General features: G+C 40.1%; 2 protein-coding genes across 6 annotated transcripts; one reads left to right on the top strand and one right to left on the bottom strand.

Moving 5' to 3' along the window:
• Positions 1-33402: 33402 nt before the first annotated feature.
• On the top strand, positions 33403-37997 carry LOC131257920 (E3 ubiquitin-protein ligase At1g63170-like). The gene is made up of 3 exons (XM_058258868.1): positions 33403-34568; positions 35071-35443; positions 37263-37997. The coding sequence occupies exons 1-3, from the start codon at positions 34210-34212 to the stop codon at positions 37407-37409; spliced, it is 879 nt and encodes a 292-aa protein (XP_058114851.1). The 5' UTR covers positions 33403-34209; the 3' UTR covers positions 37410-37997.
• An 805-nt stretch (positions 37998-38802) lies between these two features.
• LOC131257919 (ribonuclease E/G-like protein, chloroplastic) lies at positions 38803-68036 on the bottom strand. Of its 5 annotated transcripts, none has more exons than XM_058258862.1 (14): positions 67744-68034; positions 64662-64768; positions 63390-63574; positions 62222-62486; positions 60975-62134; positions 56932-57249; positions 55545-55586; positions 54739-54863; positions 52184-52331; positions 44587-44659; positions 44275-44387; positions 42568-42687; positions 42063-42218; positions 38803-39815 (listed from the first exon to the last, which is right to left on the bottom strand). In XM_058258862.1, the coding sequence occupies exons 1-14, from the start codon at positions 67842-67844 to the stop codon at positions 39636-39638; spliced, it is 3093 nt and encodes a 1030-aa protein (XP_058114845.1). In that variant the 5' UTR covers positions 67845-68034; the 3' UTR covers positions 38803-39635. The 5 variants fall into 5 exon arrangements, with proteins under 5 accessions (XP_058114845.1, XP_058114846.1, XP_058114848.1 ...); XM_058258863.1 differs by having other exon boundaries at positions 64662-64765; XM_058258865.1 differs by lacking the exon at positions 42568-42687 and having other exon boundaries at positions 67744-68035.
• Between the last annotated feature and the right edge of the window lie 4053 nt (positions 68037-72089).

Raw genomic sequence — 72089 nt, 5'->3', positions numbered from 1 at the left:
GCAAAAGGTTCCAATAGAACTTTTTGAAATACCCAATGTATCTCAGGAGAGTGGGAGTTCTGCTCCTCAAGATGAAGATGCTCCTATAGTTCACCAGGACAGTGGGAGGACATCTCAGCAGGCTCCTGAGTTACGTCGAAGCGAAAGAGGATTGATTTCCCGAAGATACTTCGATATTGAGGGGCAAACATTCTCTTGCGTTGCAGTTGATGATGATGAACCTGATTCATATCAAGATGCATTATTATCTTCTAACTCGGCCGATTGGGTAAATGCTATGGACGAAGAGATCGCCTCCATGGAGAAGAATAAAGTCTGGGAACTTGTTGATCTGCCTTCCAATCGCAAAGCGATAGGTAATAAATGGGTACTTAAGATCAAAAGAAAGGCAGATGGTACAGTGGACAAGTATAAAGCACGATTAGTTGCTAAAGGTTTTACACAACAAGAAGGCATTGATTACGAGGAGACCTTTTCACCTGTTGCAAAGTTCTCCTCAATCCGCATGATCTTGTCCATTGTCACAAGTTTAAACTTAGAGTTATATCAGATGGATGTAAAGACCGCATTCTTAAATGGTGACTTGGATGAAGAGATATACATGCAACAGCCCATGGGTTATGTGGACAAAAAGCATCCAAAGAAAGTCTGCAAGTTGTTGAAATCTATTTATGGGCTGAAGCAATCTTCAAAAAAGTGGTACATGAGGTTCCACTTGGCCATCACCACTTTTGGATTCACGATGAGTGAAGAAGATCATTGTGTATACATAAAACGGTCTGGAAGATCTTTTCTGATACTATCTCTATATGTAGACGATATCCTGTTAGCTGGTAATGACATGCAATTGTTAATATTGACTAAAGATTGGCTATTCTCGAACTTTGAGATGAAAGACCTCGGTGAAGCCAACTTTATTCTTGGGGTAAAAATCATCAGGGATCGCCCTAAGAAATTTTTAGGCTTGTCTCAAGCAACCTATATACAAAAGATCTTAGAGCGGTTCAGGATGGAAAATTCAAAAGCTGTTGAAACCCCTATGGATAAAGCTACCAAGCTAGACAGGAAATCGTGTCCCCAGACTGAAGCCGAGAAATTGGCTATGTCCTCAGTACCTTATGCAAGTGCAGTAGGGAGCTTAATGTATGTTATGCTTTGCACCAGACCGGATATTAGCTATGCAGTTGGCATAGTCAGCCGTTATCAGAGTAACTCGGGACAGTCTTATTGGTAAGCCGTCAAACGTATATTCCGCTATCTCAGAGGAACAAAAGACCTAATGTTGTGTTATGAAGGAACAAGCCTCGAGCTCAAAGGATATTCTGATGCTGCTTGGGGTAATGACGCTGACGAGGGAAAGTCTACTTCAGGGTATGTATTCTTACTCGGAGGAGGAGCTATCTCATAGTCGAGTAAGAAACAGACATCCACAGCTCTTTCATCTATGGAGGCCGAGTACATTGCATGTTGTGCTGCAGTTCAGGAGTGTGTATGGGTTCGCAGATTTCTATTGAGTCTGGGTGTTGTACCGAGTGTTCGTCAGCCTATATCGCTGAAGATAGACAATACTTCTGCCATTGACTTGGCAAAGGATCCTAAACACCACCAGAAATCTAAGCACATTGAGATCAAGTATTATTACTTCCGTGATCAAGTGAGAGATAAGAAGGTCACCCTCACCTACATTCCTACTAAGGAGATGATGGCTGGCTGATCCCATGACGAAACCTATAGCTAGAGATCTATTTCAGGTTCACGTCAGGCAGATGGGATTGAGGAAAGCTTGACTGATGTACTTGTTTTGTAGTACCTTTGATCTTTCATTAATGAATATTATATTCCTTTTTATTCAGTATTGAACACTAATATAACTAGGTATGAAGATCATCAGCATTTACCTTGAAATCATGTAGGATTTCTATTTTTGTCGGCAGATCGGTCACCCACTCGCACGGGTTGACCAACCTTGAATGTACAAGAGAGGTACATTTGGGGCTATGTTTATACATTGAGGTATGAACTTCCCTTTATTGTGAATAATAAAGGATGAGGATATGAGTGAGTCGTATCCGCGTACAATCTTATAAAGATTGAAGATGAGACTGATAAAGTCGAATAACATAATCGCACCATTCCGTTACATGCGATCAATGTTATGGCCTGAAATTAAAGCCAGGTTATGAGGTTATGAGATGAGTTGTACCCTATGTAGAATAACCTGCGTATTGTAGACCCGACATTCACCTAGTATTGTCTACTTTACGACGTGGATTGTAGCCACGTGCTGGGACCTATTACCTACAGATTGCTTTAATTCGATCTAATCATTGCAACGTGCGAGTAGCCAGTTCCGTAGGTGACTCTTTGTGTCCTTAGCTATCCTCCTCTTGTGTATATGAGGATGAGATTGAATGTTGCTACTTTAGTGTACTATGACGAAATGTCTTTGATTGGCCAGACTCAGTTACGCTAGGACAGTGGCTTGATTAATTCCAAATTACACATCTGCATGGGGAAGATCCCGTGACAGCTACACCAAGTTTCTAGAACTATAAATACGCACTTGAAGACTTATCCGCCGGCAGTATCAAGTTATTTTTATTAGACTTTTGCAAACAATATTTTTCTTAAAAAGCATATATATATACATATATAAGTATTGCCTTAAATTGGTTTTAGTCGAAATTTGTGAAAAATCAAGTTTTCAGAAAAACTCGATAAGTTGGATAAGTACGTATGTCAGCCGAGTACTCCAGATCGGGAGTTAACTTTATCTGGTATGGTCATGCGAACTAGTACAGACATTGCAAAGCTTGGGTTATTGAGTACTAGTTAGGTGGACACTTAGTACTTAAGTACTTGTGAGAATATTACGGTGATCCAGCTGGTCCTACGCCTTTGAATCTTTTGATCGCGATGTTTGTTTTTTTATTGTTATTAGGCAAGTTAGATGGACAAATCTTTTGTACCTATCCCACAATGTGATTGAGTAGGAGATGTTGGACGTAGGCCAGTGGGGCTCACTGGTGAGCAATCACTAGTAGGTGGGTCCCACATGTTTAGGCTTTTTCCGGCCTTCTTCTTTTTCGGTTATATTTCAAATTCAAAATTGAATTTGATTTATGATAGGAGATAGGGATAAGACCAGATGATATGGTCTCATCCAAACTCCCCTCCTTTCCTATAAAATGGCATGCGCTCTCTCTCGCAAAATATAGATATACAAAATACTGAGAGTATACGAAGAGAGAAACATTGTGCACGAGAGTCTGTCCATCTTAGCTTGTCCTTGGGACGATCTGATCCATATATCGCAATCCGGGACCACTATATACCGTAGGATCAGAGGTGTGAATAGTTCCATCTGCTCCAGTAGTAGATAGGCGGGCCGTTGGAGCACCGTTCTTCTGCTTTGTAAAGGTTCCAAACATCGTGTAGACCGTCAGATCTTGAGGGCTCACCTTCCGCGCTTCCTAGTGGATTTAACCTATAAGGGTCTTCTAAAAGATTTAGATAAAAAATATGCTAATCAGATTAGGTCTAATATCTAGAAAATGGTGGAGTTCAAGTTTATCTTCTCATTGGAAGTTAGAATGCTTATTAGATTGTTAAAGCTTATGAAGATTACTTGAAACTCATGAGATTATAAATCTAAGATGTAGGATATTAATATGGAATCACCTATTATTCTAATACACTAAAAACCTCTCAAAATACCCAAGAACCGAATGCATATTTTATAAAGTTCGTGTTACAACATTTATAAAACAGCTAGTTAACGGCTTCGTCGATTCAATCGAAAGGGCCTTTGATGGGATCGAAGGTCCTTCGAAAGGATGGAACATATTATAAATCTCATCGAGAAAATCCAGAAGTATATCAGTTGAATTGCTGGAGTATATCTTTGATTAGATCGAGCGGTCTTTCGATTTTATCGATGGGATTGAAGACCACTCGAAAACTAATATTTCAAACATATGATTTCAGAGCAGTTTTGTGCCTCTTCTTGCCTTACCTATCATATTCTAATTAGGCTTCTAAGGCTAAGAGATGATAACCAAAGGTTTACCTATTATATTTAGGATCATTTAAATGTATATGTTGTTTTGAGTCAAGGGTTAGGGTCACCAAGACACCTCATATACATGTTCTTTATTCCTCAATACTCGACTACATAATACATGGACTTATGTGATTGACAAACAAAGTGCACAAATCAATGCACTAACAGATTTTACATGTACTACATGGTAGACCCCATTGAGTGTTGCATGATCTCCTCGGACTATGAACGGTGAAGAGGAAAAGTCACGTTACCTGCATTTAAAAAATAAATAAATAAATAAGAAGTGAAGGACTTGGGTTGAATATTAACCATTAAGAGTGAAATCTTAAGCCACGGGTCATTAAGCACGCACATTTTCAAATTTCCAAAATGTTATTTCATATTCCTTAAATGCACAAAAGTTATCCACTCTTGGAAATTAATTTTGCAAGGGCAAAATGTACCCTGCTATTGGCATTATAATATAGATAGATATAGATATATATTAAGATAATAAAATTATTTATCAATTGATAATAAATCATTATTCCAACAATACTTTTCTAATAATCTTGAGAAAAAGGTCAAAATTAAATCTCCATCAGGAACAAGATTTGTCGTTGTCTCGTTGTGGGATAAACTAGAAGAACCTTTTTTTAATTGAATGTGGACCATTGTTGTATTTTTTATTTTTTTAATGCTTCTTTAACTGTTTATCTATGGACCACAAATCAAAAGGTAAGAAGATGTCATTTTGAGGAGATTTTTGAGGCACAACTCGTCCAAGGAGAGTGAAGATACAGGAAAATGGTCCAGATGCTACCTCATGTTTGCGGATTTGAAAATAGCGTATACTATGAAGAGATGTAAGAGAAAAATCTAAATTGGAAAGGTAAACCAAGCAGAAATCTAGTGCTGGTACATGTTCTCTTAATCATATGTATTCACTCCATCTAAAGTGGGGGCTTTGAGGCCTGCATATAAGATTAGTTGACTGGATATCTAAATTTCAATATTGATGTGATCCACACAACCTCATCAGATGTATTATTTAGCTATAGTTTCTGAGCCGGCTAGATCTGCATAGGAAATGCTATTGCTGACACATTTCACTTGCTTTGAATGAAATTCTAGAGTGTGCCGAATGTATGCCGAATGAGAAATAAAGAGAGAAATCTAAGAAAAGGCCCATCCATTTAGAACAACTTCAGACATGCTTTGCGTGTGATTGGATCACAACTTAATGCGACCGGAATCGATGGCGACTATGATTCTGGGTGCTAGAAAAGCTTTGTGGGCCCTACTTGGATTTGTGGAAAGCTTGGGAAAGGAATTTGAGTTTCCTAAGAAATCCTCTTTCCTGTGTTTGTGATACTCAAAACAGTAGGAAATTAAAAAATTCCTTAAAAAAAAAATAATTAGAAAATAAGGTTTCATTAGGTAAATCATAAAGGTTAACTGTCAATCATACGTAAGGGGGAAATGAACTATGGCTATTTTTCTTTTAAATTTTAAGAAAAACATGTGAGGTGTTTTGAGCATTTGGAGGGCATATAACTTAGATCATGCAAATTGAAGGTCCTCTCATTTTAACATGTCTTTAATGTTTAATTGGTATGTTTAAATTATGATCCATGTTCTGAAACTTTATTGGGATTGTTGGATTCTAATTTGTTCTACTATAAATGCTTTCACTTTGAACGATGTGCTACATGTATCGGATATAAAAAAAAAATCTTATCACTACTAATCTATTGACTATGTTTGGTTTCAAATTTCTATTTAAATCCAATACGAGTTAAAAATTAAGTGTACAGGGGAATAGTTATGTACCTAATAAAATGTTAAAGTTAAATCTTATAAATGATTTTATTTTTTTTTTTGCATTTATATGCTTGATCATATAATGTTTGGCATACGTAGGACATTAGTTACAAAAGTATGGCTAGTATGTCTAATCCTAACCTAAGTTCTAAGTATGCAAAATTTAATGACAAATGTAACATATGTGTATAATTTAAAAAAATTAGAAAATCCTTTTTGAGGCAAAGAGAGAATCGCAAATTTTAGGCTTAGTTACCAATGACATGTGTGAGAAAGGTTAAGGCTGGATAACTTGAAATTCAATAGTTTATGTAATAAGGATGTACAGTTACTTGAAAAATCATTTTCTGAAGAAGTTAAAGTAGTTGTGAATTCACTAGGTAGGGACAAGGCGCCAGGTCCATATATAGCTTTCTTTCAAATGTTTTGGAATATAATGAAATGTGATGTTATCAGTTTCATAGCAGAGTTTTTTGAAAGGATCTTCTATCAACTAATCTAGTAAGCATCTTTCATTGCCATTAATCCGAAGGTGACAGGTGCATAAAGCCTTATGGATTATAGATCAATAAGTAGGATTGGAGGGCCTTATAAGATTCTCGCAAATGCCTTAGCTACCAAGTTCAAGATAATACCAGGAAGCTATATCCAAGAGTCAATGTGTGTTTGTGTAAGGAGATAAATTCTCAATTGCTTGCTTATTGCTCACAAATGAATGGACTCTTGTTACAAGAAAGGGATAAAAGGGTTAGTGTGCAGGTGCATATAGAAAATGCATACGGCCATGTCGACTATGGCTTTTTGTGTTACATGATAGGATGTAGAGAAAAGTAGAGAGGGTGGATGAGGGAGTCTACCAATTTGGCTAGATTCTAATTTGTTCTAGTCATTGGGTCCCCATAAGCTTCTTGAGAAGCATGAGAGGTATTTGGTAGGGGATCTCATCTCCCACTTTCTCTAGTACTGACAAATTGTTTGGTAGAATGTTGAAGTGCAAGAGGTGGTGCTTAGGTTTTTTTTTTGCAAAATAAAATATATAAATAATATATAAAAAACTTCGTTTTGGCTTTTGGTGATTCTTGGTGATTGTTGGTTGTTGGTTGTATATAATAATAACTCTTGGTGGAGGAAGCATCTTTTGAATTCAAAATATTAGTAGAAAGTTGTCATTAATGAAAAGACGTCATGAAAAAGCATGTATTTTTTCATGATAGTGATTCAAATTGCCCCTTATATGTATGTATGTCTATAAATTTCATCTTTGAGTCATTCAATGAAATCTCAATCAACAACAATCTCATCTCTATCTTCTTCTCCACCATTTTTTACTTAAGACATTTTGAAAATCCACATAATTTGCAAAAATTTCAAGGGTGTAAATTGCAAAAGGAAAAAAGAAGAAGAAGCTAAGGTACAAACTTCGAAAAATAAAGAAATTAGGAATGTAGACAATAGAAGTGTTCAAGGTGTAATTTTTCAGTTTTATAAGTTAAGGTCCATATTTTTCAATTTCAAGAGAGGAGTATTATTGTATCATGTTGCAGAGTTCTTTTTGTTGTATTTTGTTTCAAAATATATTAAAATTTTAGTTTTTAAATTTTTGGTATTCTTGAGTTGTGGGTTTTGTCCCACATCGGATTTGACAAAGTAATATATCTTGTATATAACATAGACTTTTTGCCATGGGCTTGAGCCCCATTCAGGGAGCATGTGAATTTGGTCCTGTGGGGGCTATACCAATAAGTCTAATATATGCTATTGACCACGTGCGCCCGCGCCGAGCCGAACCGAGCCCGTGTGTGCGTGCGCAATGCGACGCGACGGGACGGGCTGGGCATGGGCGCGGATACAGGTGCGGTGCGAGTGTACTCGAGTGAGTATGTGTGTGTATGAGTACTCGCAAGACTTTATTTGCTATAGTGAACTCGCACTTGCGCCTTTTGTTTTAAACTAAAGAGATGCATCCGTTCCGGTTGGTCGCACCTGTTGGGTTTTAACCCAACAGACCTAACCCTTTATAAAGGGTGCTTATGCACCACTTCAGAGTCTATATAAAGACTTCCGATTCCAGTTTCCCAGTTTCAAATACAAAAAATCATTCTCTTTTATAAAACTCTCTCTGATATTCTGGTTTAAGAAATTTTTTTTACTAAGTTCATCGCTGAGTCAACTTAACACTTTTGGGTTAAACTGTAAGTGGTTCGAGCCCGCGTACAGTAAGTGCACCGCTGGGATCGAGTCATTGTCGTTATATCCTGGAGGTCGATTGCTCTAGACACCTATTGCACTTGGGACGCTGTCCAAGGGTAGCAAATTCGATTTCAATCCGAGTGACTTAGTTACGTCTCGACTCAATTCAATAAGTCTTCTTTCTCAAAAATTTTATTTTCTTTTTTTATTCTCGATTTTAATAGTCTATTTAATTCAACTAAATATTCCAACAATTTTGAAATCGAATTTGTTGAATTACATAGACTATGGCTACAGTAACAATAAATACTTTTGCTGAGTTAGCCAAAATCGAATCGTTTGTTGGACAATGCTTTAAACGGTGGAAACAGAAACTGATGTTCGCATTGACCACCCTTAAAGTTTCATACATACTATCTGAATCATTTACCATAGATCCAGCAAATTAAACCAAAGTAGCAGATGAAAATAATTGTCAAAACTATATTCTAAACTCTTTGTCCAACGAACTGTATGACGTATATGCTTTTTATAAATCTGTTAAAGACATATAAACTGCTTTAGAAAAGAAGTACATATTGGAAGATGTAGGTTCTAAGAAACATGCAATTGTTAACTTCCTTCATTATGAAATGACAGACGATAAACCTGTCACTATCAGATTCATGATTTTCAAAATCTAGTTCATGGACTGTCGATAGAAGGAATTAAGTTGGATGAAGTGTTTCAGTCAGGAACACTAATAGAAAAGCTACTACCATCCTGAAAAGAATATAAGAATAGAATGAAACATAAAAAGAATGGTGTTTCTTTGAAAATCACTATCATACTCATAAGAATAGAGGAGGCCAATAGAATCAAGGACCAAAAAGAAAATGAAAATGAGATAGATTCAAAGGCAAATCTTGTAGAATATAGTTGAGAAAACAATAAGAAAGAGGGCAAATGTCATAACTGTGGCAAACTTAGACATTACGTAAATGAATGCAGACTCAAAAAGAAGAATGCAAATAATCAATTCAAAAAAAATAAAAATTGCTACAACTGTGGAAAGCCTGGGCATCACATTAAAATATGCAAGCTTAAGAAAAATAAAGATAAGTCGCAGACTAATCTTACAGAAATAGGCAATGAGTCTGAGATGGTAGTAGCTGTGGTGTCAGAAGTCTTTCTTGTAAATAACTTGGAGTGGGTACTAGACACTGGTGCAACTAGGCACATGTGCAATGATCGTAGCATGTTTACCTCTTACCAAGTATTAGGAGATGATGAACAGGTGTTCATGGGTAATACCAGAACATCTCCAGTTATAGGGAAAGGGAAAGTACTTCTGAAACTCACTTCTCGAAAGACTCTGAGGTTGAATGATGTCATACATGTGCTCGACATTAGAAGAAACTTAGTCTCTGGTTTGCTCCTTAATAAGGCTAGTGTCAAGTTAATATTTGATTCAGATAAGCTTGTAATGACTAAGAATGGAACTTTTGTTGGTAAGAGATACTGTAGCGATGGTTTATTCATTGTAAATGTATCTAATGATAATAATAAGAAGACATCCAGTTCTATTTATATTGTTGAACCTTTTTATCTATGGCATAGTAGATCGGGTCATGTGAATGTAATATCTTTAAAGAAAATAAAAAGATTAGGTTTATTACCTAATATATCTAATGAGGAATTTGATAAATGTGAAACATGTATAGAATTAAAATTCATTAGAAAACCCTTTAAACGAATAAAACGATCCTCTATTTATTAGAATTCATACACAGTGACTTAGGTAATTTTAGAAATCATATGTCTAGAGGTGGAAAAAGATATTACATAACTTTTGTAAATGACTACTCTAGATTCACTAGAGTTTATCTGTTAAGGAACAAAGATGAAGCTTTAGATTCTTTTTTTAAAGTAAAAAATTGAAGTTGAAAATCAGTTAAATATAAAAATTAAAAGACTTAGAACAGATAAAAGAGGTGAATATGAATCTTCTCTATTTAGAGAATTATGTGAAAAGAGTAGAATAGTTCATGAAACTACAGCTCCTTATACACCAGAACAAAAGGGAATAGCAGAACGTAAGAATAGAACTCTAAAGGAGATAATGAATATTATGTTAAATAGTTCAAGCTTGCCCTCAAATATGTGGGAAGAAGCAATTCTGTCTGCTTGTTATATCCTAAATAAAATTCCTTCTAAATCTTCTGAACAAACACCTTATGAACTTTGGAATAATCATGTTCTTAGTTACAAATATATTAAAATGTGGGGGTGTCTTTCTAAAGTAAGATTACCTGAAACTAAGAAAAGAAAATTAGGTCATAAAACGACCGACTGTGTATTTATATGTTACGCACAAAACAGTACAGCCTACAGGTTTTTAGTTTTAAAAACTAAGGATAATATTCTAAATCCTAATGCAATTATAAAAGCTAGGGATGCAGAGTTCTTTGAAAACGTATTCCCTATGAAATCTAAATCTTTTAGAAAAGAGGAAGTTAATGAATTAGATATCACATCTACAAGTAAAAGTGCTTGCGAGCAAGTAGTAGAAGACATACAACCAAGAAAAAGTACTAGAGTTAGAAAAGAAACTAACTTAGAAAATAATTTTTTCACCTTCTTAGTAGAAGACGATCCTACAACCTATACAGAAGCAATTAACTAGTACTAAGGTTAGAAGAGAAACTAACCTAAGAGATGATTTTTTCACATTCTTAGTAGAAGATGATCCTACAACCTATACAGAAGTTATTAACTCTCAAAATGTAACTTTTTGGAAGGAAGCAATAAACGATAAGTTGAAATCTATAATATCTAATAACACTTGGGAACTTGTAAATCTGTCACCTGAAAACAAACCAATAGGCTATAAATACACCTGGAAACAAACCAATAGGCTGTAAATGGGTGTTTAGAAAAAAACTAAAACCAGATGAAACTATTGATAAGTTTAAGGATAGATTGGTAGCGAAATGCTTTAAACAAAAGAAAGGAATAGATTACTTTGATAAATATTCCCGTATAACTAGAATTACAACTATCAGGGTTTTAATAGGGATAACCTCCATATATAAACTGGTGGTACGCCAGATGGACGTTAAGACAACTTTCCTAAATGGAGACTTAGAAGAAGAAATATATATGGAGCAACCTGAGGGTTATAAGATATCAGGTGAAGAAAATAAAGTATGTATACTAATTAAATCACTATATGGTTTAAAATAGGCTCCTAAATAATGACATGAAAAATTTGATGGTGTTTTAAAATCAAATGGTTGTCATATAAATGATGCAAATAGATGTGCATATAATAAAATTTTTGGAAATGATTATGTTATTATATGTCTTTATGTTGATGATATGCTTATTTTTGGAACTAATATTAAATTAGTTAATGCAACTAAGAAATTTTTGTCATCTAAGTTTGACATGGAAGACTTAAGAGAGGCTAGTGTAATCTTGGGTATTAAAGTAACCAGAAAAAATGGTGTTATTATATTATCGCAATCTCATTACATTGAGAAGATATTGAGAAAGTTTAACCATTTTGACTATTTACCTGTACACCTTATGATTATAGTGTAACTCTCATGAAGAATACATGTAGTAGTATGTCTCAATTGAAATATTTCAGAATAATTGGTAGCCTCGTGTATCTAATAAACTGCACTAGACTAGACATAACTTTTATAGTAGGAAGGCTAAGTAGATATACACATAACCTTAGAAAAGAGCATTGGAATGTCTTGTTTAGGATTTTGAGATATCTAAAAGTCAGTATGGCCTATGGTTTACATTATAATGGTTATCCTCATGTATTAGAAGGATACAATGATGCTAATTGAATCACTAATTTAGATGAGACAAAATTCACTAGCGGATATGTCTTCACCTTAGGTGAAGGAGCAGTCTCTTGGAAGTTTGCTAAGCAGACATGTATTGCTCGGTCAACTATGGAATCCGAGTTCATTGTCTTAGAAAAGACTGGATCAGAATTTGAGTGGCTTAAAAATCTCTTGACTGATATACCATTGTGGTCAAAGCTTGTATCGACCGTGTCTATTGTGATTATCAAGCAGTTATAGTAAAAGCAAAGAGTAAAATATATAATAAAAATAACAAACATATTAGACTTAAACACAACATAGTGAAACACATGTTGCGTGATGGAGTCATATCTATTGACTTTATGAGGTCAGAAAAGAATCTGGTAGTTCCTCTGACCAAAGGACTATCTAAAAGGTTACTCAATGATACATCGAAGGGAATGGGGCTGAGCCTAATATATGAGCTGCTAGTGTCGGCAACCCAACCTATACAAGTGGAGATCCCATGAGATAGGTTCAATGGGTAAACAACAAGACATGAGGTAGATGATTGCACTGATTTATATGAGCCCCTTCTATGGTGTACGGTGCAACAACGCAGAAAGATGAGTTTTTAGAACTCTTAATGGATCTATAGCCATATATTTGGTGGTGTATACATGTAACATCCTGTCAACAAGAATAGTGTCCTAATTCGTCCACGTAAGATTTGTCAAGGATCGTTCGTTTAAAGCACTCGTGGTGGGGTACTACAAGTAAAGTAACTTAGGATTGGCCCATTAGAGTAGACCAGTCTGGTTATGATTGGACCAAGTGTGGGCCGTCGAGCCGGATGACCCCCTTACACTTAACAATAGCCCGTGCGGGTCATACAACGGCTAAGGAAGGTCAGAAAAATCTAAAAATTTAGGAAACCGCGGATCTCACTGGGCTAGTGGTCCATCGCGGGCTATGGACTCAACGGACACCTAGAAATTAATTATCCACGCCGTCCCAGCGACACTTGTCAACCACAACTCACCTAGGGCCAGAATTGAAATCTGACACTTGTAAATAAAACTGAGATACCAGACTTTCTAGCTGTCGGATCTCTTCTACATTTACGGTGGAAGTCTAACGTATTTTTCTATGCCTGTCCACAAAATCTGGGACCCGATCGTGGAACGGTGACTGTTGATCGTAAATCGGACCGGTACGATCAAACCCCACATCCGATCATTCTCAAATTTTGCATGGCCCTTTATCGGGCCATAGAGCATATATCTTACAAGTTTCATGCCCAGAGGGCCACCAAAACTGCCTCAACAACCAGAATAAGCCTCGTAGGGCCATTTAAATATCGGAGCCGTGTGATAAAACCTTGTATCCAATTACCTTCAAATTTTGCATGGCCCCTCATCGTGCCATGAGGCACCTACACACCAAATTTGGTGGCCAAGGGGGGGTGATAGGGCCGCCCCAAAGCCAATAGGGAGTCCTAGAGGGCCATTATGGGAATTTGTGGAAACTTAAGGCCAAAGGGCCCAAGTCTAAGAAATAAAGCCCTAAGGCCCTTTTTCTCATAACTTCCCCATCACTCCAACAACCTAAGGGAAGGAGAGAGTAAAGAGAGAGAGAGAGAGAGAGAGAGAGAGAGAGAGAGTGAGTGAAGAAGAGTTAAGGTGGACCATAGTTCTAGTGGGGACCAAAGGAGTCCATTCTTACAACTCCTCACCTCTTCCTTAATAAATCCTTCACCCATGACTGGAAGAACCTCTCTCCACCGATTGAGTAGGTAAAGCCCTCATCTCTTAGAAACCCCTTTCGTTGAGTGATGGTTTGGATGAAATCCTAACATGCAAATGCATTTCCTCAGGATTCCGGCCGATCGACACCAAACTCGACACTCCTAGGTCATTTTTCAAGTCTTTAACGATCTATAGGTGTGAACTATTATCCTTAGGTGGCCTAGCACCAATTTTAGTATGAGTCTAATGATTTTGATTACTTGGATGATGTATTTAGAGAACCTAAAATGACCCTAGGAAAGACCTTACCTTTGATCATTTCAATCAACATGGAATGGTTATGGAATGTTGTTGTCTCTCACATGATTGGGCATAAATGTGATGTTTGCATGTTCATGACTTGTTGATTCGTGTATGATGTTACATTATAGCTTGTATGATTCATTAACCTTGTGCATTTGTTCCTATGACATATATATGAAATGCTTAGCTTTCGAACTAACCCACACAACACACATGCATCGTTATTTCATAATATTGCTAGCTTTGCTTGGTAGAAAAATCTGAGTTTTATGTTGAGAAGTATGAATGCATGATATTGCATAGCTAGTTGATAACCCTGATTGTTAGCATGTTACGGATTACCACCTTGACCCTTGGGTTGGTCAGGAATATGAGGAGGGTAAAGATAGTCCAGTCGGTAGGACTATCCTGAGGCTAAACCCGTGGATTTGGGCGAGTGTGTGTGGGCGACAGTAATTAGACTACATGGGTCGCTCATACCCAATGTCGTCCGTCACGTGCTCGCCTGAACTCGTGCCGTCTAGTCTACTTACTGACCAACCATGTTTGTTAACCATGTCTGCTCACGCCTGAACAGAACCTGGGACACCCTTCGCCGACTGAAACCCATTGATAACTATTGGAAACTGATTCATTCTCTCAAGAACCGGACATGGTGGAATGAGACACTGTGTCCGAGTTATCGGCCTACGCTGAGGTGACGAGCCTCCCCGTAGTGACCGCAAGCAATCCCTTTCCTAGCACTCCCCATGTACTTGAAATCGGGGATGAAGAACTCGATGGGATCAAGGATCGCGGGGTCTTAGCCTCGCCTATTGAGGGGCCTTGGCCTCGTAACTAGTAAGGGCATTTATATCATGGGGTGTACCAGATTCCCTAATCTGCTGGATGAACGAAATTAATTAAAAACTCGGCTAACACGATCACGATCGCATCGCACTAGTTAGGTTGGTGACTCGGCAGTTGAGGTCGCAATGAGGGAGTGTTGGTCATGCGCGATCATTAGATGGAGTCACTCGAGGGAGTGTTGTTGCGAGGGCATGCATCATATCATAATACATGCACATGCATTAACAAGACTAGTTAGGATTTTATGAATGTACTGCCTTTCATTAAATTTATAATATAATTGATATTTGTTACAACTTAAGACTAATAGCACCCACTGAGTTGATCACTTACTCCCACTTTGGGACGGTGTTTTAAAACACCAACCAGACTCTCCCGTAGATGCAGGTGACGTAGAGTACGAGAAGTCTGGCAGCGCGAGTCTTGATGAGGAGGACGAGCTGTCCTACTTCTAGCTGATGGACGGTTCTCCATTGTCATAGTAGATGGATTTTGGATCGCTAAGTGTTGGACTCAGCTTATCATTCTTTTGGACATAATTTTTGTAGTTTTGTTGGGTAACGCCTTGAGCGACCCATTTACATTCTTTTAGACTTGTATATGTATATTGACCTCTTTTATTTCAGTTGACCAGTTGTGATTACGTTTCATGTTCCAAGAAATTCCATGCTACGCATTTTAACCTGATTAAATGTAAATTAGTAAAAATTAGCATAAGTGATACCTGGGAACTTGGGAGTCAAGTGTATGCACGACCCCCAAATTTCCAGGGCGTTACATACAATTGTTGCATACACTTGATGGAATTCACCTATATGGATGTGGAGGTGGAGGCCACTTCCTATGAGAATCTAGGCGAACTCTCTAGAGCACTCATGAAATTCGGTAATGGTGTATGGCCGAAATGTACCGAACCGCAGAATCACTTACAGAGGAAGAGTTGTGTGAGTGGCATGTAAACATATCTTGCTTACTCTAATGTCGATTCAAGTCTATGGTGACACCAACACCATTGCACAGCTATTACGCTTTTACCTGAAAGAGTTTTATTCTGAAACATGTGGGGGGATTGTTGTATTTTGTTTCAAAATATATTAAAATTTTGGTTTTTAAATTTTTGGCTTCCCTTCATATTTAAAATTTTTGGTGTTTTTGAGTTGTGGGTTTTGTCCCAAATCGGATTTGACAAAGAAATATATCTTTTATATAAGATAGAATTTTTGCCTTGGGCTTGAGCCCTATTCAGGAGGCATGTGAATTTGGTCCTGTGAAGGGCTATGCCAATAGCTTTGATTTATGTCATTGACCACACGCGCGCACGCGCCGAGCCAAGCCAAGCCGTGCCAAGCTGAGCCGAATCTGAGTCTGTGTTTGTGTTCACGTGCGCGTGCGCGACGTAACGGGACGGGTTGGGCAGGAGTGCGAGTGCGGGTGTGGGTGCGGGTGCGGTGTGAGTGTACTCGCGTGGGGTGTGTGTGTATGGGTACTCGAGGGACGTTATTTGCCAGAGTGTACTCGCACTTACGCATTTTCGTTTTAAACTAGAGAGATGTATCTGTTTCGGTTGGTCGCACCTGTTGGGTTTAAACCCAACGGACCTAACCCTTTGTAAAGGGTGCTTATGCACCACTTCGGAGTCTATATAAAGACTTTCGATTCCAGTTTCAAATATGAAAAATCATTCTCTTTTATAAAACTCACTCTAATATTCTGGTTTAAGAATTTTTTTTTTTACTAAGTTCATCGTTAAGTCAACTCAGTACTTTCGGGTTAAACTGCAAGTTGTTCGACCCCGCGTACAGTGAGTGCACCGCTAAGATCAGGTCATAGTCATTATATCCTGGAGGTCGATTGCTCTAGAAACCTATTGCACTTGGGACGCTGTCCAAGGGGAACAAATTCGATTTCAAGTCAAGTGACTCAGTTACGCCTCGACTCAATTCAATAAGTCTTCTTTCTCAAAAATTTTATTTTCTTTTTTAGTTCTCGATTTTAATAGTTTATTTAATTCAACCAAATATTCCAACACTTATAACCCTCTTGCAAACTGGTTTAAACTTTGATAAGGTACAAGTATCATTTTAAAAATAATGGTACTTTAACACACCTTAAGCCTACACTTAAGTGACACCTAGATCCATAGCTCAACTGGCAGAATGAGTGGAGATATATACCTCGTTTCAACACTTGAGGTCTTGGTATTGATCCCTAGGGGGGTGGCTAACATGGAGTGTGTGTACTGACATGGGTGTGTACTAACAAGCTAACCCCAAAAAAAAAAAAAATTGTAAAAAATAATAATAATAATAATAAATAAATAAAACTGAGTTTCCAAATTGTTATCGCTCAAATCTGGTCGATCCCGTAACACCTCCTATGAGCCATTATGTACCTGCATTTTTGTAATGCCCTGAAATTCGGGGGTCGAGCATAACTCACCTCCCGAGTTCCAAAACATCACTTATGCAACATATTTAATGATGAATGTATGTTGATTGTATTAGTGCATAAAACATGGAATAGATTAGGCCAAAACACAGATATGATTCAGGGATAAGTGAATAAAGCAAGCGGAAGACTTATAGTAAAATGTGTACAAGTGTAAAACCCTGAATTTCATATACAAGCCGGATCGTGTGAAAGTGTTATTTAACAAAATTTAAGTATCAAATACATCATTTCAGAGTTCCCAAAATATAATCCCATAGATCCCGCGCAGCACGAAGCTCGCTAGAACCCGTCCGAAAACTGCATAGGAGAAGGCAGCCTCGTCGTCATCCGGCTCCCGCTCTGCCTCGGGCGTCGCATCCACATCTGCAACATCGGGGCCTAAGACAGTCCGGTGGGTGTGAAACACCGCCCGAAGCGTGGGAGTGAGTGATCAACTCGGTGGAACAATAAGGCACTTAGGTTAACATGTTATCGTTCAATCAAACAGTAATGATAAAGCAGGATAAGTAATTAAATCCTAAGTACTCTTGTTAATGCAAGTATGAATGCAATATGATGCGTGCCCTCACGCGTACACCCTCAGCGTCTTCATCTTACGTTACGCATGACATCGCCTCAAAGTGCGCCACATCTACAAAGCACATGCAAATGCGGTGCATGGATATGATTACCAAGTTGTTATTAGTCCGTTTCACACAACAGGATTGGGAAGCTAAGATACCTTCCTCATATCACCATCCAAACAGTGATCCATACTAGGGTCGTCAATCCTAGATATCTCATACGATCATATAGTTGAGGTCGTAGCAAAGGGCTCGTCACCAATCAATGCACGCCTTTCATACCTTATACTACCACAGATCGGCTCGTCACCTCCTTGCGGCATCCGGTATACTCGAGGTCACTACAAAGGGCTCGTCACCAATCAATGTAGGCCGACAAAGACGAATATAGTGTCTCATACCACCATAATCGGCTCACGAGATTAAGTTGCTCACTTTGGTCACTACGGGAGGCTCGTCACCCAGCGTAGGCCGACGGCTCGACCACGGTGTCCCATACCACCATGTCCGGCTCATGAGTCTTAGCGGATCGGTACCATGGTTATTAGGATTTCACCGGTAAGTTCGGTATCCTAGATTCAAGCGATGGCGTCCATACATGGTTAACATACATCGGACAATCGGGTTAGTTGGCGAATTCGACTAGCACGAGCGCATGTTGAGTTGAGCGACATAGAATGCGCAAACACTCGCGTGGCCAAACCACTGCGCCCTAATACGACGCGGGTTCGTCTAATACGTCCTATGTGGCGTAAGCAATCTCAACTACGATTCATAGGGTCAATTACCGATTTCCTGGACTAAGGCATAGTCCCAAACACATTACACTACTACAGGTATTCATATGGAATGTAAAACAGTAATGGAACAACCACTCAAATCATGGTGCATACACATCTGAAGAATATCAACTTAACATAAATGTAAGCATAGGAATGCTTGAATTTAAATAACTTGGAATGTAAATGCATAAAGGAAATCATGCGCATCCATAGAAGTATTGAGAACCACTTCTCAACGCCTGCATTTAGTGTAATCAGTTACACGTAGATCATTCATGCATTTCTACAAACACTTAGCATTCATGGAACAACATACATGACGTATGTTGAAACACATGCACTTAGACATTTCCTTTTCCCAAGGAGTTGTCATACATGCATCTAGCACACATACATGACAAATAATCATAGCAAACACTAGTGCATATTTTATACGTATACGGTACTTTATAAATACACTTAGAATACACAAATCTCAATATAGCACATGCATATCAGGAAAGCAATGTAAACATAACATTTGACATGTGAAATCTCATCCATAACAAGAATAAATCACTAACTGGGATTGAAAGCCTTGAAAACCATAACCTATACACTTAAAGTCCGCACCTTAAGTGAAGAAAGAACCGCCGAACTGATTTAGACGAGTTGTCTTCGTCAACGGCGCAAGAATACCCTAGAATAAGGATAGAAATGAGATACAACAACACCAAGTCTAATCTAAGCTCTAACACAGATTAGGGTTAGTTTAACTTACCCCAAAAGAACTCAGAATCGCCAAAGGAACGATTCAAAGTGAAGGTTCAAAGATGAAGAAGAACAAGGAAGAATCAAGATGATTCACCAACCAATCTCTCTCACTAACTCTCTCTTTTCCACTCTCTTTCCAAGGTAGGGTTAGAGAAAATTCGTATGGAAATGAGAGCTAGGGCTTAAGGACTATATATAGACCTTAAAATGATGGAAATAACCCCAGGGTCAAGGTATACTTAGGTTATAACCAAAGCACGCCTTTCTCGATCCAACAAAGCACTTCGGTGGGCCTATAACCACGAAAGGTCGGACTTAAGCTCACCGACCATGGATCTAGGTCAGCCTGAGTTTTCATACCGACCGGCTCTTCGATCACCGTGGCGGACCACACTCAATTCAACGGTCACGGAATCTCGATCAGTCCACAAGCACTAGGATATGCCTGGGCCAACCATCCCGATCGAGGGTGAAATTGGGTCGAAATCCAACGGTCGAATGCTTAAAATCGTCGCGCAAGCCACGACTCAATTTCATAAAAAGCTTATTAAATTCCAACTGTTCTCACACTCTTCACTCCGAACTCAACCAAATCGACCGAACATCGGATCGACTTGATTTTCGAGGTGAAGATCAAGCCCAACTCGGTGACAATACTAAGATCATCGCCATCGGACTTTCGACGCGCGGCTCAGTCCGATCCAGATCTTCCAAAAATTCTCCGGAACACACCTGGATTTAGCGATGGATCCCGGATTTCCGAGTAACGTAGCGCTCACTAATCTACACGTTTAGAGCCATGCGGATACAATTTAAAGTGATTGATGCGAATTTCACAAACAATCGAGTAAAGCGCTAATTACCCCAAAACAACTACTTAAGGAAAGCTTAGCAGAAAAATTCCAAGGTCGTTATATCTTTTATATATATATATATATATATATATGGATTTACTATAACTCTCATGCAAACTACTTTTAACACCAAAAGAATGTGCCTGTATTTGTTTTCCCACCTTTTCCATTCACCTTCTTTTTCAATTTACACCCTTGAAATTTCTATAGATTTTCAAAATAACTCAAAATATGAAAATAATGGAGAAAAAGATAACAATAGAAGATTTTTGTTAATTGTGATTTATGCACCCTATAATAAAATTTATAAACATATGATGTACCTTAAGCCTATCTTTACATGTGTGTGTGTTTTTTTTCCCCCTCTTTCAATTCACCTTCTTTTTCAATTTATACCCTTGAAATTTCTATAGATTTTCAAAATAACTCAAAATAAGAAAATAGTGGGGAAAAAGATGACAATAGAAGATTTTTGTTAATTGTGATTTATAAACCCAATAATAAAATTTATAAACATAGAAAAAATACTTTCAATCCCTTTAATGAAATGGCATATGTTCTTTCACAATGCCTTTTCATTAATGATAACTTTCACTTTCATTTTACGTTGTTATTATTATTATTATTATTATTATTATATATCTTCATTCATCAAAAGTCACCATGATTCACAACCGAAGATTATCAAGAATCACTAGATGCCATAATAAGATTATTTATTTATTTATTTATTTATTTCCAAAAATATATAATTAAAAAAAAAAAAAAACCGTTGGAACTCCCTAGCCCATCAAGTCATAGTAGGAGATGGTCTACACTGCATGGACAATTTAAGAAGCTGGAGATGGTTGATTTTAAGAAGAATATTTCATCTCATTCTTCAGTTGGAAGTTTCCATGCATGTTTTCATTGATCAGGTATGGTCGCTGTAGCTCACTTACCTTTTTGTTCAAGCCATGAATGCTCCCTTCCATCTGTTCTACTCGCTATGAAATGGGGGCTCCTTGGTTTTGCTAAACGAAAGCCAATTTCCTACTAGCTGTGTGACGGGTCACCTGAGTTAGAAGAAAAGTATTCCTTTGAACTCAGTTCAATCTCGATTTCTGCTCAACTAAATATCAAAATCTGATATCTATGAATTCCTTTCTTCATGAGTTGCAACCCACCTAGAGAATAACTTACAGTCCATCCAATAGGTTGGCCCATCATGAGCTGACCTGACTCTGTGGGACCCACCGTAATGCATGTGTTTTATCCACGCTGTCCATTTGTTAGCCAGATTCTATCTCATTTATGGCCTCATGCCCTAAAAGGATTTGGCAAAATGGATGGACGGTGTGGATAAAGCACACGCATCACGGTTAGAACTGTCAACAGGCCGGGCCTGGGGTTCGTCTTGGCCCGGATATGAACTGTTCGGGCCGGGCCGGTGGGCCAGCCCTATTCAAAATGCTGATTTTGCAGGCCAAGAACCACTGGATAATGCACTAAAATGACCCAGAAAAACAGATGGCCGGCATGGATACAATTTTTTTTTAACACGCACACACGCCCCACACACTCACCCATGGATACAAATACATACATCAAGGTGGGCCCCATGGTAAGGGCTGCACGGTCTTGGGTGAGGCCAGGGTCTCACCTAATCCGCTCTCTCTCTGAGCTAGATGGTGCACCTGGTGCATATACAGCAGTGGCCATTTTTAGCCCATTAAAGCCAGGCCATGCTAGGGCCAGGGCCAACAATGGCCCGCTCAAAGCCCGGCCCGTTGCCGCTCCTGCAGGGCTAACCAGACCACCTTAGTTTTCTACCCAAAAAATGAGGCTTATGTCCGGACCATGGACCTAAAAGTAAAAACCCAAGCCTAGCCCACAACTGTTGGCCCATCTTATATTTAATTTTTAGGCCCTGTGGTTTGATAGCCTGATTTTTGGGCCGAAAATTAAGGAAGTGGATTCCGTACTGAGTAAACTCTGTGTGGTCCACCGTGATTTATGTATTTCATCCACTCCGTCCATCCATTTTACCAGATAATTATAGATCTTGGGACCCAAAAAAGAAACACATCCAAAGCCCAAAGGGACCACACCACAGGAAACAGTTTGAATTGAACATCTACCGTTGAAAAATTCTTAGGGGGAGCACAGAAGTTTTGGGATCAAACTGATATTTATGTTTTCCCTTCATCAATGTATGTGTGATCTTATGAACAGGTTGGATGATAACTAACAAATACTGTGGGCCCTAGCAATTTTTCAACGGTGGAAATAATTATTCCCACTGTTTCCTGTTGTGTTGTCCAATTGAGCTTTGGATATGGTTCAATTTTGGTATCAACCACTGAAATTATCTGGGAAAACTGATGGACGGCGTGGATAGACCACATACATTCACGGTGGGCCCAACTGAGTTTACTCAGTACCATAAAAGCTAACTGAGTAACTCAGTACGCAATCCGATTTCGCCTGCATCAGCGCCCATTTATATCATCCACGGTCCGGTATTAATCCTACATTTTCGGGCCTTCAGAACAGTGCCGGACCTAAATATTAGACCCGAAATTTATATTTGCAATGTACGAACTAAATCGATAATTAATTTGCTCCATTCATTTCTTTTGATATGTTGTGGCCCACCTGAGGCGTGAAATGGTCCTATTTTTATGAATGAAGATCTTAACAGTTTAACGCAACTGATGGAAAGCTCAGATCTGACACACACATATCACATTGCGACATATGGGGGTGGACGTGTACGGCTCCCACACACGTGCCGAATTAGCACACCTTTGGTAGCTCTGACGTGAAAGTTCGCGACTAACTGGGTTGTCCTGATGCATCGGAAAGTTAGTGTCCTAATGCACCCATTTCGTACAAGTGGGGCCCATTATGTGTGATCCAAACCGTTGATCTGAAGGCAACCACTGCAGATGGGGAATGACTTGAAACTGGAAGATTCTAAGACCAGGTCTTTACATCATGTCATTGAGCGTAGCAATGTCACTTTTCTAACTGTCCATTTGTAGGACCATAATTTAAGAGTCAGGGACAGATAATCTAGTAGAAGCTTCGGTAATCTCAAATCCATAGTAGAAAACGTAAGATTAACGGTCTGGATAAAAAGATCGTGGACCATTTCTGGAAACTGATGGATCAGGAGAGTAACACTCTGATGCATCAGACTTTGTAACTCGTTTGCAGATAAGACCACAAGAGGAAACGGATTGGCTACTCCCCCTGCCACCAGCGCCGTGGCTGATGGTCGGTGCTCTATGGGACCCACCATGATGTATGTGTGTTCATCCATTCCATTCATCCATTTTTACTGATCATTTTAGGGCTTGGTACCAAAAATGAGAGGGATATAAATCTCAAGTGGACCACACCACATGAAAACAATAGTGATTGGATATCCACCATTAAATTCCTTCTAAGGCCCACTGTACTGTTTATTTTACATCCCATCTGTTGATTAGGTCATACACGCCCAGATTAAGGGAAAAAAATAAAAATCAGCTTGATCCAAAACTTCTATGGCCCCAAAATGTTTTTAATGGTGGACGCTCTTTCAACATTGTTTCCTGTAATGTGGTCCATTTGAGATTAGTATATAACTCATTTTTGGTCTCATACTGTCAAATGATCTATAAAAATAGATGGGCGACATAGATGAAACACATACATCATGGTGGGGCCCACATAGCACCAGCCATTGGCTGGTGCAAGGGGGAGTAGCCCATCCGTCGTCATGGCTGGTGGTCGGTGCTCCATATGGGAGTAGCCATTCCGTTTCCACCATAAGAGGGGGAAGCGGATTGGCTGGTGTACCACACATCACCAATACGGAGAAGACGGTTTGGCTAGTGTTCCGCTGCTGTGTGGGCTCCACTATAAAGTATATGTTTTATCCATGCCGTCCAACCATTTTTACGGTTCATTTTAGGGCTTAAGCTCAAAATTGAGGGGAATATAAATCTCAGGTGAACCACACCACAGGAAAATAGTGGTGATTGAATACACATCAATAAAATCCTCCTAAGGCCCACTGGCCTATTTATTTGACATCCAATCCGTTGATTAGGTCACGTAGACCTAGATAAAGGGAAAAACAAAGATCCACTTGATCCAAGACTTTTATGGGCCCCAAGAAGTTTTAAATGGTTTTCAATCAACATTGTTTCCTGTGACGTGGTCCACTTGAAATTGAGATATAACTCATTTTTTGGATCATGCTATGAAATGATCTAGAAAAATAGATAATCAGCATGGATGAAACAAATACATCATGGTGGGGCTCACAGAGCCCCGACCACTAGCCATTGGCTAGTGGCAGGATCATCAGCCAATCCGCTCTCCAATATGGCCGGTGTGGGTGTGTGCCGTGAGAAGACGAGCGCTGACTCGCTGAACCCCAAGTTGTACGAACGGTTCAAAGGAAATCAAAGTTATATGGACCAGACAATGATGTATTTATTACATCACCCCATTCATTCATTTGGGGAGATCATTTTAGATAATGAGACAAAAAATGAGTCACATCCAAAGTTTAAGTGGACCACACCACAAATAGCAGTAGGACAATGATCCTTACTATTAAAACGTTTGTAGTGCCCACCATAACATTTATTTTGCATCCAATCTGCTCATAAGGTCATATGTATATGAATGGATATGAAAAACAAATTTCATATTGATCCAAAACTTATGTGACCCTCAAAATGGTTTCAAGGTAGATGTTCAATCCCCTACTACATTTTGCACTGTGGTTGTAACTTATGTGAAAATTTTAAATTTAATAATAATAAAATAATAATAATAAATTTTTTATTATCTTATTTTATTTCTATCTTATCATATCTTATCGTTATCTTATAAACACATACACACACCCTATTAGCCGTTCCCATATATCTCAACTCTCAGTCCTTCAAAAAGTTTTCCGTTTTGAGTATGTCATAAGAGTAGTTTCACTCCAATACACCCTGCGACAACTAAGAAAGGGAGAAAGAGAGGATTTTGAAGAACTTAGATATGCTAAGTTTATATAGTCCATTCTTTAGTGCATTTAATGTAATTTAACTCAATTTATGTAATGAACGGTGTAGATCAGCTACATGTTCATGTCATTAATATGTGGGTATATCTGATGTAAAAATGATGGAAGTCTAAAATTAAACGCGAAGTTTCTTGTCACATATATTGATTAGTGTGCATCTAGTCGAATCATATTAGATCTATATGAATCATACGATCTCTAAGACTAAAATACAAAAGGGCCCTGACTTCCAGATCATTTTAACCATCGGATAGACTACATTGATCGGATTAAAAAATGTTTAATAAGAAAAGCTTATATTTTTGTGCAAGTGATTGGTATCACTTAGCATAAAAAATCAAGATGGGTCATCAGTGTATGTGTGGTTAGATCCACACCATTAATCTAATATGTAGATGCAAAATATGTCAAAACCTCAAGAATTTGGATGATCCAATCATCCAATGGACCACCCTGATCAATCATTTGTCATTCAATTTTAAGATCTTAAAAAGAGAATCTAAATTTCGATAATTGAATTTAATGAACATATTTAATCATTTAGAGCTTGGCCACTTAAGACGTTGATCAAAGATGGGGCCCCACTGTGTAATATAACCAAATGAATATTAATGTTGTGGATATAATTGATAGGATTTCTGAATTCAAACCGACCTGATTACCTTGTGGATTTTATACTACCAGACTTAGGTGAGTAACCCAACGTGTCTTATGATTCATTAAAATTAAAATAAATTGTTTGTAATTGTTTGATTGATTGATATACTAATTTGAGTGTTTTGTTACGATGTTGTTAATTTTAACATAAATCACATGTTAATCTTTATGAATTATAATAATTGTACGTTTAATTCACTTATCAAAACTAGTATCTTTGACAGTTATGAAAATGATACATTTATTGCATTTGCATAATGCATGGTCGATCCTATGGACTATCTCTGAAAGAAATATCGATCCTAGTAGAGCCTTATTAGATGCGGGCTATGCCCAAGCCTACCGAAAGATAGAAGCTTACTCAACGGGTGGATGTGAGTTAACGATCTCTAATCCAAATAGATGGACGATTATCTCATATGATGCACTCATACATCATTACATCCATATCATTGTGCATACTATATTTTTATTATATTTTAATTTCAATAAGCATGAACAATACTGAATTTTTTCACTAAGTCTGACCAATTTACATTTTTATTGATGGAAAAACCGTATACATGAACAATTAGCTGATGAGTTGGCGTGGGAATAAAAAGTTGTGATTGAATTGGTGCATGACACACGTGAGACGTAGCCATACCTACCAGAAGATGATGATCTGATTAATTGTAAGATTTTAAACATTTGATTGATTTTATTTGATTAAATTGTTCTATATTTGTAGCAAGTATTCATTGATAAGTTGTATTCATTGATGAATTATATTTAATTTATGTTGATTGAATGTTTATGAATGTTAAGAATAAATAAATGTTGATGCTTAAATCATTTTGTGTGAATGATTGTTAATGGACCTAGTTAAAATGTAAAAATGAATATTACTTTTTATTATTAATAATCATATAATGACATGAAGTTAGTACACTTTATGTGATTTATGACTTAAAATTTAAATCTAACTATGCACAATTTATACTCAAATTTCAAAACGTGACAAAAGTCCACTTAACATTTGGATCTATCTTATTTTTCATCTCGATCCTTACCACGAGCTCACCAAATGGACTCGTGGTTTGGATATAACACATACCTCGTCTTACCACGAGCTCGCCATATTGGTGGTGGCTGGTACACCAGCCAATCCTCTTCCACAAGAGGGTTGCCTGTGGGACCACCCAAATTTTGGTTCCACTCCCATCCCACCCTGCACGTGTCTTGTCGATAGTGATCGAAAACGATAAGACGTGTGGCGCACTGCCGATTTACGTTTGCTAATTCCACGCGCGTGGGAGCCCGCCAATTCTCATGTAAGGCACACGTGGTGATATCTAACACGTGTGCAAGATCTGTGCTTCCGGTCAGGTGGCTACACTAATTAGATCTTTATATACTACAAATCAGGCCATTTCCCAAAAGGATGGCTATTCAAAATAGTTTCAACCGTTCAATTTTTCTATGTATATTGTGGCCCACCTGACTGAAACAGCCATACTTTTTAGGCAGAAGATCTATGCATTATATTTTAAATAAGATGAAAAGATCAGATCTCAGACACGTGTTTCATTTTGGCACGTATGCATGAGTCTGAATGGATAGTACTCCAATGCTACTTCATACGCATTGGAAGATATGCACTTTTTTGGGTGGTTGTGTGGGTAATCAAACCCTAATATTTATAAATAAAAATTAACAAATTACCACTGTCGAATCAAATAAATCTATCAATGATGAGGTCATAGATCCGGTGGTCCACCTAATCATGATCTTCCACAAAAACTGGACACGTGGCCCGATGGCACTTGATATGGACCGTCCATTGGGTGTTCCCACTAGAAATAGACCTAGTTGGAAAAAAATAATTGATCAACGGTGACAAAATGATCTTGACCATCCAATCAATGACCTACAAAAAGACTTGAAAAGAATTGTTTCAATGGTTAGGATTGAATGCGTGGTGGTCCACTAATCTGCATGGGTAGGATCGTCCAATCCATGAGATTTAGGGTCGTGCTTTATCAGGTGTTGGACCCAAGTGAGGCCATGTATCAATGATTTGGTGGGCCCAGTTTAGATTGTACATGCCTAACCCATCATCTGCAATAAGTGGGCCGCACATAGATGGTTCGAAAAATACAATTCCCACGTTCAACAGAAGGGGGTCAAACATTAAATGGTCCACTGTCAGATGAACGGTTTAGATAGAAGAAACACGGACCCACTCGAACAGACTCGGGGCCCGATGATGCTTTAACTGCACTCGCCTCACACGTGGGAACGAGAATTATTTGTGTGGGATCGGAGGCGCACGTAAGGTGATTCTCACATCGTAGATGGTACCCGTAGAGGTGCACACGAACCGAGCCAGCTCGGTTAGCTCGCTCGACTCGGCTTGAAAAAGCTAGATGACACGGTTCAAAGCTGAGGTTGAGCCGAGTTAAGCTGATTTTTTTAGCACGAAAATGAGTTTAAGCCAAGTTTAAATTGGCCCTAGCTTGACTCGACTCAGATGGAACCTAACACGATTCGAACCAGCCCGGTGACTCGGTTACTTTGATATTGATGTTGCTCACCAAGTGTTTGATGATATGACTCGGCAAAGTGTGGCCGGTGGCAAGGAAGGTATGTATATGAAACAAATACCTTTTTTTTTTTTCTTGATTTTTATATTGCTTAGGAGGTATTCGAAAAACCTTTGCTACTATTTTACATACAATGAGATTTTAAAGCGGTAGCTTGGTGCTTGTGGAAATGTTGCACAGATAAACTCAGCTAAACTTGCCTGAGTTGTTAACTGAACCGATCCACACTAGCCAATCACACTCGAGGACCGTGCCAAGCCGAGTTCAAGTTGAGACCAGCTCGACTGGGGTCAACTTGATGAACACCCCTAGCTACCCATAGGACGTGGATTGGGTACTACCCCCACTTGTCCCGAGCTTCGACCAGTCAAATGAAAAAGTTTTATTCACACCATCCATAAATTTAAGATATAAACCAAAAAATGAGGCAAATCCAAGGATCAAGTGGACCACACATGTACGATGGAACACACACCATTAAAAACTTCTTGGAAGCCGTAGAAGCTTTGATCAACGGTGATATTTTTGTTTTACCCTTCATCTACCAGTCTATGTGATCTTATGAAACAGGTTGGATGGAAAATAAAACTCATGGTGGGCCCTAGGAAGGTTTCAACGGTGGGCATCATTATCACCGCTGCCTCCTATGGTGTCGTCCACTTGAGCCTTTTATCTATCTCATTTTTGGGATTATTTCCTAAAATGATATGGAAATTTTAATGGACGGTTTGGATAAAAGCCATACATCATCGTGGTCCCCTCTAAGCCCTGCCTGTGCTCGGTACAGGCGGAGTAGTACCCAATCCGCGTCCGCCGCCGATACCCAGTACCACCGCGCGCTCCCTGGTGCCGGTGCCACCTAACCGGGCAGATGTGGAGGTGGAGCTAGGGCTATTCACATCCAACCGTCTATCAGATGCATCATCTCAGCTTACTTGCAGGTTCTGAAAATAATCTCGATACAATACTAAGCTGGAGGTCAGAGCAGGGAACAATGTAGGAGGGGACACCAACCCTTGATTATTACCGGGAATTACCTGACTTACGGATCAGTCTGATTTTTGTTCTGACCCTTCGACAAAGGAAAATGAAGGATAAGAACGGTCTGGATTCTGTATACAAGATATGATGGCCCCATACGTAAATCAAGATCTTTGGTGTGGCCCACCTGCATTTCCATTTAGGCCCCTTTCTGGTAACTGGCGTAACGAGAGGGACGCATCTAATGGACGGGTCGTATGTCGTGAATACATCACGTGGGCCCACTTCTGACGGGCTACCACCAAGCTTACGGGGGTGAACGGATTGGCTACTTCCCCCGCCACCAGCAAATGGCTGATGGTCGGTGCTCTGTGGGCCCCACCATGATGTATGTGTTTCATCCATGCCGTCTATCTATTTTTCGAGATCATTTTATATTATAAGACCAAAAATGAGTTATATCCCAATCTCAAATGGACCATGTTACAGGAAACAGTGTTGAATGAGTATCGACCATTAAAAACCTTTTGGGGGCCATAAAAGTTTTGGATCAAGCTGATTTTTGTTTTTTCTTTTCATCCGGGCCTGTATGACCTAATCAACAGATTGGATGTCAAATAAACATTACATTGGGCCTTAGGAGGATTTTAATGGTGGATATCCAATCACTATTGTTTTCCTATGGTGTGGTCCACCTGAGATCTATATCCCTCTAGTTTTTTTGGGATTTAATCTAAAATGATCTGTAAAAATGGATGAACCGAATGGATGAGACACATACATCATGTGGGGCCCACAGAGCACCGACCATCAGCCACCGGGCTGGTGGGAGGGGGAGTAGCCAATCCGTTTCCAACGGTACGTCGGTACCATCTTTAAAAATGAGAAGTCTCAGGTCCAGCTGATTGGAATATAAATTACAGTTCACCTTGTGGATAACTTCCAATATCTCATGTGCCTGAAAAATCCAACCCTTCAAATAGCTGGTCCTATGATGGGAATCATTCTGTAGAAAAATCAATAATAACCGCTCACTACTAGACCACACAAAATTTTACTACTTATCAATGGATATGTAACGTTTTCTATGTTTTGTATACCTATATGTATATAGGACTGAATAACTGAGTTTCATGGTAGGTTGAACCTATTGGACGGGTTGGATCTTTCATGTACTTTACACGTTGGAAGTTACCCCTGGTTGGATTGTATATTGGGGTCCAACTAGTTGCACTTGAAATCTGCTTATAAAAAATTAGGCCGATAATATCAGGAGTATTTCGCACGTGTGCCAAGATTTGTACCATTGCCAAATCATCTTTTAACCGTTCATTTATTTTGTACACATCCATCTAACTATCATATCTAACTGATGTTTAGACAACACATCCACCCCTCGAGATCACTCAATGAGCAGCTTCGATCTCACACGGGCATAGTTATTTCCACGTGTCATGCGAGTGCACTTTGGAAGCGTGCACCCAAATGAATGCATTAGCCTTGCAGCCGGCTGTATGCTCACTTAGAATGCAGGCCCTTTTCCTGGGAGAACGGATTGGCTACCCCCTGCCACCAGCCTGGTGGCTGATGGTCGGTGCTCTGTGGGCCCCACCATGATGCATCTGTTTCATCCATTCCGTTCATCCATTTTTACAGATCATTTTAGAGCCGGATCCCAAAAATGAGATGAATATAAATCTCAGGTGGACCATACCACAAGAAAACAATAGTGATTGGATATCCACCATTAAAATCCTCATAAGGCCCAATGTACTGTTTATTTTACATCCAATCTGTTGATCAGGTCATCCAGGCCCAGATGAAGGGGAAAAAATATCATCTTGATCCAAAACTTTTATGGCCCCCAAAAAGCTTTTAATGGCCGACGCTCATTCAACAATGTTTCCTATAATGTGGTCCATTTGAGATTGGAATATACCTCATTTTTAGTCTCATAAGTTAAAATGATCTGGAAAAATAGATGACGGAATGGATGAAAGAAATACATCATAGTGGGGCCCACAGAGCACCGACCACCAGCCAATAGCCATTCTGTTTCCTTTTCCTGGCAAGGTGTTTTTTTGCAGGATATCCGATCCATGTGAGCAGTGGGCCCCACAATGAAGATCACCTCGTACGAATCCAGGCCGATTATCTCTCCTGACAGGCCAATGAAATCAACGGGTGGCCAACGGTCTGGATCGGTGTATGGGTTTTGCCCACCCAATGAGCAGATCGGTACAATTTTCGAGATGGATGATCTTCATGGTAGGAGCAACAGATTATACGGCTAGGATGTCACTCCACCAGTGACACGTTTGGGGAAACCAGCAGGCGAATTTCCAGCAACCCCTGCAGCAGAAAAGCTCTGTATGACCCACCTTGATGTACATGCAACATCCACTCCGTCCATCACTTTCACCAGATCATGCTACGACGCCATACCAAAAATTAGACCTATCCAAAACTCAAGTGGGCCACACAAAATCGAACGGTGAGGATATTATCACACACCATTGGAGCCTTCTTGGGGCCCACCGTGATGTTTACATGCAATCCAACCCGTTCACACGTAGATTCACGATGAAGGGAAAATCCAAATGTGAGTCTGATCAGAAACTTCGGTGGGCCCTAATGATGTTTTAATAGTGGACATCCCCATCCTCACTTTTGCCTTTTCTGTGGCCCAAGGACCGAGTGGATTTACACACATCAGGGTGGGCCCCACCGAGCTATTTGTTGAAATAGTACACGTGGCATACGTGAATTAAAATTAAAACCACTAAATTGAGCAATCCACTGTATTGAAACTAAAGACCATTGGAAAAAAAATAAAATAAAATAAAATAAAGACCATTGGATAATTTTCATTTTGAACCGTCCAATAAATGTCCACTAATATGATAGTCATATAATCAAATAACCGTACACGTAGTTTGGACAATTTAGTTTGAAAATCTTTCATGTACTATTTCTAAGTAATTTATAAGTGCCAGCGTATCATCTGTCACTCTCTGCCTGAGTACCAAAGTCTCTCTCTCTCTCTCTCTCTCTCTATCAAGGGCAGGCATTTTGGTTATTTTGCGAAAAGTCAAGGCCGAAGTTGTGACAAGATAACGTAACCTCCGGTTTGAGTTAGGTAGCCCACCGTAGCTCTGAAATTTCATGATCTCCGTACCCGCCAAAATTCAAATTTAAAAAAAGGCAAAATGATACACATGCAAACAATGGAAAAATCCCTTGCATTTCCTCCCGAAAAGCTCTTTTGCTTTTATCCCAATCAAAGAGAGGGACTCTTCAACTGTACACGTGGCAAGTTGTAAGGCAATCCAGACCGTCCAAAACCTCTGAATTAATTGTTGATGGCGTTTTTAAAAAGAGTTACATAGATGAGATGATAGTAACGGTCTGATTTACCCTTAGAATTTGGACCCCTCATTATTTTTACTTTTACCATCCATTTGATGACCATTGTTTCGATGGTTAGGAATTCTTGATCGGTTTGAAGTTATAGATAACCAGTCCATCCATGATGTGCCCCACAATTTGGATGGTGTGGATGGAGAGACAGAGAGAGAGAGAGAGAGAGAGAGAGAGAGAGAGAGAGACCATCCATTTGATAACCATCAATTTGATGGTTAGGATTTCTTGATCAGTGTGAAGTTAGAGATATGCTCCATCCACAATATGACCCACAATTTGGATGGTATGGATGGATGGATGGATAGAGAGAGATAGAGAATCCATTTAATTATATCAATTCGATGGTTAGGATTTCTTGATCAGTGTGAAGTTATTAGGTATATGCTACATCCACGATGTGCCCCCACAATTTGGATGGTATAGATTGAGAGAGAGAGAGAGAGAGAGAGAGAGAGTGAGTGATTACCTCTTTTATCTTATCGTCTTGCTTATTGATTAAACAAATGAAATGGAAGTTAGGCCAACGGTTGTAGTTCCTTCGATTCGCTTGGAACTGAAGCAAAGCTGTTAGATTTATGGTCGCCATCTAAACCCAACTCCACCTTCCTCTCTCTCTCTATTTCTCTTCAAAACCATCTACTTCATCCACCAACTTGGTATTAGTAGCAACCGAGGAATTTCGATCATAACCCATTTCCTGTTTCCATCTGAAAAATCCATCTAGCAATTCGTTCCCTTCTTTCTACTCCAGAACTCGAGCTTTTTTTGTAAATTTAGATTTTCTGTTTCTTGCGTGAATGGCTGATGACTCTACTTGTGCCCGGCTTTCATCGAACAGGTCGGTTTGATGATTCAATCTTATGATTTCTGTCCGAAGATGGAGAATTCAGCAAATTCGAATTCTGGGTTTTTTACAATTCTGATCCTGCGGTCCACCTGATGATTCAATTGTATGATTTCTATCCAAAAGTTGCTTTCTAATTTCAGGTTTTCATTCCACCTTCTATGCTCTTTTGAATCTCTTTGAGCAGTGTTTCATGTAGAGTTGAATACCTCTGCAATTCAATCCGTCCTCTGTAATTCTGCGGGCAGCTTCTGAGCTGTTGGATGTCGATCCAACGGCCCATTTTCAATCACACCCATGTTTGAGAATTGAATCAATTCAAACCTCAAACACCCCCTGTTTCATCCAATGAATACCCGTTAATTCTTTCCGCCCGAGTCGTTGTCTAATTCAAGTATTCCAGTCTCACACTCATCGCCATCCCTATCCAACGAAGAAGATCTAACCGTAGGTAGCCGAAACGGGCAGCCCCGATCCCTGCCATTGTCGTTCTTGATGAGGACAGTGATGAGAATTTCTAGAGCAAAATGGTTCAGCTTCTTGAGGCGTGTCTTCCACTACCAGAACGGATTGAGATCCGATCTGGGTTCGAATCCTTTCAATTCCGCAGCTTGGTTGGCAATGGAATTCGTCATCTTGATAGTCCAGATAGCTGCCATAACTGTCACCTTGGTGATCTCTAGCAAGGAGAATCCTGTTTGGCCTTTGAGGATTTGGGTTGCTGGATATTATCTTGGAAGCATTCTCAGTCTCCCCCTTTTGTTTTGGCGGTATCGACATCCACATGCGAGGAGCCAAGGCAATGGAATCAGCTATGCCGCTGACGTCGAGCAACAGAGCAATGAGGAATCCAGGTACTGTAAAATGCTTGAGCTGAGATAGATTATTAGTAGGCTGAGAGAAAAAAGTTGTTAATCTATCAGATGATGGGGGTAGTTGGATGCCTCATTTCTGGTAGTTTTCCAATCCTTGGTGGGACCACCAGATGAATGATCTTGATCATTGAAAGGTGGGACCCACATGTGGAATACAGGATGATTGAAATGAGGGTAGTTTGGCCAGTATAAGAAAACTGAAAAAGATACAGAACCTGTGAGGGATATTCATGATCAAGGACATTCATCAGGTGGGCCATGTGTACCTTTGGTCAATTCCCTTAAGGTGGGGCCCACCTGGTGAATGTTCCAGATCTTGCACATGTGCCAACAACCTTCTGATGTCTTTTTTTTATAGGCAAAGTGCACCCATGTCTGTCTTTATGGATTTCTAAAATCCCATTTTGAAATGTGTTTCGATTCCGCGTTCATACTCAGACGGTGGGAAAGGAGTTTTTCCTGATCAATCTCTAATCTGTAGCAGGAGTTCACACCTGATGAACAAATCTCGGACGTTCCTTGAGCTGTTCTTCGCGATGTGGTTCGTGATGGGCAATGTCTGGATCTTCGATTCGAGACATGGGACCTTCGATCAAGCACCTATGCTGCATGTGCTCTGCATTACCTTGCTTGTATGGAATGCAATCACCTACTCCTTCCCTTTCCTGCTGTTTCTGTTGCTGTGCTGTTGTGTGCCGTTGATCAGCAACTTGATTGGATACAACATGAACATGGGGTCCGTCGAGCGGGGCGCATCCGACGATCAGATCTCACAGCTGCCCAAATGGAAATTCAAAGAGGTTGATGCTGGCAACGGTGGTGATTGCAATCCTGCCAATGCAAGTGAAAACTCAGTGAGTTCTCTCTCTTATACCTAGGCTCTAGTTCATTGCCATTCATGGTTTTAAGACTCGGACGAGTCGTATACAAATCATCCGAGTCGACTCGGACTCGGAACCAAGCTGGTTCGAGTCATGACTTGACTCGAGACTGGATGAGTCGGTGGGAGTTGCCAAGTCTTTTAAATGGTGGTGACTCATCCACACCATTCAATTTGTGGGGCATAACATATCTTTGTAACCATACTGATAATGCAATCCTAACCATCCAATTGATGGTTGTCCAATGGATGGCTAAAAGTAAATTAGTAAGTGATCCAAATTCCAAGGGCAAATAGGTCAGCTATTTGGATGATCTGGATTTCCGTAGATACGGTTGAAATTCAACACGAATTATATGATGCATGGCCCACATCTTTACAAATCGACAAGTGAAGCCCATGGTTCAGTAATCTAGACCATTGGTCCGTTGCGTCCACCAGTATGGATGGACCAGTCCATAAAAACCTCCCAGATAGGAAGATACCAGCGACCAATCTTGGGTTTTTTTTTTTTTTTCCAATTGAATGCGGACCATTCTCAACCGTCTATCTCTAGGAGACAAATCCAAACGTTGAGATTGCTCCATCGAGGAGATTTTTTATAGTTAACGGTGATGTGAAACATAACAATGGTCTCGATTACTAATCAATGGGCCCCACTCGTCAGAATGAGAAACCAGCGTAGATGTGGGCAGTAGTAGGTGGGCCACCTACATGAAATCAGGCCCACCCAAACATCCAATGGGCAAAAGTTCCTTAATTGGACAGTCAGGATAGAACTCGGCAGGATTGACCCGATTCGATTTTCAACGTCCCTGGGTGAGACCCAGTGATGAACAGTTAGGATAGTGGACCCTGCAAGCGTGCTCTTAGAGACCAAATTTCCTGCATAGCAAACATCCATCCATCATGCCCCAGTGGGGTGTTATTTGATACTCGGACAGAGTATGACGCTTGATACGCAGGCACTAAGAAATTGTACATTCTGATTCGTGGACACTTGTTTGTTGAAATAGGACGATTGGAACTTTTCCATTTTTAACCGTATTATAATCTCCACCAATCCTATCGTGAGAAGTTAGGTGGGCCACACAAAAATCGGATCATTTGTGGGGCCGACCATGCACATGCCTTATAGTCCGTTCATAAGCACACGCCATGAGAATGAAGGGACGCCTCCAAAAAATCAAACCGATCCAAAACACAGGTGGGCCACACCACTTGAATTTTGAGGTTTGGGAAAGGTTCACGCATTGTTTGTTTTGGGTGGCCCACCTGATCAGGCATCCATCTCTATGGCAGATGACAGCCAACGCATGATTTGGAGGCCATACAAACATCATACTGGGCCCACAAACATCTCAACCATATGTTTAAGTTATTATAAATCCACTCTATTGAATCACTCCCTTGGCTTGTTTATTCATTGGATTGTATCATCTGATCACTGTGGTTTTTGTACAGTAGCCCATAAAATATGTAATGGACTTAATAGACGGTCCAGATCGATTGATTGGAGTGTCCAAGTAACCAGATGCAGCTCTATAATTAATATTCAATGGAGCATTTTTGTCCTAAATGATACAGCAAATGTGAAGAGATGAGAGTAATCTAGACCGTTGTTCTGATCTGTCCCCCTATGGATGGGCCACACACCCAATCCAACTTTTAACCTTGTTTATAACAGATTAAAACAAAATAAAAAATTAAAAAAAACTGACTGTTTTTTTTTTCCTTTCCTTTATTTCTTTTTACTTCTGTTTATTAATCATCTGTTGTTTGGAATGAAACAGGAATGCTGCATTTGTTTGGCCAAATACAAAGACAAGGAAGAGCTAAGGCAATTGCCATGTTCCCATCTGTTTCATCTAAGATGTGTTGATCAATGGCTGAGAATAATCTCTTGCTGTCCTCTTTGCAAAAAAGAACTAGAGAAATGACAGACAAGAGAGGTGCATTTTCTTTTTCTTTTTTTCTTTTCTTTTTTCTATATTATTATTTTTTTAACCTTTGGTTGTCAATATGTAAGTATTTCCACAGCTGTTGGGTTTGTAATACTACTCATCCACCAATGTATAGTTTGCTGATAAGTGGGATTTCTTGCATGTAGGGTCCATCTTTTGATGATCCAAACCATTGATATGCAAGGCCTCACCTAAGATTGGGGATGGGTTGGAAACCTCTCAGATTGAAAAATCATATCCCTTATTTGGCCTACATGGACCTTTGGTGGACCATCACTGCATATCTTCTCTGGACAGTTTGTGATTTTTTAATCTGGGAGGTTTATGGGGCAAACCCTATCCATGGTGAGGCCATGATACAACTGATTTGGACCGTCAAACAATGGGCCCCACATGCATGAAATCCTACCTTTCATCAAACAGCACCTACTGGTTGCAAAATACTTGTACAGATTTCAATTTCATAATGTGTACCTAAAGAGAGTTCTTACCTTTGGTTGTCAACATGTTTTTTCCACACAAGACCTCGAGAAATAATATGGTGAAGAATTGAAATTTATTGTATTTCTATTATAAGTATAACAGATATTGCATATACACAGTACTCTGATGGTCAGCTAATCCAGACCATTGATCAGATGGGTTACGGCGGTTGGGGATTGTGGACACCCTATCTGTGGCCTTCTTTTTACAGGCTGGTTTTATTTCCTTATTCTTAACCATCTATCCTTTCGACCACTGACTGAAGGTTGGGATCTTCCAATATTGGAGATTTACTGGGGCATATCAGATCAATGGTCTGGATCAATGAATAATGAATTTGCTTGTACAGACTTTGCGCACTTTAGCACCATACATCGATGCATCAGCACCCAAACATTAGATAGAGGTTGCTATGGTACATCTGCAATGCATTGTCATAGGATACAATAGCCATTAGATCTGGAGTCACGTCTCAATGATTCAAGCCATTTATAAGATAGGCCTCGGTTTGAATGGGAGGGTAACCAAAAGAAATCTCAGATTGGAATATTTCAACCCTTTGATCATTTTGAAATCATTTCCTTTGATTAAGGATTGTTTCCTTAACCTATTGTATTGTTGGCCACTGATTGTTGGTTTAGGATCTTCCAATCTTGAGGTTTTTGAGGTAGATACCATTGGCTACGTATGTCATCAGATCAAATGGTTTTCATGGCCAAGATCCAATGGCTGTCCTGACATATCCAATAACAATGAGACGAGATGTGCTGTAGCATACCTCATACATGCTATCATATCATCATCATACCTGATCTTATCCAGCAGATGCTTTTGTACTGCGAAATGCAGTGGGGCCTGCTTGTGTTTGTACCTGTGCTCAAGGAACAAAATCCAAAACATCTAAGATGTGATTACAAGGCTGATAAATTATAGTATTTGGATTACAATAAATTGAAATAATGAAAGAAAAAAAAAAACATGTTTGAATGCCAGAAATGCATTCTAAAATTCCAATTACAGATGCTCTTTATACACAGTGAGTTGCTGACAATGTGACTTCCACTGGATATGACAGTCATAAAAGATCCAGAGCCAATTATCAGGTAATGATGCGACAGGACATGAAGTGTCCTAACGCACCCACTCAGTGCAGTTGTGCTATGGATCAGTGATGATCCAAGCCGTTGATATGATGGGCCACACTGTATGTAGGATGCCCTAAAATGTTTCCTGATCACGAGACCAGATCCATTCACTCCTTGAACTTTTTTTGTGGCCTGTTCTTGTATTGCTAATCTTTTTTAGCGCCACTGACCAAAGGGGTTAAGATCTTGCTGTTGTGGAGATTTTTAGGCAGTTCCATGTCTGCTGTGGGACCCTCGAATTGATGTCTGGATCTCTGAACCATGTGCTCCACCTGCACAGAATGGGGATATTGGGACACTGTTCAAGTCCTGATGCATCACAGCCTGATAATTACTCCCAAGTTTACAAATTATGCAACTTCTAATTCAAAAAATGCAATCTTAAAAAGGAAAAAATGTCTACAGAAAACAAAATTGCAGAAGCGGGCCATGAGAGTAACTCAAGAAAAAACTGCACAAAGGCAAGAAACAGCATGTCAGGTAAGCCAGGCCAAGTGGAGTAAATGCCATTGCCAACCGAAGGCAGACCTGTACAGTTGAAACCGGGCCATGCAATCCAATGGCTTACCAAACTTCATTTCCGACTACCCTTCCATTTCTTGACTGGGAACACCATCAATTTACTGGATGGAATGTATGACCTGCCCTCTGTGGGCCGTAATCTTGATATAGCGACTTGCTGCTGATCACTGTTTGCCTTGTCGTCTGTAAATGGCTTCACCTCGAACACACCTCGGGCTAAACCTCTGGCAACCTGGTTTGAGAAGCTTCATGAAATAAGTTTTCCATTCCTAAGATGGGCCAATCTCAAATCCGGCTATTTAACTAACAAGCCAAAACCAAAAAAGCAAGCATTGAAGTAGTGTGAATGTACATAGGGCCCATGTGGATGTACCCTCCAAAGGTGAGTTTGAAGCTTAAACACCATTTGATCCAAACAGCAGTTGATGACATGCATTTGGATGCACTTTGAAAATGCACGTCTCATCTTCCACAAAACAAAATAGGCGCTAAAACACCAACTAAGACTCGACTGAAAAAGCAGGCTCAAAATCCCTCTTTTTTGGAAAATCCTCTTTGAGCCAGTGCGTCCAAACAGGACCGTATAGTGTTTCGCTTGCCAAAAGTAGGCCATAGTCAACTCATCAGCTTGGTCACCATCATTATTTTTGAATAAGTGCGATCCACCTAATGAGTTTGCCAGCCTGATTTTTTTCAGCCAGATTATCTCAAATGGGGGGTGAGGATTGTATTCATGGGCTTAGCAAAGCAAGCATACAAATACATGTGAAAATAGGTACATGCATCACGCATGTATGTCTGGCTTCCTACCACATGACCTTTGACTAAAAATTTACATAATCGAACATGCAAGGAAATGGGGAATTGAGGAATCTTTACGCAACTGAAGTATGTAGTTTTCAGATTGACAATAATGCACTTCTATTTAAATATTTGTAGATGTGTCGAACACATTTTTTTATTTTTTTTTGTAAAACAAACTAGTTTCACAACTTCCTTGATTGGAATATCTATATACTGTATCTATTTACCATTTACAGCCTTGATAAGACCACAACAGGTATGAGGAAGCTCATGTACATGCCACCATATGTACCAGCCAGCCTTGCACATAGGTATGAGATCCAATCCATCCATCATGAGGGTCCCACTATGTTGATGCCCTGGCCCATGAATCAGGTTGGTCCACCCATCAGGTGGGCTACAGTTCATAAAACAAAAGTACAGCTGAAAAGAAAAACTTGGTCGAAGGTTTCTGATTCATTTACCTATTTCTAAATCGTGTAGCAGCCTGATTCTTGGGTGAGACCCACCTGATGGATGGCTTGGATATTGCACCTGCCTTACAGAGTGGCATGCTTGTGGATGGTGTTTCGCACATGCATGTATGGGCTTAGCAAACAACTATTGTTTACGTTGCTTTATTATTATCTTGAATTTTTATATCTTATACTTAAGAGAACATTTAGTTATGTGATAAATGAGCATTTTGGAAATTATTACATAAATGGATTTGTTACTGATTAGTCTTTCAGGGGATCTTGTGCTTAAGACCCCATATGCCTTCATCTCACATTGACATAATCCACGACAAAGTTACATTTTACATTTTTTACAAGTTTTCATGGGATGATTTTTCTTTAGTAGTTACTAACCGCCTCTTGTTTTTCGTTCCCTAATCTGCATCAGCCATTGATATTCGTGCATCTACATTTTAAAGAGATCACTTGCAGCAAAAGCAATGTCATATGGTTTTTCTATGCATGCGGACATCTAAACTGTGCACCAGGAGGGCCCCACAGTCTAGATGACCTGGCCCGAAAATAGGCATGTCCACTCATCCAGTGATCCACATGTGTAAATTGAATATGGACAATTGGAAATGCTTTAACTAACCATTGTTTCCATACATGGGATGGCTCAGAACCTGTGGCCGGCTCTGTTTTCCAGTGAGTTCATCTACACATCCCACATGGCCCGAATGTGACCAATACATGTCAGGCTGACAAGTGTGGCTGCATGTAGAGGTGCACGAGGGCGCAATGAAGATCTCTAAGTTGATACCTAGTTCGAATAAAGGAAAAGTCAATTTGACTCGATGTCTAGCCTGATCAGGTTAACAAGAAGACTTGACCAAGTCTTTCACTTGACTCAACTTGGTATTTAACAATAAAATAAAATACTAATCAATATTTAAAATACTTGGAATAAACAAAGCAGCTGACAGTGTATTGGTTATGGCATAAGTTTCACGTCTCAGAATCTAAATAACTTTCATAAAGAAAACGATCGGCCTGCCAATCGGCCCATGTTTTCATTTAACCATGTGATTCCATATGAGTATCCACAAGTCAGGTCAGGTTGACCAAGCCACTGAAATGACTCAACACAAAATCTCATTGGACCAAATTGAATCAGCTGAGTTTCAAGTCACCTAGTTTTAGAACTATGAGTTGGAAGGGTGTTTATGCAATGGCACCTTTAGAAGAATCCAGACTTTGAGAGAACTACTCAAGACCGCTAGTTTCGTCCTCTTCCCTAAAGTCAAATAGTTGCACATGTGACGGTCCACCCTCAGCATGATCCTCGGCCATGATTTTGCATTTTCTGGATCCGCCTTCTGGTTCGATATAGCCTGAAATATACAAGGAAACAATGATTAAATACCATACCTGTGAAAAATACACAAGAAAAGCCATAACTAAGTATATTGATGGCCCTACTAAACATCATTCTCTAATTCCAATAACGGAAAGTGCTAAAAATAAAGGAAGTTTGGATATGTGAATTCTCACTAAGAGAACAAGTATTGTCATGAGAGAAGAAGTCAATGACCTTGGAATATGCAATTTTCAGATAAAGCTTCTCCATACTAAAATATCTAGCTTGGTCAAATCATTTATGGCTACTTAAAATATAGCTTTTAACATATCTTGGCACCACATAGATGTTACTGTGATGATATGCACAAATATCATGCTTACAAGCAATCGGCAAATTTCATGCTCAATTTTTGAAAATGATGTCTCTAAAGCTTCGACTCGCCCTGTAGCATGACAGCAACCGCATGGTTCACTAATCATAAATGAGACACTTGGACGAACCTGTACAAAAGATGCCACTTATCAGTAAGGTTGTATATGAACTGCAAAGAGAAATTATTGCTATGACATGAGCAACATGTTGGATGGGTCAGATGTCATGCACACATGTATGTATCAAGGTTGACTGCCTCACCAAGTCAAGAGAGAGCCTTTTCCTATTAAATCAATTCATTTTGATCAAGGATAGCTTCAGTGCATTTTAATGGCCTTCGTAGAGAGACAGCCTCATTTTCATCTAGGACACCTTGAGTGCTTTTAAACAACCTTCGCAGTTATTTTTTAGAGGGTTGGGGGGAGTTTTGCACGAGGGAAAGTAGACTTGGATGGTTTGGTCATGTGCAATGGAAACCAAGAACTGCACCGTTAAGAGTGAGTTGGTACAAGTTGAAGAATCTAAAGGATAAGGGGAAGGTTCAAAAGGACGTGGATGAAGATAATTAGAAAGGCTTGATGACCTATGGTCTACCTAAGGTTATGGCCCTTGATAGAGTGGAATGGTGGAAAATGATTCATGTAGCCGACCCCAATTAATTGGTATAAGGCTTAGATGATGACAGTAAAATTATTTAATTGGAAAAAAAGAATGGGACTGGTCCGAGTCGCCCCACCTGAGTCAAGTTTTATGGGCCACTCGATTCAAGTCCCAGTCCTGAGTTTGACAACCTTGGTATGTACATATGTATATATGTATAGCCCAAATAGATGATGGGAAAAGGTTGTGACGATGACGATGATGATTATGAGGAATTCTACAACCCTCAACCAGGATGCGCATCTAAGTGAATCCCATGGTTCAGAAATCTAAATCTCGATCTGATGAGGCCCATCATGGATGGACCACGCCTAAAAAATCTCCCAGATTAGATGATCCTAGCCATCCCAATCTGGGGCTTTTCAGTTGAATGAGTATCATTGATTTCCTTAACCATCCATTAGAAGACAATAATTAAAGGCTTAGGATTGTCCCATCCAGGAAACTTTCAGGGCATGATCTGTCCATTTTGGAGCCATCAGATCAGTGATCTGGGTCACTTAACCATGGGACCCATTTATACAACTACAAACTGAATACCCTGGCACACTACAACATATCCTCAGGTCGTCAACCATATACTTCCCAAACATGTACTGGGGAATTTCTCAACAGTTACAATGCATGTTAACAACTTAACAAGCTTATCTTTAAGGAAACATTAATAGAACACCATCAAAGAGCATACTCATTGATCTGAACCATCCAATCGATGGGTCACCTCATAGATCAACCATATTCCAAAAATAAGACCAAATAAAATGTCCTCAAGATTTGATGAATCACCTACTTTCTGCTGCACATTGCAGTTTATCGGTTGTATGGTCAGGCTATCATTCTACAATTGACTCATTTTCAAGATATGATTGATTCAAGTTTGGGGTTGCGGCCAATCCAAGGGTACCACATTGAGCGGTCAGTTATGATGAGCACACTACCTGAATTTTTTATGCTAAAGATGAGCCAGTTAACTTGCAGTTTTTTATGCAAGGAGATCCATCAATTTCTTACTATTGTAGAACAATTCTAAGATAATTCATTTGTGAGAAGCATACCCTCTTTCTGGTTATTTCCATCAGTCCATGCCTGGATAATTCAGAAACTTTCACTATTGATCGATCTCTCTCAACAGCCTTCTTGATTTCTTCATAGACTAACCTTTTATTTGCTGGAAAAGAAATATGAAATCAGAGGAAACTCGTCAATGATAGTTTATATGCCTCAGGTTTTTTTAAAAAATAAAAATAAAATCAGAAAGCATGTCATTTCTTCCGCAGAACCTATTTATGTAATCATAACAATGGTAACAAAAACAAAATCGAGAGCAAAATGAATCCATGTTGTTCAATAGAGACTTCTTCACTTACAGTCATCAACCATGTCGATAAAATCTACCACGATAATGCCACCAATATCCCTGAGCCGTAACTCCCTTGCAATCTGAAACAGTGGTTTCTATTTCAGTAAGCTTTTTTCTAACAACCACTGCTAGAACCTCAAATGAAACATGAAATAGCATGTAAAGAAGCTGAAAAACAACCTCTGATATTAAGCTGGAAGAAGCACTCAAAAACCATATAAATAGTAAACTTTCAACAACCATCACATGGGCACTGAAATAGTTCTTGCATTGATAATGATTTTGGTAAGTGATCCCACCAAATGACTTTTTTAATCAAATCATACCACAACATTTTCTACAATGAATGATTAGTACATAGTTATGGATCCAACTAAATGATAACATGGATTTTGGAAAGATGACAAAAGCTTTATTAAAACAACCAAATTATAAGGGTGAGGACGTCCCAACTATGAGTGACTCCCATCTCTAATGAGGCTAGTAGTGACCTCACTGGCCTCACTCAGGACATGACCATTCAACAGTCAAACCAGACAACAGAAATTTAATCTCTAACACAATTAGCAGCCTTCCAAGGGCCTGATCCATCCTCCCTGACCCAGTGACTGGACATCTTTTTCTTAGCGGTAACGATGGACTTACTAAGACAGGAAAAAAGGAAAGGAGGAGATAGGGAGGAGCCATCCCATGCTCCCCCCATCCACTTACATCATGTTAACCCAATCACCCATCAATCTTCCATCCTCCTGTCTGCAAAATATTTGTGGCATATTGCCAAAAATAACTCTATTCTTAGCCTTTGTGAATATAGTGTTGGTGGTAGCCAATATACCATGAACATATGATTGTTTCACTCTTCCCAAATCAACCACAAAATAGCCAGAAAGGAAAGGTACCAAAAATTTTCTTTTATCGGAGAAGGCCCGAATCCAGCTAGAAGAAGATCACCAACCAAGACAGGAATTACCCCACACAGCCCAAAAACACCCAAAAACTTTCTCCACACCTAATTACCTTGCTATGGATGACTGCTTATCTTATCATCTCCTTTTATAATTAAGCTTGTTTAAGGATCTACACACCTCATTGCCTTGCTATGGATGACTGGTTATTTTATCATCCCCTTTATAATTTTAAAAAAAAATTAATAAATAAATAAATAAAATAAAATAAAATAAAAAATTAAAAAGCTTGTTGAAGTATCTGGTAAACACACCTTAAGCCTTCTCTAAGCACCAAGTAACATACAAGCCAAGTGATGCACTGACTCACTACAAAGACCAGAAAACGCTATCAGAATCACCCCTTTGTGGTTCCTCAACACTCCTCCCATTCCTATTGGGCCTGTGCAGCAGGAGCAGCCACCAGAATTAAGTTCAATTCACCCACACCTAGGGGGTGTCCACATAGACATCTCATCCCTATTTTCGACCCCCCTCCTTGTCCCTGCAGCAAGGAAAAAGAATTCTACATTCTTCCTATTGTGAAGGGATGATTATGGAAATCCTATTTTGTTTTCTCCAGACCTTCAGGAAAAGCAAATAACAGAGTACAGGTTTGATATTGCGATCCCTCTGAACTTGGACTCTATAGCAGCCACCTAAAAACCATATATGATATCCTTCTCTTATCAAGTCAATCAAAGAAAATTCTAGAAAATTCTTTATTCTTCTCTCTCCATATCCCCCACGTAACTACATTTAGTAATATCTTCCAAATAATATTTCTTTGTGAATTAAATTGTCCCACCTCCCATCCGGCAATTAGGTCTTTATTAGAACCATTGAGAGTCCAATTCAACCCAAAGGGATGGAAAAAAAAAGAAGAAGAAGAAGAAGAAGAAGAAGAAGACCCCAACCAGCTCCTACAAGGCTAGAACAATATGCAACAAAGGAAGAGATGAACCATTGTCTCCTCATTTTTTCCTGCACATGGTGCACATGTTAGGATTGCTATATTCCTTCTTCGTCTTTTTTGTTTGAAGGATATATATATATATATATATATACACACACACGGAAACGCTCACCTGCGAACCAGTTCGTACGTACTACGTACGAACTTTTTTGAGAACCCATCATACGTGATGTGGATCCAAAATCTGAACCGTTCATGTGAAGCAGCACGTCCTGAAACCCCCCGGGCCCAAGTTTTACTTTGATCTAAAACTTTGATGGGCCATGAAAAATGAAAATAGTTTCCTCCCTTGATTTGCGTTTCTCTTTGCTATGGCCCACCAGAATATTAGATCCGGGTGAAAATTTGTCACATGGGGTTTTATGGGATTCCGCATCACATGGACCATTCAGATTAGACACACATGGCACGTGTGAAAAGGTGCGCACGTGTGTAGGTGCGCAGGGGAGCATGACTCTATATATATATATATATATATATATATATATATATATATAAAATATAAAAAACCCGAAGGGCAAAACAAGAAAACAGATCAACAACAAAAAAAAAAAAAAAAAAATACAACACCCCAACCCCCAAGTTAGGAATCCCACTCCCTAATCATGGAGAACACCTTGTTAACTATAAAAACCAAGGAATGACTATTATCCTTGAAACATCTTTCGTTCCTTTCCCGCCATATGCCCCACAAAGCCTCCAACAATGCTATATGCCATTTCCATTTGTTGGATTAAGAGGGGAAGCCATCATTCCAGGCCTTAAAGAGCTTACTCGAAGAGAGTGGCATTACCCAGAGGATCCTAAATGCTGATAGGATACTTTCCCAAACACTTGCCACAAAAGGACAGTGGATGAAAAGATACTCCAATGTTCACTTAGCATACACAAAAGACATGCGCTGGGCAAATCATCCCTCTCTTGCGCAAATTGTCCATTGTTAAAATTTTGTTTCTGTCCACCAACCATGCGAAAGCAACAACTTTTGGCGAAGCCTGATAATGCCAAATAGGGCTAGTGAAACTACAATGCACCTCAGGACTTGGCCCCCAAAGAACCTTAAGGAAGGATTGCAGCGTAAAGATATCTGATCTGTCTTTCAACCAATGTGGAGTATCCAGATGGTCCGGGGAAAGATGAATACCTTCCAAAAGAGCCAACAATCCGGACATTTCTTCTATTTCAGGATCGAGGAGGTTTCACCGACATGGGGGAGCCCACCCGTGCCGCTGGGAGAGAAGCAATTTGCAACCGATAGAGATTGTCTCGTGCAGATACCAGCAATAAGGGGGAATGTAGATCTAAGGGTAGACTCCCCCAACCACGCGCCATCCCAGAATTGCACATTGTCCCCTCTACCTACTGAAAACCCAATCTCGGGAAGAACTATGCCCACCAAACAAGAGATCGATTTCCAGCAGAGGGGGAGGCCCTGTACAAAGCTGAAGCCTTGGTCCATCTGCCCAAGCTCGAAATTCCATATTTGTCCACAATCACTTTCTCCAAAGGCTATCTTCCTCTGTCGCGAATCCCCAAACCCATTTACCTAGAAGGGCAGCATTGAACTCCTCCAAATTTTGTATACCTGCCCCTCCCTCATCAAAAGGTCTGCACACCTCGTCCCAACTGAGGAGATAAATTTATTCACACCCAAGGTCCATAACTGCTTCTTTAACTTCCTTTTTCTGAAGCCAACTGCTCAAAACTACTAGCTCCTTCAATCAAACTCCAAGTTGACCAGAGTCGAACAGACTTCCTCCTCCTTGGAAAGAAGACCCGAAAAGAACTTGATAGAAGCGGATATGATTTGATCCTTTTCTCAACGAGCTTGTCATCAACCCACAGAGATGATATCATGTTGCTCCTGGCTCGGGCATTAGCTACACTGAAAGTATTTTGTATTGTTATCCTCTTCTTTTAACCAAAGAGATCTTGAATGTTGCCTCCACCTAATTTCCTCCTCAATCAAACTTTTACTATAATCAGAACACAGCTTCTTCCTTTCTACTGCCTCATCTTCTGACAAATTACCTCTTTCCTCTTTGGTGTCTAAAACCTGAATAGCTGATAGCAGACTATCCATATCCAGCAACCTCTGGTCATAAATCTCCTTCCTACAAATCTTAAGCTTGCTTTTTATGCCTTTAAGCTTTTGGCATAACTTGAATCCTACCTAACCATCGACTTCCACAGACTTCCACCATTCCACAATCTGCTCGAAGAGACCTTCAACTACAGCCAGGCCAGTTCGAAACGGAAAGGTTTAGGCCCCCACCAATCCTCAATCACTTCCAGGGAAATTGGACAGTGGTCAGACGTAGACTTGGGAAGACCTAATTGCCTGTCAGAGGGAAGGAAGCTAACCACAATTGGGAAACTAGAAATCTATCCAATCTTGAAATGACTAGATTGGACTGACCACTGGACCAAGTAAATCTGGTTACCCCCAACAGCAAATCAAACAACTCTTGACTCTGGACCCAATTGGAGAAACCCCTCATGCTAAAAGAAATTTTCTTGCCTTTAAACTTTTCGTGGACAACCCCCCCGAGACACTAGGGAAGCTGCCATTTCATCCCAGTTTCCGACGGCTCCTGCCAAAAAGATGGTCTCAAGGATGGTTGGTTAGGCCCATAAACTCCTGAAATAACCAAACGAAAAGATGAGGATACACCTTTCAGGACCACTGAAACTGAGAACTTTCCAATCCAGTTGTCTTCCCTTGTCCAAATAATCGGATTCCAAAGGACAATAAACCCCCCAGGAGAACTGATTGCCAGCAAGGCTTGCCACCTAAACCCTTTACGACCCAAAAAAGAATCAACTAGACCCTAATCGAGACTTTGGATCTTGGATTTCTGAATAAGGATTACATCTGCTTTAGATTTTCTACAGACCTCCCTGACTTGGAGTCTTTTACAAAGACTCCCCAATCCCCTTATATTCCATTTGTTGAGATTAAAGATGTGAGGATTTTGTTAGCCTTTGTGACCCACGCAACCGCCTGGACTATAAGCAACGTGGAAGCCCCTAGACTTTGGCACGTGGTGCAATCACCCTACTCTTACCCAGAAGGAGAAGGATCTAGACTCGAAACTACTATTCATCACCCATTTTCAAACCTTCCTATCTCCATTAAAGGAGCAATGCCCAGTTTGTGAAGTTAAGAAGTTCCTCACAGGCCTCCAATGGGATCAAAACTACTTGGTGAGATTTCTCCAAAGAACCATATTCCACACCACTGAATCCCCAATAAACTCATAGCAGTCTATTACCGTCACCTCTTGATTCTAGTATAGAACAAACATGCATGGGAAAGATTCAAACAATGGCTCATCATCGAGCCAACCATCCCTCCAATACCTCACCTTATAAACTCAACCAATTAGAAATTGGATACCATTGCAAAACATATTACCTACTTTGCTAGGAAGGTTTCTGCTATTTCCGCCTGATCTTTCGCCGAGCCTATTGATTGCTCTCCGAATATCTAACCCCTCATGCATTGAGGGAATCCCAGGAAACTAGCCCCCACTAGAATCACCATACTTTCTATAAATATTCGCATCCCAGCCACTCCTCTAATGCTCGGATCTCCCTCTCACTTGTTGCCACCTTGCCGTCATATTTTCCAACCATGGTTCTGAATATTGGTATTGGGGGGTGTATTGGCCTGGTTGAAAAACGGCACGGTACAGGCATAGCATATATGAATTGGTCTGAATAGGTTGAAATTTTTTTAAGCCAAGGTATCAAGGAAAAAATCAAAAAAGTTCTACCTTTTTTGCTTTGTATTTTGGATCTGCATATGATGGTGTATCAAACCCTTCTTTTATTAGAACTAATAATGTTGCTTGTCAGCTTCAGGGTATTAAAAACCGATTACATAAAGTCCATTATATAACGATAATGGGTGGTAACCGTTGCGTGTTATGGGGAAAAAATGGCCCATAACAGTACACTACGGGGCCAAAATAGGTTTTTTCCAGACAAAAAAGTCGTAAGGCCGTTATGTCGTTGTAATAGCCATTACGGCTCGTATCATAACAGTAACAGTGATGGCCATTACCGTTAGTCCGTTACCATTATGAAATACCTTGGTCGACTTCAATTGTAGAGTCAACCAAATGGGCCCTAATTCAACACAAATCAAACATAATTTGGTAAATCTGTGTCCATTACGTTGAATAAGAAGATGAAAACATGAAGAAGAAGAAAAGTGGGTGGTTCACCATTGTTTCTGATTTTTCCCATTATGATACGTTTTGCTTCAATTTGTTGAATCTCACTCAAATATTTTATTTTAATCCTCAAAGTAGGCATGATTCTGAACGATGGTACCAGCTGCCGTATCGACCCCGCGAAAAAAATGATACGATACGGCATCGTGTATCAGAATCGAGGCCGTATCGGCCTGTATCAGTCAGAATTTTTTTTTTAAGCAAAAAAGAAATGAAAAAATATCAGAAAAATAGGGAGGGGGGAAAATGAGATATTCACGAATCTATCAATTTTATTTTTTTTTGGACAATGTATTCAACAGTGTATCGGACCATTCTTTTATGAGAATGTTGTCTGTCGATTTGACTTGTTGATGGTCAACTAAATGGGCCCTAATTGAACACAAATTAAACATGATTTGGTGAACAATAGCCCATTATATTGGAAATACAACAAAAAGAAGATGAAAATATAAAAAAGAAAGTGAAGGTTTACCTTTCATTCCGATTTTTCCCATAATGGTCCACTTCGCTTTGATTTGTCCAATCACATTTAAATCATTTGTTTTTATCCCAAAATAGGTCTAGATCTAGCCTAAAATGAGTTTTTAAGATTCTTCCATGGTTTAAATGAAAAGAAGAAGAGGAGACATGAATGAATTTTTGAAAAAAAAAAATCAAATTTGGGATTTTATGGGCGTATCGGCCGTATCGGACCGATACGGTCCAACCGATTCCGATACGGCTGATACATCCCCGTATCGCTTATCGTATCGAGCCGATATGGATACGAAACGCCCGTACCGGCCGAGACAATACCGATTTTCAGAACCATGAAACTAGGCCTATATCTAGTTTATAATGCTTTCTAAGCTTCCTCCATGTTGAAATTAAAAAAGAAGACAAAATTGAGAGAGTTTGGAACAAGCTTTCAAATTTGGCCCTTTTTAGGCATCTTATAGGTTGTATGGGTCCACTAAGGCCCCTTTTTAGGGTGGGCCATTTCAGCCCCCTATCATGTATCGTATCAGGCTAATATGATAACAATATTCAAAACCATGTTTCCAACATCACACAAGGATCTAGGGTGATTTATCTATCAAGATACAATTAAGTTCATTCATCAAAAGATTTACAAGTAGCAGAAATTTTATTTAGAAGAAAAAAAGGAAGTTCATTCATCAACAGATCTTGAACTGCTATAAGCATTGATCATGTTGATTGCCTACATTAACCACAGTAAGCCAAAAGCCATTTGCTGACGTTTCAAAATTACTCAAAAATACCACAGGATCTAGGGGGTCATATTTCATTAAGTTCACATGTTCAATTATTAAGCCATTTATATATGGGATACCTACACTGTTATGTGAGTACAAATATGAATTGTGGAGCAAGTTAATTTTACCAATGATCTTACATGTTAATATGAAGTGGTGACCAAGGTTTGGCTTCTAAACATACTTGTTTTGCAGCCGCGAGATTGACATCAAGAACAGCTTTCTCTTGCGATGTTCCTTGACCAAGCATCCCATGGCCCCCATTTACATCAATAGAAACTAATGCCTCAGTCTGTTCAATCACAAGAGAACCTCCATTGGAAAGTGGAACCCTGCAAGATAAGGGAAGAATGAGGACCAAACTACAAAATGGAAGATATGACGGGGGATTGCAGGAAAATGGGCAACCCACAAAAGAACATCAAGATCGATCAAAATTCAAACTATGAACTTGGGCACACCCCAACGTTTTGTCATTCATAATCCAATAAGAAGTTTGGTTCCAACTTCATTCAAGTCGAATATAGAAAGAAGTTTCACATGCAAATTATTTGTGGCATCGCCACAGTTTTTTGGGTTGTATAATATGTAGAGCAACTTTGCAGCTACAACAGTTACAGCTGCACTTGATTGGAAAATTTTATTTGATATACATGGGTCTCTCAATTCTGCATTACATTACATCTAGCCCAATGTAACCTAAATCACCAACCACCCTATGCTTTACAGTCCAAATCGTGCAATCTGGATTACGGGTCATTTGCAGCCGGATACAAACCCAAATTTATGGTTATTGCTTAGTGTTGATGAACTTCTAGTGTAAATTGAAATTTAGAACAAAGAGATTTATACTTAGATTTGTACAATAGCATGTGTGTATACAATATCATGCATGCAGGATCTGTAATAATAACATTCATCTTTACATATAAATTCCGACATCAATCTGTATATAAAACCATATAACTGGTAAAGATAAAAGTATATTGCATTATTTAATGTACATACTTGAGGGGCCCACATGACCTACCCGTAGCACACCACGTATTGGAGCAAGTAGCGTACCATGTGTTGGTGATGCCACATGGCAGAGCAACTAGAGATCCATGTAACCTTGGTCAAGCCTATGGGCGAGAGCTCTGATATATCAGCCATGTCAAAATAAACGATTGGGTCATCTCAATATTTGTTGATTTTGTTTGAAATCCCTCACGGGGAAGAATTTATCGGTTCCCATTTCAAGCATTCCGAGCTATGATGCAGTGATCTATTCAGAGATGCTTTGATCAGATCGATACGAAAACAAAAAGTACTTGAATAGGATACTCAGATGGTTTGGATAGTACTTGAATAAGCCAACTACAGCTAATTTCTGATCTCATCATTGCTGCTATATTCTAATTGGGCTGAGGTGTTGTTGCTGCTCCTGCATTCCTCCCCCTTCTAGGTATTTTAAGGCTAACTTCGATTGTAGTTCATCTGGCAACCCCAGTCGGGATGGGTTGGGGTTTTGAACAGAAACAACACCGGGAAATTGGTTCTGGAGTTCTGCAATCCCACAGGTTTCCAAGACTCCAACTATGCTGAAGCTGTGGCTTTGCTTGGCCGAGGATCATAATATTTTCCACATTACTTTGAAAGGAGATTCAAGCAACTGAAGGTCCCAACTCCCAACCACCATTGGAAGGTCGCTGACCTAGTATCGGAAGCACTAGATCTGTGTATGGTTAAGCAGGTCTTATTTGTGCACATCCCAAGAGAGGCAAATAGTAAAGCTGATGATCTTGCCAAGAATGGGGTGTTCAGGAGGGAACCCCACTTTCTTTTTTATCAAAGAGTGTCTCCTCCCCCTTGATAGTTTTTTTCTTTTTTTCAGGTGGCTGTGTGTTGTTTCTGATCTAGGCAGGGGTCTATTTTGACATTTTACTTCTTTTTTCAGCCACATTCATTAAACAATAAAATTAAAATAAAAATAAGAAACCCCTTCCATTGAACTCTAGATCCACCAAGAGTTCTGTTTCGAACTCTGGGCCTACTAGTTAATTACAATTTTGAGGGAACAGTACCAATTAGGTTAGAAGCATACTTATGAGCAAGGTATTCAAAATCAGTTACATAACGGTACCAGTCATAACTGTTATGCGTTACGGGGTCGAAACAGCCATAACGGCCGCTACAGAAAAAAAAAAAAGATAGGCCATAAAGCCCCTGTGAAGGCTCCGTAATGGTCCTATAACAGTTTTTTCAAAAAATAAAAAATGGACGTAATGGCCCGTATCATAATTGTAACAGTGGTGACCGTTACGGCCACCATTACCGTTTTGGAACACCTTGCTTATGAGTTGTGACCAGTCCTTGTCATATTTGCATCTTGGCTTTTAGGATCAGCCATATCTGATCCTCATCATACTCAATAAACATGCCCATACTCAGGAAACATAGCATGAAAGTACTTTCATGTGCATTTGAGAGTCAACAATAACAAAGTTTTCCAAATGCTGGGGCCCAATTGAACTGATCCTGGCTCTTTTTTTTAGGGGGGAGGGATAAATTGAGCTGCTCTCGGTGATAGCATATTGATCTTCTCTACTCAGAACTATAATGGTATAAATTCAAGTGACATGAGCATCTGGATATCCCCAACCAAGCGTGATAGATTAAAAAACAGCCCATGACATGTCGGATAGCCATTCACATTAAAACATAAGCTATAAGGAACAATTGGCTGCTGTTTCTCACCTTTTACTGAGGATATTATTGATCTCTTCTTCAATGCCATATTCGTCGAAAATAGGAATTCGTTTATCATATAATTCGACTCGATCACAGAGGTCTGGTGCAATTTCCTGGAGATAGTTTGTGACCTGAAGATAACGGGTCATAATGTAATGACTGCGGAGGCAGAAATAAAGAAATACACAAGATGGAATCAGGACCGTGGATCAATGTTCCAGAAAGTGATAGCCAGAAGGATGGCCTACAGGGTGCTCATATTCATGGTTTTTAAGACTCGTCTGAGTCAGGTGCGACTCAGACATTCAACACATCCAAATCTATAAAATTAGGCTGTTTTGAGTTAGGCAATCTATAACTTTAACAGGTTGTAGGTCATAACTGCATCCAAATCTAACTATAAAGCTTTGCTAAGTCCACACATGGGTGGTACATGTGAGCAGTGCATCAGATGTGCTCCACAATGTAGATAACCGCACCTGAAAATCAGGCCAGTCAACTCATCAGGTGGGCCACCCATGTATGAAAACAATGAACAGTCAAGAAAAGAAAGAAAGCAACAGTCCACATCAATGTATACATGTGACCTGCCTGATGAGCTCACTGGCCTGATTATTGGGCCAGGTCAGGCACATGGTGGAGCCAACCGGATGCACGGCTAGGATATAGCATTCACACTCCATGTTGGCACATGTGGCTGAATGTGGAGGTGCATGTGGACTTGGTAGAACTTTTATTAGTCAGGATTTTGCCTTCACTACATGTCCCCAACATCTAACCAAATTTTCAGCTTTGTTTCCATCATGCCTCACCTCATGATAAGTCCGAGGAGAATCAACAACCATGCTCTTAACCTGAAAAAAAGAAAAATAAAAAAGGACAGATATAGCACATAGCTCAACAAAGTTTTGGAGACTAGATTACAATAGGAAACTGGAATGAAACACAGCTTTCTGAAAGGAGTAATGCTACTAGCTGACATGCATCTTCAGTTGCCAAACCCAGATGCCAGTACTCACAGGCAAAATTCCAGGCTGCACGTCAGGTCAGACATACTGCTAAGGTGTTCTGGCCCAAAAGTCAGGCCAGTCTGCTCCTCAGGTGGGTGACATACAGTGGGTGCGGACCTATGGTTATCTTTTCTTTTTAACTGCCCGTTTTTTTGTAAACATGCACACCACCTGATGAGAAGATTAGCATGATTTCAGGCCACCATATTAGAAGTGAGTCACACCTGAGGAACGACCGAGATCTTACAGACATGTCATGCTGGCGAGGCATGGGGCACCTTGGTTTTGGGGCTGCAGGTGCACATCCTCAAGTAGCATCCCTCTTCAGAAAGTAAAGATATTATCAAAAAGAAATGCTCCATTGCTCTCAGAGAACTATGAGTTATAGAGCCCCTAGTTGCATCGGTTCACTTGGACAGCCCAATCGATCAATCTGGACTGTCCATTAAGTCCAGAACAAATACCATGGGCTACCAGCAAAAATAGCACTGATCAGATGATCCAACTCATCCTTGCTTCTGTCTATATTTTCCATAGCCATCCATTTCCCAAACCATGGATGGGATGGTTACGATTGCCCAACAAAGTGATTCTTTAGAATCATAAGGAATCCATGATAGGCCCCAACAAACAGATGGATCAAATTGCTGATTGGACACATTTTGTTTGAACAACAATGGACCATCTATATTGAAGTCATTGATCAAATGGTTAACAAATGTCAGATCAGTGTGAAGTTTGCAGGGTATCCCATGAAATGTACGTTGGACCTAATGAATAGTCTATAGATCGATCAATCGATCAGAGACTGTTTAAGTGTTCAAATCATGGTATCCAAAAACGGTTGACCAACGGCCATAATGGCCGTTAAGTAACGGTAATAGTGGGTACTGTTACGCGTTACGGGGCCGTAACAGCTGTTATGGAAAAAAAATGGCCTGTGATGGCTGTTACGGTGCCGTTACATTTTAAAAAGGAAAAAAACAAAAAACAAAAAAACAAAAACAAAGAAAGATAATGGCCGTTACAGCATGTATCATAACAGTAACAACAGTGGCGGTTACGACCACAGTTACCATTACTACATACCTTGGTCCCAATGCAACCAAGAACACTTTAAATTATAGTGGTTTGGGAGCACTGGAGCAGCTCTCATTAGCGAGTAGTAAATAAAAGAGAGTGGATTCACCTTCTCATTAAAATAGTCTTGCACAACAGAGAGCGTCTGACCCATTGCCCTATGTAAAATAACTGGAATTGCACCTTCTACACCCTCATCTGCAGCAAGAGCTGCAGACTTTGCATGTTCAATGATGCCTTTCCAGGTAGAAAGCAAGCCTTCCAGATCCTTTTGCAATTCTTCCAAGGAATGGCCAGCAGCAACAGTTCTTACAGTCAGACCAAAACCAGGAGGCTGCAATGTTTTGGCGATGACCCTTAAGCGTGTTCGCTCAACTCCAATGATCTTTTTTGAGACCCCAATTCTATCACAACGAGTGCTCAATATCTGCAAAGCAAACAAAAATAAAGCTTCCCATTCCCCATTTTGGGTGTTCAACGTTTAAAGAACAGAAAAATCCGGCTAGCATGGAACTCTTCAGTCAGAAAATAAGATCGTGAAGTCCATCAGGAAAAGGAGTGGGTGGAATGCTTTCTGGCAAGGTAGTATTTCATTTCAGGGATGGAAATGTGGAAAAATGATGACTGCCATTCACACTTCATTTTCCACATGTCTCCAAACATCCAATTGGTTCAGGACAAGGTCATCCTACCTACAAATTCAACCAAAATTGAATTCGGGGTACTTCTGGAGAAATTTCCACTTGGGATTCTCATGAGAACTCTTTGAGAACTCATTCCATGTGATGTGTGCCAAACATTCAATCTGTCCACTAGACGTGTAACCTCATGAAACCCCTATGATGGGGAAATCTTGCGCACATGCACGTCCCCCCATGCACGTACGCAAGGAAGGCCCCACCATCGATTTGAATCGATGACGACGTCCAGGAAGGGCCTCTAAGTTAGAGGGCTGCATTTTGATTCATTGGAGTGGATACGATAGTCATGCGAATCTCACCATGGGTTCTCAAGATTGTGGCCCACTATTTCAATTAATTTAGTACTTTTGATTTTGCTTATTATTGTTATTAGGAGTATCATGGACAGTTTAAATTGTTTTAATTAGTTGTTATTTTTTATTACTTCGTCGCCAAGTAATAGGTTGCTCACATGACGCAAATTTTGGGGTATAGGGTTTTATTATAAATAAGCACCCCTTGTAGTCTTTTTTATTGAATGAAGGCTAATAAAATTGCTGCGTTTTTCTGCTCTAAATTTCTGAGTTGTAGATATTCAATTGGGTGAGAAACCCCCCCATCCTCGAAGGGCTGACTACCGTGGTGCGAAGCCACACTTATCCTGATTCGCCCCCACCTTCTTCCATCCATATTTCTCTTCTCCTACAATTATTTACGCTTCAAATTCATCCTCTATTGCAGCTGTTTTTCTCTCTACAGCAGATTTCCAGAATCTGACCCTGCAGGAGGGCTAAAACTTTGGCGAAGCACCACGCACACACTGTACATCGGATCGAGTTGAGATTTGGAAGTTTTGGAGCCCATCTGGCCGACCAGGGCCAAGGTAGCTTTTTTCTGAATAGTGGGCCCCACACACATGCGGCTGGGATCACATGCACGTGCGTCTGGGCCGTTGCTGCTGTCCGCACGTGCGGTACTTCTCTAGTTCATCTCTCTCCTCTCTTTCACTCCTCTTTCACCCAAAATCCCTAAACCTAACCCTAAATTACTCAAATCCCCAAATTTATGCCCTTTCTTCAACTTTTAGGTTCCCTGAATTGAAATTTCTGAATCCCTTGGGTTGGGGAAATTATTTATGTGCATTTGTGGATGAATTTACCCTCCTTTGATTCTTGTTTGGTCTATAATTTTGATTGATCCGGCCCTAACATGTGTGGGCCTGGATCCGCATAAGATTTCCCTTGATTGAGTGTTTGAACTTTTGCGTGGAATGTGGAATTTTGTGTAACTGTTTCTAAACTAGTGTGATCTAAAGCCTGAAAATCTTGCATATTATACTTGAATTTTATGTCCTGCATCACCCTAGGGCCCAAGAAACAGCCCAATCAAAGTTGGAGGGGATACCCACCTTTTTTTTCACTGGGTTGCAAAATAGCATGATTCTTTGCCTGACCCTTCATCCAAGCCAAGTGAAGGATCTGCATGCCTGGATTGCATATAGACATTACGTGGGATGAGTTCTCAAAGGTTCTCTGGGTTCTCATGAGAATTTGTTCCTAGGAGAAAATCACTCCTTCCAAATGCTCCCAAACTTTATCAGGTAAACCTAACATCTCTAGAAGAATCGACTCTAATGATTGGTAATTTGATGGAGAACCAAACACAAATGACAAAGGTAAGAATCAACAATTCTTTAGTCACAAAATCAAGATTATTACTTGTTAGCTTGCAGCTTTAAATAATTTTGCAACACCCTTCAAATAACTCAACTCAATTGAGCAATAGAAAACCAAAAGGACAGATTGAATGTTCAAACCAAGAAAACAATGGGTGAAACCAGGATGAGAAACCATGACCAATGACAAGGATACTTTAGCCCAACTATTGTAAGCACTGCAAAGCTAAAATCATATTATTTGATTTGAACCTCAGGGTTTGTTCATATTTGTGGGGAAAAAAAAAATACTTACTGAAATGTCATTTGTGTGAAAAATGATTTTTCCAGGAAATGGGAGGACACAAAAAAAGTGTTTTTGCTGTTTGTTTTTGTAGTTGCTTTTTTCTCTTTTTTGTTTGGTAGGTAAAAACTGCTGTATAAAAACTCGGTGCTTTCAGACACAGTAACAGTTGGAAAAACAAGGCCTTGACTTGGAAAGATATGATCTTTAGAAAATCATGATTTAATGGGTTACACCATCCATGGTTGGTCCTAATCCAGTAGACTGGATCCAATAATCCATGGGGCCCAATGGCCTGAACACCCATCAAACTTGGGAGGACATAAGAGGTGCATCCACGGTAACATCAACAGGCATAGATTTTTAGTGGTGGATTGTGCTTGGTAGCCATCGCGGACACAGCAGATGAGCCTTATGTTTATGCTTTTCACTGCCACCATCATATCATTATTATTCATCACTACCACCAGCTCCTAAATATTACTACAAGTCCCCACCGGAACCATCAACTTCATTGCCACCTTCAACTTACTGCTGCAAGTCACCAGTGCCCCTACCCCCACCATCTCTCCTCCTTACTACTATAAATCCCCTTGGCCACCATCAACTTCGCCACTTCCACCAAAATACTACAAAACACCACCTCACACCATCACCACCTAAATACCACTACAAGTCCCCTCCACCGCCATCCCCCTCACCTCCTCAACCTTACCGCTACAAGTCATCACTTCACTGCATCCTCCCTACCACCATCACCATCCTCATCACGAACTCGCCCCCCCCCCCCAACCCAATAAAAAAAAAAAAAAGTTACAGCCCTCCACCATTACCTTACCACTGCAAGTCCCCATTACCGCCTCCAGCATAACAATCTCCTCCTTATCACCATTTCAAATGAAGGGAAAAAAAAAAGCATTGTGGTTGGGGGCTAGAGTTGGAGCACGGATCAATAAGAAGGAAGGATGAGTACAAAAGATATCCTTCCACCTAAGGAACTCCAATTTAACAGGTATCAGGAAAGAAATTCTTTTTGGGCCTCCTCCTTGGAAAATGTTACTTGTATAGAAATGCTGTCTCCACAGAAATGTTGTAAACAAACAACACGAATGTTTTCACAAAAATCGCATTTCTTTATAACAATTTCCTCATTCCAAACAGCCTCTAACAGAAAATGATTCTAGCAAACATGTTGAATCCTACTTGACAGAAACAATACTTCTTTTCTTTTGAAGGATGGTTCTACTAAAAAATGAAAAGACATGAAAGTTTCACAATGGTTAAATGATTTCAGTTTAGTTTTATCTTGTGAATTGAAGATTGAAATAATTCCAATGTCATATCTTTATGGCTAATCTATAATGATACTGAATACAAAGAAATACCAAGAAGTGACATAAAGCAAGTAGATACAGGTTGTAGAAAATGGAGATTTGAAAGCCAAAAAGAAGACAGCTAGAATCAGCTAGACAAAAGGTACAGAATGGGAGGTAAAAGATAGAAATAGAACCTACCCAGAACCTGCTTTTTAGGTTTGGATAAGCAGTAAGAGCAGGACCTTTGGTCCCTAACCCCTCTTTCACAACTTGCACGATCACTTTAGTGCCTTTGCGAACATGAGCCCATTTGTTCACATCAGATTGTGAGTTATCAGAAACTTTCAGATCTTGCAGCATGTGATGTGACAGTTCAGAATCATTGGAACTCTCCATTTCTAATGGAAGGAATTCATTAACAGTTTCCCCTTCTATATGATGCCCATTTTCTTCAAAATAGTCTTCAAAATCTGCTTCCCCTCCACCATAATCAAAAACAGCACCGTTTATATTCCCCTTAAGAGCATCAGAAACATCCATGTCATCTTCAACTTCATGTTCCTCAAAGTCTTCATTCATGAACCGTACTGATTCAACCGAATCGTCCTGAAGGTCAGCATCCAAGAACTCATCAATGATTTCATCCTCTCTATGTGCAGCGAGGTCATGTTCATGGGCATCAGGGTCATGCTCTTTATGGTCACTAATTAAAGACCCTTCTACTTTGCGTTCCTTAGTCTTACGACGGAATGGAGGATATACAAATGGTTCCCGATTTTGCTTAATGTCCATAAGCGATGGTCTTGAAATACCAATGTCAACAAATGCGCCACCCATATGGGGAACGAGCTTCGTGACAACACCAAGATATGCACTATTACAATGTACAGTATTTTTAACTGGCTCCAGTAATAACTCAACCAGTTTCCCATCTTCTAAGACAGCAATTCTCTGCATAGTACATATGGAAGAGTTAATCAGTATAACAGTAGAAATGGATTCCTCAATACGAGCTAGTTTATTATCTTCTTCAGGTACTACTCCCTCCAAGCCTTGATCGTCCTTCTCATGAAAATCCAGTTGCTTGCCCTCATTTTGAATAGACCCTTTACTAGATATGTTAGAATCTGACGTTTCCTTAAACTCAAAAGAGAAGATACTAGATTGGAGTAGCCAGGGCTCCTCGACAGGCTGATCTCTTTCAGAGATTGTCAGTGCTTTATTCCATCTTGGATTACTAGCATTTTTGGTCATTTCCTTATCTACAGAGTGAGATTTGTCTTCAACCATAAGATCAACTGAGAATGGCTTCTGCCCTAAAGAAATCTTTTTAAGACTTCTTATAATGTCTTTTTCACCTGCAAAATCACTGGAAGCATTTAAGTGTTCAGCACAGTGAGAAGAACTGCTCTTAAAATTAGCGGGACATTGTTGTGGCATATTACCTGCAGATGGCACATGATTCCCCGAAACCTCAATGGGTTGTGGAAGGAGGTATGTGTCCTCCATCCATGATCCCCATGAAGGAACTGGAAGCCTCTCTATTCTGGTCTTCATCCATGAATCCCTCACCACGATCTTTTCATTTTGTTTGAAATGCAAAGGTACTGACAGGGAAAACTCAGGACCTGGTCTCCACACAAGATCGCTAGAAGGCCACTTATCTCCCTTTACAAAATAGTTGTATTTGAAATTCAACCCGCAAGGCACCTGCAAATGAAAAGCAGCTTAAAGACCAAGGGATACTCTGAATATACCAATAACCCATGTATGTTCAAATGTTTCAAAAACCATTGGTAAGCAAATAAGCAAATCACAGCAGCACATCATATCCTTTCTGGTATTCCTTTCAAATGGTTCCAATGATTGCTCATAAAGTAACTACAACTTAACCAAATCAATTAACGACATGGAAGTATAGCTTTGCTAAGTGCACGCGTGTGAGCAATAAAGCTCATGTACACGCCACACATAGGCCAGCATGGCACATAGGTGCAAGATCCAATGCATCCATCCGGTTGGTCCATCCGACCTACTACATGTTTTCCCAAAATAAATCTGGTCCATTTAGCATGTGGGCCCCAACATTGGAAACAAGTGGATAGGTTAGAAAACTTCATCCAAGTTTTTAAAAGCTGTACGTTTGTTTTGCAGACTGTGGCTCACCAGAGAAGTGGGTCAACCTGATTCTTTGGCTAGGGCATCGATATAATGGTTCCCTTCTGACGAATGGATTAGATCTCAGACCTATCATGCCATGCTGGCGTATGTTTGGCATGTACATGAGCTTTACTGCACACTCATGCACACTTAGCAAAGCTCTGGAGAGGTGACCAAAACATGCCATGTTCCATGCTGAGAACTACAATTTTTTTCTGTAGGACGTCAGAGCCACTGCCTCTCCGAATGCCATTGCAATAAGAAAACTCAATTCCAGGCCGCACCTTGGGAGAGCAGGTACAGTCCCAACTTGGCTACTGAGCTGGGTGTAGAACTATCAAACTAGAAATGAATATTACATGGTGTAGATTTCACTTTCCCAAAAAATCATTACGTACAAGAAACACCAGTAAGTTGGCAAAAGAAAGTATAGATAAGTTTATATTAAACTACCTTTATTTCAGTCTTCCACAAGTTAGCATGTTCTCTGGAGGGAGACATGAGAATAGCCATGTCAGGTTCCCAGCAGCCTAACGCAGGGAGGTCCCCAGTTATATGCAAAAGCTGGCCATCTTCTATATCAGCTTCTATACTCCAAAGGACCTTGCACAATTCCCAGCGTTTTGTAGTAGAATTGCCTGAGAAATCATCCACTACCATTAGCATTTCTACAGTAACAAAAGTTCCTCTATAAAAGGAGCAAGCAGTGCAACTTCACTTATACAAACGTATGCAAAGTACATGGACACCACTTTTATTAAATTGTGCTATGCTGACATGCATGAGTATCGGTGTGTCTACACTCCTAGAAACAGGCTATATAGCAGGGGAAAAAATGACTATTTTTTATCTAATTATTATTAGAGCTTGCCAAGCGCACATGCATGTGTAATAAAACTCCTACGCGCACTAAACATCTGCCAGCATGGCCCATAGTGAGACCAATCCATCCATCGTGTTGGTCTGACCTTGTACATGTTTCCCCATAAATAAATCAGGTCCACCCAGCATGTGAGGCCCAATATTAGAAACAGGTGGATGAGTAAGAAAGCTAAGCTTTTCAGAGCCGTACATTTTCTTTACAAAATGTGGCCCACCTGACCAATGGATCAACCTGATTCTTGGGCTATGGCATCAATATGGTGGTTGTTGGGATATTTTAAAAGAAAATATTTTGGCATTTAACATATATCTTGTCCGCACATATGAACTATAAAAGCCCCGCATCTAGCGACCCCTCTCCATGTTTGTGTCCAAGTTACATAGCTACAAAAAACATATACATGTAGATGCACACATATACATGCATACATGCACACAAACATGTATATGTGTAGGTGTATTGATAATGCCCTTAAAGATAATTAAGTGCATTAGATTTCAGGACATAAGAAATAAAAAATTTTGTTTCTTTTCCAGCAAATGAAATGTCATATAAGAATACAATCTGTTCGAAATATGATTACTATTTCCAAAATTACAACCGGTTGATTGTGATGATCTCCTCTCGATGGGATTCTCATCCAACTAACAAAACTAGGGGGGGTGGCACAGGCAATGCACGTGGAGAGAGAGGAAGGAAGAGAGAAATCAGGGAGAAAGGGAGAAAAAAATCTGTGCAGTTTGGGAAAGAGAGAGTCTACGTCTGAAACAAAAGTTCACCAACCATGTCAGCCAAAGAAAAGAAAGAAAGAAAGATATTGATGCGAGGGCTAAAGCAAATACCTTTGCTTGCAGACATTACTGGTGAATTCAACAAACAACTTTGAATGCGGAGATGCAGAGTAATCTTGAAAGCATTTTGCAATGGCATTCGATGAAACAAGCACCTGCTGCAATAGAAACATCAAAGGTAGGATCCCTTTGGGGCAATAACAATCTACTAGAAAATGCACTTAAAGAACCAAACAAAAATGATAGACCACAACCCAACAAGAAAAACATAGAATTGATAGATAAGACTATTGAAAACAATAAATAAATAAATAAAGGAGGGGTAAAAGCTACAATCGGAGTACTGAATTTTTATTTTTATTTTATTTTGGAAGGATCAGAGTACTGAATATTAAAACAATCCCAAGATAAAAGCAAAGCACCACTCAATGGGAAAGACGTGGAAGCTGAAAGGATGTGGAAGAATAGAATTAGAGTGCTGAATTTGAGTGTAGCTTAAATGAGGATTTTGAGATAGATGGGTGGCAAGATGAGGAAGGATAGAATTAGAAATGAATGCATTCGAGGGAACTTACGAGTAGCACTGATGGGTAAATAAGATGAGGAAAAGTAGACTTAGATGGTCCGGTCATGTGCAATGGAGATAGAGAATTGTGCCGGTTAGGAGTAACTTGGTGCAAGTTGAAGGCTATAAAAGGGCAAGGGAAGGCCCAAAAGGACATGGGTGGAGGTAGTAAGAAAGGACTTGATGACCTACGGTCTAACTGAAGTTACAGCCCTTGATAGAGTGGAATTGTGGAACAAATTTCATGTAGCCGACCCCAATTAGTTGGGATAAGGCTTAAATGATGATGATGGGAAAAAAAAAATGAAATTGAAGAGGAAAAAAGAGGAGGGAAGCAATCAATGCACTACAAGATGCCATTCAAATAAATTTTAAAAGTAAAAAAGAAAAACATCATTAGACCACTAAACAATTCAAATCACCTGACAACTAAAGCAATGAATTCCAAATGAAAAAAATAAAATAAAATTGAAGAAATCGACTTATGGCGTTAGAATCCAATTAAGGAAGATGGGGTGAAAAGAAAGAAGAATGAAATAGAAGAAGAAAAAAAAGGGTGCAAGCAAACAGTTAATAAGAATACCAGACCATAACCCAACAAGATGTTTTTGTTGTGCATTCGTGCATGCGTGTGTGCAGCGCACATGTTCCCATAACTTACATGATGGAACAACTCGAACAGTTAAGGAAAATTTAAAGAAAATGGGGGAAAATGAAGAAAACAGCTTACTGTGAAATTAATACTACAACAAATGAATAGAGAATAAATATCGCAAAGGGAAGGTGTATCAGGACCATCTATCTAGTGGCCCCTATGGTGGATGGCCCCCAGTTTAATAACCATAATGAACAGAAGCTTCTAGCCATCACTTCTTCCCACTAAATGTCACTTTTTCATCATTTTTTTCTTAGTGTTACCAACCATTCGGAGGCCACCAACCAAATGCTAGGATCATACGAAAAGTGTGATATTTAAATTGTCAGTCCCATATAGTAGGGCCAACTACATGGGTGATTATGATGCACCATAACCCTGCCATATATGCACTAGAAAGTCAAACTTCAATGAGAAATGCTTCAGTTGCATTAGCAGATGATGATAGTCCAGTCAATCAATCTAGACCGTCCATTCAGTCTAGACTCTAGACCACATTTTCAAAGGCCCACCTTGCAAAAGACACCGATTGGATGATTCTATCCCTATCAAGGTGTTTTGTAACGGTAACGGTGACCGTAAGGACCACCACCGTTACCTTTACGATACGGGTCATAACAGCTGTTATGGCCCTTGTAATGGCCGTTACGGTCTCTTTTTTTATTGGAAAAAAAAAAAAAAAAATCCTGAAAAACCTGTATTTGCCCCGTAATATTGATTAAAAAGTATGGAAAACCTATATCTGCCCCATAACAGACAATTACGGGGCTGTTATGGCCTTTATAGGGGACGTAACGTGCCATTAATGGCAATTACGGGTCTTTTTTTCCATAACGGCTGTTACGGCTGTTACGACCCCATAACACGTAACGGTTGCCACCGTTATCTTTACGTAACGGCCTTTACGGCACACCATACCTATGAACACTAGCCTTCTTTTTAATAGTTGTCCATTTCCCAAGTCACAGGTGGGATGGTTAGGATCGTCTAATTGAAGTGATTTTTCGGAGCCATGATCAATCCAAGTTTAGGCCAATCAAATAAAACATTCAGGTTCATGATTTGGACTATTGCTCCTATGACAATCTCGACCTTCCATTTTGTATGCTATTTATTGGTTTGGGAATCAGACCTATGAGAAGTGTCCAAATTGCAGCCATAGTGTTACGAGAGCACCAATGCATCTATAGTCAAATTCCTAACAAATGGATCAAGGGCATCTATGCTAGGGAAATTGCTAACCCTCATTTTCAATACATGTTAGCCAATCCAGACCGTTCAAACAGTAGCCCCAATCATGGATAAAGCATAGCCCAAAAAATCACATTAATCAGATGACTTATCCACCTGATTTCGAACTACTGAGAATTTCAACTTTAAGCGCTCAATTAAAATCATCCAATCGCAGGCTACCTTCCATCAGCAGCGGGCCCGATAACAAAGGACGGCCTGGATTTTCCTACATTGGATCATTCATCACCGCCTAAAAGTGGCAGCTACCCTATCACTACAGTGTCTCATCTGCTAATCAATTAATATACAGAAATTCAATTTTTTTAAAAAAATTGCAGGATATTCTAAGTACAGGAAGAAGAGCCCAGGTCGTTCAAACAGCGGGCCCAATCACGGATCAAGCGGAGCCCAAAAATCACATTGATCAGACGATCTTGGCCATCTGATTTCGCCCATTGATTCCGAAACCACTAAGCATTTCATCTTTAACCATCCAATTAAAATCATCCAATCAGTGTAATTACCTGGCTATCCACGATGGACCTGACAATTACGGATGGCCCCGATTTTCCTACATTGATTATTCATCCCCGCCTAAAAATGGCGGCTAATCTCTCATCTTGCGATCAATTAAAATACAGAAATTCAAAAAAATGGAAATTGCGGGAAAATCTACATACGGAAGAAGAGCCCTTTCGACGCCGAATCGAGAGGGACGAAAGGCGCGATTCCAGCCGAGCGGGAAAGGTGGGGGCCGAACATCACAAACCCCCATGACCATGAGCTTGGATTACAAGGGACTTGTTAGAGAGAGAGAGCTGCAGAAGCAATGGAAGCTGGGACTGAGTTCCATGTCAGGAAGGGTGTAAATTAGAGAGAGAAAGGAGGGTGTTTTGGTCATTTCGGGATGCAGGTCGGTCTGAAGATGAACTGGATAATGGTGTATTCTCGGAGGGAAGAAGAAGACTGAAGAGATAATGCGAGGATGAGGAATTGTCTGATGCGCGACGCACGTGTCTTTGATTCCGTACGCACGCTTGTCAGGTTCTGGCAAGTGGGGCCCACCGTTCCGTGATCCAGAACGTTCGTATGTTGGGTCACGTAGTTTTTGGAGAAAACCCCAAAGATATCTCAAGTTGGAAGATTTTAACTATTCATTTGAGTATGGATTTGCTGTGTTTCTCTTCTTAACCGTCTAACTGTGGGCAGCCAATCAAAGGGATAATATTGATTTATCCAGGGTATTTTTATGTTATAATCAATCTACGGTTGTTATCATCATACCAACGGTTTGGATTATCTAAAAATTTCTCCACGTGTCAAAATACAAAACACGCGTACGATATTCAAAGTTGCGGGACGTGTCCAATATAGTTCCTCTGAATGCATTTGGCGCCCTAGCTGTCACGTGACTGGAGAGCGGACACGCGTGCTCGGGGACAATTTCGTCATTATATATCGGGCTTGGCCCTAAAATGTACGGCTCGACCAATTTCCAGGTTGGGCTTGGGCTCCGGTCATTTTAGCCTAACCGGCCCAACCCGCTCGACTTCATCGGCACGTCGTTGGTTATGAAACACATGGATCTTGCATGTAGGCCGTTGGTTCTCATTTTTCTATATGCAGGTGCGGCTAACTTCATCAACGGATGGATTAGGATCATGCTCTCCGGAGATAGGGATCTGATGAATTTCTCGGCTGGGCCGGATTTCGATTGGGCCTAACCGATATTTTAGGTGCCAGGCTTAGCTAGGGGTGCACATGGGTCAGTTCGGTCCGGTTTTAGGGTGAAACCGGAATCGAACCGTTCCTAACGGTTCTAGGATTTTCAGAACCGGAACCGGACCATTAGCACCCTAGAACCGAACCGAAACCAGACCGTGAAAACCGGTTCGATTCCGGGCTTTGTAAAATCTAGCCCAAAAACTTTGCAAAATGGACATATATTCATGCAAGCCCATTTAGCCTAAAGACAAGGCCTAAAAACCCGGCCCATTATCCATTTCTACTTGATCTCACTCTCCTTTACTAGGCCTACTTATTGTCTTTGCTTGCACTTGTACAGTGGCTAAAACCTCACTCTATTAAGCCTTTAAACGAGACAGACAACGGGCCCTTCATTTAGGCCCATTTTCAAAAACATAACCCCATCTCTCACATATAGGGTTATTTTTTTATTTTTTATTTTTAATCACAAGTTCGGGTCCACTATTCGGATCCATGGTTCGGGTCCACAGTTCGGATCAACGGTTCGGATCAACGGTTCAGTTCGACGGTTCAGATCGATTCTACAATGCCCTAAATTGGAACCGAACCATATCAAACGATTCTTAAATTTTTGGAACCAGAACCGGTGCAGTCTAGAACCAGATCAAACTGGACCATTGGATTAGTTCCAGTCTGGTTCCACGATTCTACCGGTTCGTTGTGCACCCCTAGGCTTGGCTTGCTATGCTAGTCTATCTGGGCTTAGACTTTGTGTGGACTACTAGATGAATGGTCCAGATTTACTAAAAATACGTCCAATCAACAAATTGGCCCATCCATCTAGAGCGGATTAGGTGAGACCCCGGATCCACCGAGGTGGGTGGGACCCTTTACTGTGGGGTGGGCAACTGTGATGTATGTGACTACATCCACGCTGTCCATCCGTATTGAAAGCTCATTTTAGGGCATGATCCAAAAAATGAAGCAGTTATATCCCAGATGGACCGTAGTACAGGAGACAGTGGTGATTGACCATTAAAAACTTGTTGTCAGCCACAAAAGCTTTGGATCAAAATGTTATTTGTGTGGTCTCTTTATGCAGGAGTTTGTGACATTATCAACAGGTTGAATGGCAAATAAGCATTCCGGTGGAATCCATGAAGTTTTAATGGTGGGGATTCAATCACAAATGTTTCTCATGATGTGGTCCACCTAAAATTTGAGTCAGCTATATTTTTGGGATTATGCCCTAAAATGAGTTTTGAAAATTATTGGACGATGTGGATTTAAGGCACATACATAACTGTGAGCCCCACAGTGAGGGGCCTCACACCTTGGTGGAACCGGGGTCTTACATAATCCGCTCCCCCAACGTACCGCCCATGCTTCTAAATAACCACTTCAATCAGATGATCCTAACTACCCCATCGAAGCCCATCAAAGTTAATGGATATGGAAGAGAAGGTCGATCTTAGGGCGTGTTTGGGCGGTGGGATTAGAAGGGATTAGGTGGGATGGGAAATGGAATTGCATTGGGTGCCGTGCCAATTTCACTCAATGTTAGCAAGTTGTGTAGGTCCCACCATGATGTGTGGGCTATATCCACACCGTCCACCCATTTTTTGAAATTATTTTAGAGGATGGGCCAAAAAATCAGGTAAATCTAAAGCTCAAGTGGACCCCACCATAGAAAGCAACTAGGATTGAATACTTACCGTTGAAAACTTCTTTGAGGCCACGTAAGTTTTGGATCTACCTCATTTTTAGCCCATGCCATAAAATGAGGTTACAAAACAAATGAACGGTTTAGATATAACACATGTCTGTTATTCTCTGTAATTTCAAATAATGGTGGGTATATCCATTCAATGCACCACCATATTACCAACAAAGCACGGCATTAATCTCATCCCAAGGCAACAAGGGATTGGCCATGGCTAATAATAATTATGTTTTTTTGAATCTCATCCCACCTAATCCCTTCTAATCCCACCGCCCAAACAGGCCCTTAAAGTGTATTGAAACACGGAATGAGTGTGATTTTTGTATGATAGCCGCTAAAATGCGTCCTGGATCTAATAGACGGTTCAGATCGATTGATGGAACCGTCCGAGTATTCCTATGTAGACTAAGCTTTCGAGCTGTCCACATGTACAAAGGAATTGGCAGTTAAAAGCGGTTGAGGACGGGTATATGTTTAGGTTTCAACGGGCCTGGCCAGGCCAAGGTCTGTCCGAGCCCACCAACAAAACTTAGGCCCGAGACGGCCCAGTCCGGTCCATGATTATGGACGGCCAGAGACAGACTCTAGCCGGACGCAGATTGCTTCCTACCCGTGCCAGAATGGCAGGGGCTCTGTGGGGCCCACTGTGATGTATGTGTTTTTATCCACGTCCATCCATTTTAGCTTGGGCGTGTTTGGCCGGGCAGATTGGATGGGATTGGAAGGCTCAAGTGGGCCGCACCAGAAGAAGGAGTGGTGATAGTGATGCTGCCATTGAAACATTCTCAGTGCCCACCGTGATGTTTATTTGCCATCCAACCTGTTCACAAGGTCACATAGACCTGGATGAGGTGCAAACACAAATGTCAGCTTGATCAAAAGCTTATGTGGTCCTCGGGAAGTTTTCAATGATAAGCGTTCAATGCCTTCCCTTGGTGTGGCCCACTTAGAACTTGGATCTACTTCCTTTCTGGGCTCATGCCTTAAAATGATATGTTAAAATGGATGGACGATGTGGATAAAACACATACATCGCGGTGGGCCACACAGAGCTCCTGCCAGGATATGATGTAATCCATGTCCACTCCAGCTGTGACTGAGCCCTGGCACCCACTTTCGTGCAAGATATCGGCTGTTAATTAGGGTGTTCCCCATCATGCATGGTACGTGACAAAAATGCCTTTGATCCTCAACGGTTGAGCCAGGCTATCCGGACCGTTCATCTGATGTACACTATTGCAGAATGACCGTGGGGAAAAACTGGTCCATCTAAACAATCTTAACCATCCAATTGCCAGACCAAGTACGGACGGTTAAGATAAAGAAGAGAGCAACGGTCGAAAAAGGGACAAAAGTCCACCGTTGATTAGTCAAGATTGTCTAATGGCCCGCGCGGCACATGGCAGTACACGTACATAAATCCAAACCGTCTAAATAATGGGACCCACTTTAAGGCATAAGATGCTCTAAAAAGTCCAAATTTTCACTGAAAGGACATCTAATGGAAGGTGGAAATGAAAATTAGATTGCTCAAATTCGAGAAACAGATGTCCATTGATCAAAGGTCAGGATTGCCCAATTAAGCCCCCTTTTGAA

Source organism: Magnolia sinica, chromosome 10 (genome assembly GCF_029962835.1).
Source record: "Magnolia sinica isolate HGM2019 chromosome 10, MsV1, whole genome shotgun sequence".
NCBI classification, from domain to species: domain Eukaryota; kingdom Viridiplantae; phylum Streptophyta; class Magnoliopsida; order Magnoliales; family Magnoliaceae; genus Magnolia; species Magnolia sinica.
This window is presented reverse-complemented; position numbering and strand designations above follow the sequence as displayed.

What these genes read in the sequence shown, in the direction of transcription:
- LOC131257920 (XM_058258868.1), top strand. Translation starts at nt 34,210, where the DNA reads ATGAGGACAGTGATGAGAATTTCTAGAGCAAAATGGTTCAGCTTCTTG. An exon ending in CAGAGCAATGAGGAATCCAG is followed by an intron (nt 34,569 to 35,070) that starts GTACTGTAAAAT and finishes TCTAATCTGTAG; the next exon opens with CAGGAGTTCACACCTGATGA. An exon ending in CCAATGCAAGTGAAAACTCA is followed by an intron (nt 35,444 to 37,262) that starts GTGAGTTCTCTC and finishes GGAATGAAACAG; the next exon opens with GAATGCTGCATTTGTTTGGC.
- LOC131257919 (XM_058258862.1), bottom strand. Translation starts at nt 67,844, where the DNA reads ATGGTCATGGGGGTTTGTGATGTTCGGCCCCCACCTTTCCCGCTCGGC. An exon ending in AGTAATGTCTGCAAGCAAAG is followed by an intron (nt 63,575 to 64,661) that starts GTATTTGCTTTA and finishes ATGATTTCTCAG; the next exon opens with GCAATTCTACTACAAAACGC. An exon ending in AAGACTATTTTAATGAGAAG is followed by an intron (nt 55,587 to 56,931) that starts GTGAATCCACTC and finishes TCTTTTTTTCAG; the next exon opens with GTTAAGAGCATGGTTGTTGA.